This window comes from Peromyscus leucopus, chromosome 17, assembly GCF_004664715.2.
Source record: "Peromyscus leucopus breed LL Stock chromosome 17, UCI_PerLeu_2.1, whole genome shotgun sequence".
Taxonomy (NCBI): domain Eukaryota; kingdom Metazoa; phylum Chordata; class Mammalia; order Rodentia; family Cricetidae; genus Peromyscus; species Peromyscus leucopus.
This window is the reverse complement of record NC_051077.1, coordinates 37,620,845-37,692,933: the sequence shown is the minus strand read 5'-3', so window position 1 is coordinate 37,692,933 and position 72,089 is coordinate 37,620,845. Positions and strand designations below refer to the sequence as shown.

Genomic DNA, 72,089 nt, shown 5'->3' with positions numbered 1-72,089 from the left:
AACTTTTCACTAACAAAAGCACCATTCTAACATTTTGGTTCCTCTGCCTAAGTATAAATATTTATTACTGGAAGTTGTTATAATGCTCACATGAAAGTACACATAAAAAGTTCTTTACAATTCACCTCAGGTGGAACATTATCATTATTCTAGATCTGAATAAAATTTTAGCATTAATATCTGATAATAGAGGTTAAGTATTGTTTATTTTATTTTTTACAAATCAAGTTTTCAAATAAATGTTTAAGGTATTTTTTTCATTTTCCATAATAATATTTAGTGTTAGATTGAAGGAGCAACGTGGAAAGAAAAAAATTCTGGTCAAAGTACATAAAAGTATGTGCCTATTTAAAGCTTCAATTCTTTCTCATTCTTATTGTGATATTACTCAGCATGATGTATTGCGAGTTTTAGGGGTGATTTGTATTCATAATAAAAATTTCCCTCAATATTATTAGAGCCTATTGTGGATGCTCAGGACTGTCTGAAAGTCATTTATCACTCTGGATTTATGATGAGACCACTGGGAGCAGCTTCTACACAGTCAGTCATATTTACACTTTTGGAGAGCAACACAGTGAAAGGAGATTGGGGAAGTGACCTTGGTGCTTTCGAGTTGTGCTACTGTGGTAAACATCACTAATGCTAGAACTTTTTAACATCAATCCTATCAAGTTACAATGGCTAAGATATCTTAAAAGCTATACTCGTACGATTTACTTCAGACAGTTTTCTTCAGATTGTAAATGAGCTGTTGCTAGCAAGTGTGGTCCTTGATGTGGCATTGAAGTGTGCTTTTAAATCATTGATATTTACTAAGGCTTTTTAAGAGATGAAAAGTACATGCTTCAGAATGTATTCTTTGAGGAATTGTATTCACATTTACTTAGATTTTTTTTTCCTGTGGGAGGAGAAGCCTTGAGAGTCCCATGAAAAAGTTTCGGTCATCTCAAAGGCTACTCCAATCAGAGAGGTTTATACCCTTTTATGGAGTCACCGATTACAGTGGACCAAGAGCAGTGGCCCTCAAATCTCATGGTCCTAGTGATACCTCTATCTCGCCTTCATGTTGTGGTAAACAGGTTCTCCTGCACAGCAAACACTTTTACCTACCAACCTATTGCCTCAGTCCCTATTTTCCAAATATTTTTAATTGATGCTGTAGTATATGGGTGCAGAACCTGTGTATCAGTTCCAAATGTATTTTATTATGATTTTTATTTTTGATAGACCCTTAAAATAATGCAACAAGGAATCTTGAAAACTATTTTGCTCCTTATTAAATATAATTCATTAAGAATGACATAAAAGTAATGGATAGAGTAGGTTGCTTATACATGGCACATGGCATACATCATATTTTGGTTTAATAAATACACAGGAAATAATGATATCTGCAGAGAGAATAAAGGCCCTCTGAGTCTCACTTTTTTTTTAATTTAGTTTTTTTTATTGTATATGTGTATTTTGCCTGCATGTATGGAACTGTATTATGTCTGTGCTTACTGCTCACAGAGGTAAAAAAAAAAAAAAGATATTGCATATCCTGGAACTGGAGTTACAGATAATTGTGAACCACCATTTGGATGCTGGAAATAGAAAGTAGGTCCTCTATAAGAGAAATAAATACTCTTAACTACTTAGCCCTCTCTACAGCTCCATAATTTCCACTTTTAATAAGCAAATATGAATTTTACGAGGCCAGTTTCAGAAAGGAAGCCAAACATCTATTTGATGATTAGACTAGGTTCTGTAAAATTTTAGTCACCTCAACTGCTAGATTATTTAGATCACATCAAGTTTCAGATTCCTTTGCCTTTTTCAAAAATCTTTTACTCAAAAACTTATGTGTATATGCCTTCATGAGTATATGCGCATATATATGTTCATGGAGGTGCGTGCTGTGGCCAGAAGACATCATGGGTCCCTTGGGGCTGGAGTTACAGGTGCTTATGAGCCTCATGACGTGGGTGCTGGGATCCAAAGTGTTTCTCATTGAGGAGTAAGAGCTGTTGACTGCTGAGCCACATCTCTAGCCTATATAGTCTGTCCTTCTGAACCTCCACACAATTCTAATGAAGATTTCTGTGGAGACTAAATGCGAGGATCACTCTAAAGGCTGCTTGCCATTAAAAAAAAAATAGATTATTTCCAATGAGAACAGTATTTTCATTGGCCTTCCTTCCTACAGTTTCTAATCTTGGTCCGTTCACATTTTCTCGACATTCAGATTTCCTGAAGGGAAAACCAAAGAGTGGTTAAGTACTGATAGCATAGGAGTTGACCCTGGGAAGGAGCCACGCATTTGCAAGTTTGAGGTATCATTCATCTCCCTGAAGATAACTTTCTGTTTCCCTGCCTCCGTGGAGTTCTCTAAATTCATCTTGCAGATCAAACTCATCTATGCAAAGCATGCCATGGTGTGAAGGACACTGAAGTGTGTGTTTAGAGGCAATGTCCATGGTCCCTATCAAAAGCCTTACCAATAGCAACTTTCTTCTTTCCTCCATTGTATGCCCTCTCATTTCTTTTTCTAAAGTTAAAGGAAGTTCTGCTGTCTTTTTTTCTTTTTTCCTTCCTGTTTTCACTCAAATGACATGATCTCCTTTTTTTTTTTTTTGTTCGCTAAACCTAGAGCAATAAAATTGCTATGTAGCCTCCGCATGGCCACTAAACGTTCTGTTGATTGCTCATTAGGCTGAGGAGACTGGGTGGCGAATGGGAAGACATCTTGAGAATGATTAGAGGAGCTTTCTTATTCTGGCAACGCTCAATTACTAAGCTGGAGGAAATTGAGAACTAAAGGAGCTGATTCATCTCTATTTAATTGTTATAGACCAAATAAATTCGAAGAGGAAGGCAAGGCAGGAACTCTCATTGAGAACGTGGCGTTTACATTGAAATGATGGTCATCAGCTCAATGAGACTTAGCATCAAGCATTATTTAAATTTACAAGAATTCTTCTGCCAAGTAAAGAGGGAGAAAATAGCCAGTATACTGCTGAAAATTCGTATTTTGGACTGCCATCACCACGAAGCAGCCTTCGCTCTCCCTGCTATAGCTGTGATCCCTGTGAGACTTGAGAAACAATGGTGTTAGTTTCCACTGCGGAGAAACTGAGAGAGCCCAACCTCCAGCAACAGAACTTCTGAAGTCGTTTCCTTTCCCTCTCATACTGCAACATCATCCAAAGACGTGGTGACATAATTTCCAAGACAAAGAACTCAAATCGAACTTCCAGCTGCTGCTTGCTGTCTTTGAAACAAAGAGTTTCAAAGTTCCTTTTTTTTTCTTTTTTTACATAATTTATTTGTCTTCTCTGAAATGGTCTGCCTATCACAGCAGATGAAGTCACCGCAGATCGACTCCTTTGGCTTTTCGCCAGCACCAGCGTTGGCCTTTGCCGTTCCTCTGACCTTCTTCGTTCCTTTCGCTGTTTGGGGGAGGTCTTCTTCTCATAGAGGCCATGTCTTACAAGTCTGTGTTTGGGCTCCTTCTTTGCATAATCTAGAGACTCACAGATCATGCTGAAGCCAGTTGTTTTACCACCACCAAAATGGGTTCTGAATCCGAACACAAAGGTGACAGACATCTGGTGTGGTTTTATACATTTTGGCTAGCTTGTCCTGAATTTCAGTCTTTGGTGCTATTGCTTCCCAAGGTGAAGGACATCAATGACCATGTGTTTCCTCTGAAGCAGACGGTTAGCCATGAACTTCCTGGTCCCGATCGGTACTGTGTCATTCATGATGGCTATGATGGCTGAGCTACAAAGCAGGCTGTGGTGGTGCACCCTGGTCGGTTGGATTTGCTGAAGGAGGCAGAGGCTGGAGGATCATGAGCTCAAAGCCAAGCTGGGCTATACACTTTTGACAAGGATGCAAGAGGCCCTTAGCCTAACAACATGCATATGGTTAAGACATTGCCACATACTTCGTGGCTTCTAACCAAAGTATCTTTTGTGGGGTTTGAGACAGGGTTTCTCTGTGTAGTTTTGGCGCCTGTCCTGGATGTCTGTGATCCAGGAGGATCTCTGTGATCTGTGATCCAGGCAGATCTCTGTGAGTTCAAGGCCAGCCTGGTCTACAGAGCGAGTTTCAGGACAGGCTCCAAAACTACACAAAGAAACCCTGTCTCGAAAAAATAAACAAACAAAACAGAAGAAGAAGAAGAAGAAGAAGAAGAAGAAGAAGAAGAAGAAGAAGAAGAAGAAGAAGAAGAAGAAGAAGAAAGAAGAAAGAAAGAAAGAAAGAAAGAAAGAAAGAAAGAAAGAAAGAAAGAAAGAAAGAAAGAAAGAAAGAAAGAAAGAAAAAGAAAAGAAACAAAAACTCAACTTCATAAGCTATTCAGAAATCCCAAAAAGTTGTTTTCAACTAAAAGGTAATGCCTGGGTACACTAAAGACCTTTTAACATCTGGAAAGGTCAAAATCAAACAAGGTAGCACACACATGCAGTCTCAATAATATCAGATATTATACTAGCATCACCTTACCCCCCCTTCCTTCCCCAGTAGTGACAACCTTATCTTACTGAGACAGGACTTACTATCTGAAAATTTGAAATAACAAATAAACAAAAGAGAAGACCTATTGCACTATGCAGAACACCTTCAATAAAACCCTCAAATGTAGAATGAAGTCAAGTCAAACACCCTTCTTCCTCAATGGACATCATTTCTAAAAACAAACGGCATTTGCATGGTAATCTTTCAGGAAAATTTTTCAGGGTAAACAAAACAAAACAAAAAAAAGTCTATCCAATTCAAATATTTCAAAAGAATTCTACTTGCCTTTTAAAGAAAGTTCTCAGAGAGTTGCCAATGACAAGAAATACCTTTCACACCTTCCCTCAAACGCCATCACATTTGCTAGATGACATTTTCTGTTTCTTCACATAACTTACCTGACACAAGAGCATATCAGCGATAGACTATAGGAAAGATAATTGGAATCAAGAAAGTTAATCCACCTTTCTGCTTCAACTGTCAGAAAGAGGGAAAAATGAAGTCACAGCAAATACTTTTAAAAGCACAACAGTTGAATGTCAATTTCCTGAGTCAGCATCCCAAACAAAAAGGTGGCAAATCTCTTCACAAAGCTGTGAGAAGCTGCCATATCTGGAACTCAGTAGCTTAAAGTGCTCTCAGAGCTAACTGGAGGGAAAGTTCTACGATTTTCTTTAAACTATGAGCCGTTCTTTACCCCCCAAATACAAGCAAAGAGACCACAGAAGAGTTCAAGTAGAAACCTAGCATTCTGCTGAACGGAGTTTCTGGAAAGTCACTCAAGGTACAAGTAACGACAGGGATTTCCATGTAGCAGTTGGAGAAGAGAGTACCATCTACTCACACAATTAATCACAAAGCAAGACGGACACAGGTAACTCAACACTACCACAATGTTATTCATGATAACCTCATTTTTCTTGTACCTTGAAGCAATGACTCTAACATATATTGGATGAAAACAGCCATACTGACTATAGATTATATATAGACAGATTATCCCGGTTGAAAAAGAAAAAAAATGTATATGTAATAGGATAAGTGCCTTGTGCCTATCTACACGATGTCAATAAATGTCTTTGGAAAGTATCTTGACATTCAAAGATTAATTTCCACAAAGTGAAGTCTTCCTACCTCCTCCCCTCCTCCCTCCCTCCCTCCTTCTCATCTCGCTTACACTTTCCCTTTCCATTTCTTGTTGTCTTTATCTCTCTGCCCTCCCTGTTCCTCCCCTACTCCCTTTCTCTTGTCAGGTTGTCTCTGCCTGAAGAACACTGACATGTGCAGTGAGGTTCTCTGAAAAAGCCACAACTTTGCTGAAGACTCCTCTGACTGAATCACTAGAACTTCATTGTTCTGGGAAAATGGAATGTTGTAGACTGACAGTCAAAACTATCTGGGCTTTTGTTAGTCTCCTTAATAGTCCCTTGTTACCAGCCTGTATCACACTGTCTTTGTGACAATTACATCAGTGTATTGGAATGCATTGCAAAACAGAACCCTAGGTACCCCAAACCCCAAAGCCAGGATGCTATGGTAAGAATCCTACTGGAGAGACTGCCCCAGCATTCTGTGACTTGTTCACTCGGTAGTTCCCATCAGTGTGCTTGATCAATGCATTAGTTATGAGTTTCTTTGGTCCTGTGACTACAAAAGTTCACGTAACCTCTTCCACAATAGAACTTGTCGTTCAGAGTAACCCGAATCCATATTCCATCACCATTGTTATTTGAATTGGGCTCAGAATAAACTCTCTTTTGTTATCTCTGCAGCAAGAGCTTTGTAGTACATTATCATACTCACCTAATGCATTGACATGCTAGTCCAAAAGTGGGGGGATCATTTTTCATGAGAGGATAAATATCTCTAAATATCCACTGGGTTGGTGGCTCTTTTAAGGAGGAATGTATCCTGAAAGGTATAAGGTGGCAGAACTGGAGTGATATAGTAAGTGGCTTGATGCCCAGTTGCTCCGCAGCAGGAATGCCCCTCATTTTTGCTTGATCACATTACGTGACACTTTATACCTGCTAAGTAAGGGGGATAGAGAACTAAAGTTTATTTATAAATGTTGATAAATTAAATAAAAAAGAATGTTAAAAATTTCTCCTCTTTGTTTTCTCCTTTGGTACTAAAATGTTACTTCATTAGTGAGGAATTCTAGGTAGAGATTTTTACATGGATATTTAAAATTTCTTATTTCACAGGCTGGATCCTGCCAACTGTCAAAATGGCATTCTACTATCACATTTGTGGAAAACATTCAAGGCATGAACTATTACAGTTAATTCCAAGCTTGTCACATCTTACCACCTAATCATTTACTTGGTTATAAGACCAATTTGTCATTAATAAATGAATTTTTATCATGAGTATTTTATGCCTATCACAGATTGTCTTTGGGATTGTTTCAATACTATCTATCTTCCCTACTGAATACTGACTTTAAAATAATAGCATCTTTATCTGTTTTTATTTCATAAAGTTACCTGATATAGAGCTTGGCCTATCTAGAAGTCCAAGACCTGCTGCATTTTTCATCGACTGACATATAATTTTGCTATGGAATGCATTAAACAAGAAAAAAAAAAACTCAGGGAGTTCAGAGTTAATTTTCACCAGCTGCTAGCTTCATCTTAAATCTTAACTATAAGAATCAACTACCATATTAAATGCTTTCTTACATATCCCATTTGCAAATTTAGAATTGCCTTTTTGTAGCATGAATACTAAAAGGTCTTATTAATAAAAACAAACCTGGAGCCAGGTATTGAGATGAACGCTGAAAAATCAGAGAGAGAGAGAACCAGCCACAGACAACCTCACCTTGCCAATTCCTCAGCTGATCCTGTTTCCTCAAACTGGAAGCTTCTGTGTCCTCATCCAAATGGATTTCAGCTGAACTGCTGCTAAAAGCCTAAAGGCTTAACAAAGACTCTAGTTCCTGGTCCTCATGCCTTATATACCTTTCTGCTTCCTGCCATCACTTCTTGGAATTAAAGGCGCGTGTCACGATGCCTGGCTGTTTCCAGGGTGGCTTTGAACTCACAGAGATTCAGATGGATCTCTGCCTTTAAAATGCTAGGATTAAAGGTGTGTGCGCCACCATTTTCTGGCCTCTATATCTATATTTGGCTGTTCTGTTCCCTGACCCCAGATAAGTTTATTAAGGGGTGCACAATATATTGGGGAACACAGTATCACCCTACCATTTGACATCCATTATTGCTGTGTATCTATTGTATAACGACCTCAAACTTGTGCCTTAATACATATACACATGTTAGAGATCTTTGTTGCAACTACTTTATTTGCCTTCATCAAACTAAATCAGTGTATACATAAGTCAAGCAGGTGATATTCTAAGCTGATTGATCAACGCATACTAAAATATGAATTTCAGATAATTTTCTCGTACAAGAAATATTGCTGTTTTTACCTTTTCAACCATACTATCTTGAAGGATCTATTCTTAGCTTGCAGCCTGTGTAAAATTAGGCAGTGTGTTAGACTGATCCATGGGTCACTGTTAGCTAGCTACAATATTTGCTTTTATTTTATTTAGAAGTATTAGAATGAAGGCAGAATGTATCAGTGTGAATCTCCTACTTTTCTTGACATTGACCAGGGTCACTTGCTAGCACTTGGCTTTGCGTGCACGGACTTGGAGGATCTGAGACACCTTTATTCATGTTTCTGACACCTTAGTGAGAACGACAGCAATGCTGAGGTCAACTGGCACTGTGACTTCACTTGCTGACCTGGCTTTCAGAGACACTCAAGGTTAGGCGTATACGTTTTGACAAAGAGTAAGCTATTTTTCATGTGTAAGATGAGTCTGTTTTTAAGAGGAGAGAGTGACCCTTATCAGTACTAACAATGGACAACAGTACAGTGGTGGAAGTTCCTCAGTTAACTTCCAGAGAGAATGTGCTTATGCTAATACACGCTGTCAGGTTTTGTAAAAAAGTATTCACTTTTGTCTCGTCATTTTCTTCCTTTTTTTTTTTTTCATCCTTCAGTTGCCTTTTCTTTTCAGTTCAAAACAAGCCTGCGGAGTAAATGCCGAAGCATAATCCTATATTAATTTATGGGCCGTGGTGTGGCTTACCAGAAATGAAATGCTCTGGTCCCATGAAATCCTAATCACTTTCACAGCCAGCAGGTGCCCGAGCTAAAGCATTTTCAGTGAAGTGAACAAGAACATTAAATAAGACCAGTACTGGGGACTGGATGTCAGGAAGAGGAATGTACCATACGACTGATCAAAGCCTGGCCCAGGGAGGCAACTCTATTTGGCTTTAACTCGGTGGGGAAGGCAGTAACTTCAAATCCATGGTCAGTTCAATTCAATTTGTGAGACTTACCCAGTCATTTCTGTATTGCATACCAAGCAGAGAGGTCCTGAGCTGGCTTATGAAAAATCTCCAGGTAAAAGACACATATAAAAATTGTCCCCCATGAAAGTTCTTTCAACTCTCCCTGACCCTGGAAGCAGCTTTCCTAAAGCAGACAGGAATCTCAAAGGATGAGGACTGCACCTGCGTTGGGAGCAGATGGCTCTGGTCTTAGCTCCTGGTGAAACTGTCTCATGCAGCAGTGGTGGGATAATCCCTCTCTATTAATGACTGGCTGGGACTTGCATGAATGAAAGTAAGTTTCGGGGAAACCCAAACTCAGTCAGATGTGCTAGAATTACCAAAAGTCTCCAAGTGAACAAAGAACTGAAGGAGGCCATTCTAAAACCTAAGAAAACACATATAAAAGTACTTTAAGTTCAAAATCCCAAAACAGGATGTCCCAATGTGTTATTTAGAGGTAACATATTACTTTCATTCTCATGGTCAAATGTGTCAATCTAAAAAAAAAAAAAATGTCTCAAATCTGGCCAAGTTTACATATCCCTGAAACATCAAGAGCCTGTTGAATCCAACAATATGGGGAAGGAAAAGAGAATGCTAAACCCAAAAGTACAGATAATTAAGGAAAAAATTGTTCCTGCTATGGGAGGTTTTGCAATACCGGGTAGGAATACTTTGGTAGCGACTAGATCTTAATAATAGCCAACTTATAGTAATAAATAATGAGCTTGCCTTTTCTGCTTTCCCTGTGACACTGTTCAGAATATTGCTCATGCTTCACTTTCGAGTGCTTCATTGATTTAGACTGTCAGTATTAGTTCAAAATAATTTTATAAGCCTGGGAATGGCTGAGTATGAGGTCATAAATATTTTTAGACCCAAAAGACATGAATATTGTACCTATAGCATTAATTTTAAGTGTAATGCAAGTTTGAAAAGGCCTTTCAATAATGATGTAGAAATAGTCACGTTGGCCAGTATATCTACCCGAGGATGTACATGATAAAACCTAAAGGAATATTCATGTTGTGGTGTGAATACTGAGAAAAGACTGAGATTTTATTCATAAGTGCAGAAGGGGACTAGAAGGAAGAAGCAAAGAGAGATTTTTGAATGAGGCCAGGACAAACTTGGGCGTGAATTTTCTGATTTAGACAACGATCGCAGGAGAGGGGTCTGTCCATATGACAAGTGTGTGTTTTATTCTTTCATATCGGATGATAAAAATTGCCATTTAGATTTGCTAGATGACAGAAGGAAATGCTCCGGAGGCTCGTGAATTGATCCCTTCTGGCAGTCTGTGACTTGAAAGAATGGATACAGGAATAGTTTATTAGCAGAGATCTCCAATCCCTCTCTTCTTTCTTCCAAGCAGTTTCATCGCAGTCCCACCCCAAATGCTTTAGTTCTATGAAACAAACTTTTTCTACAACATGGCTGCTAATGAAAGCTTGCCTTGCTTTGGCAAATCAAGTTCAGAGAGTGCTTATTGGCATGAGAACATGGGTTATTTTTATCTGTGCCTGGGCGCCATGTACCTGGAAAAGTTTTGTGCCGTGATGTTTTGGAGAAAGCACTGTCTAGAGTTTTGACAGTGTTCTCTGCTGATAATCCTTAACCAATTAAAGAGGGCCCATGAGGGACCTGGTTCATAAAAGATTTACAGAAAAGTCACAGTCTAGTGAATTCAAAATGGAAAATGTAAAGATAAGTGAGTAGTGTTTGAATAATAACATCCGGGAAGAGAAAAGTGTATCATCTCAAAATACAATGGGGCAGCCTTTAAAAGACGTCTTCAGAGATGTTCCTCCTGTAAGGATGCTTTGTAACCAGTTACTTGGCAATATTTACTAGGTGACTGAGTCAATAATTGCCCTGACACTCCAGGGACACTCAAATCTTGCCTTCAAGCATCAGCATTATTTTCATCGTTTAGTACTTGCTGCCCTGCCTGAGGACCCCAGTTCCTTCCCTGGGACCCACATAGTGGAAAGAAAGAACCATCTCCCACAAGTTGCCCTTAGACTTCTACACACTATGGCATGCATGGGCACACAGACATGCAGACACAGTCGCACAGACACACAGACACACAGACACACACATGCACGCACGCACGCATGCACATGTGCATGCACACATTAACTCATATGCAATAAAAGTAAGTAAAGCCTGGATTAAATCTATACATTGTGCTACTCAATAAGTATTAATGTAAAAGATCTAAAATTACTTTTGTTAAGATTTAGTATTTTGTGCATTTTTTTCTTCATAAGTTAGGGGCATTGGCAGTAGGAAATAAGATCTCTAGCAGGGACTGCAAGCTATGGGATTATAGACTACTGACTGATCCCACAAGAAGGAGCAAGCAAGGAGTGGAAATGAAATCTATTCAGTTCTACTGTAGAGCAGACACTGTATGGGGTACTTTATTATTTATAAACACTATAAATATTATAAAGCATGCACTAATATCCCTACTATGATAGATATGAATGCCAGGGAAGTGTAATTTTTCCAGTGATACCCAGACAGCATGGTAGCAGAAAACATATTCCAGATTAGATTTGTCAAATTCCACTGCTGTGTTCTTTCGAAACCACAAGGTGACTTATCAGGCAGAGAACTTGGTATTACCTAGGTTAGAGTTGTTCACGTTCTCATGGACTTAGGAGTTATCTGGTGAATGCAGGAGAGTACAGATTTTGATTCAGTGGGCAGGGGGAGGGTCCTGCAATCCTGTGTCTTTAGTAATTTTCTGGGTGACACTGGTGATTTGAGCTTGGGAACTGTGCATAGGTACTTTCTACTTGCCACTCTGCACTGAGTTCAGAGAAACACAAGCTTGAGAGAAACATAAGGTTCAGAGAAAAAGCCGAAAACCTCATGATTTGGGGATCCCAGAGTTAGGGGGAGAGCTGAGATCTGATTTAGCCCATGCTAAAAGGAGGTCTAAGAGGCAAACTCATATAAAACTGTGTGTGTTTACTATGAAAACCCAGTAACAAGAACTCCCGGGGGTGGGGGCTGGAGAGATGGTTGGCTCAGCGGTTAAGAGCACTTATTGCTCTATTATAGGACTGAAGTTTGGATTCCAGCACCTACATGGTGGAAATCACAAAAGCCTGTAACTTCACCTTTAAGGGATCTAACACCTCCTTCTGGCATCTGCAGGTACCCATATTACACATGTGTGAACACACACACACACACACACGCACACACGCATGCACGCACGCACGCACGCACACATGCATGCATACATACATGTGCATGCACAGATAAATAAATCTTTTTTAAAAATTGAGAATTCTGTGGGTCTTCTTTTCAGTGAACTTAGCATCCCTCTCTTCTTTTTGGAATCCTGGAGCCAGCACTACTGTGCACCCTGTGTTGTGATTTCCTTCCACTCAGTGTTCTTTATGTTGTAACTCAGGTACTAAATCTCAAAGTCCAATGCACAAACAAGGAAGGAAAGGAAGCCATTACGGCTCCTCCACTGCAGGGGTCACAAACTCAAGCAACCAGGGCCCAGCACAGAATGGAAAGGTATAAAGCAGGCTTGGCAGGGTGCTGACAAACGGAGCTTGCCTCTATCCCATGAGGGCAGTTCATAGCACAGCTCCAGAGAATCCTCACCATGTGGAATGTGGCTGTAACAGCCTCACTGATCTTTCCAGTTCTCAATGAAGTTAGAAATATGTTTCTTTTTCTTTTCATTCTTTCCAAAAGATTATGTTTTAAAGAAGTTTTTATGTTCACAACAGAATAAACAAGGAGTTCCTATATACAAACTAGCCCTGACCTTAGCCATTTTTTTTTAAACCACAATGGGACATTTGCTATACCCCCCCCCCCCCACACACAAATGGTATATTTGCTACAATTTAGGAACCTTATTATCACCAAAGTCCATAGTTTATATTAGGGTTTACTTGGTGTATATCCTTTGGTTTTTCATAAATGAATAATGGTCAATATCTATCAATATAACAACAATGAATTAAACAGTTTCTCTACAGGAAAATTCTTCAGTGTTCTAAGGGTCCGACCTCCTTCATGAACTCTGGGAACCACAGATCTTTCAACTGTCTCCATCCTTGTTCTCAGGATATCACACAATTCAAATCATACACTATGCAATCTTTTCTTTTTTATCTTAATACATCTATTTAAGATTCATCTATTCCATGTTTGCAAGCATTCTTTTTAGAATTGAATAACCGTAGAGATGGTAAACCGTCCAGTTCCTTTCTATACTCACCTGAAAGAGAGTATCTTAGCTGTTCCGAAGTTGGGAAGATATTCATAAGATGTTCGTGTAAAAACATATGCATGTAGGTCAAACAGTGAGGGGAAACAGCAAAGAATGGGGTTGCTATATCACATTGTAAAACCATGTTTAGTTTTATAAGGTCCATCCCAATTGCTTTTCACTTTGTGTGTGCCATCCTGTACTCTCCCGAACGATACGTGAGTTTCTTCTTGCTCTACATCGTCACTAGGATTTGACGTTCTCAGTGTATGACAGTATCTCATTGTTTTCATTCAAATTCCCCCACTGCTGTCCAATGTAAAGCATCTTTCCATGCCTTGTCACCTGTATATTTTAGGTATTTACTCATTTTTAAGTCTCATTGTTCTTTGTGCAGTTTTAAGAGCTTTTAGTGTGTTGAAAAGCAGTTCATTATAAGAAATGCCTTTTGCAAATTTTGTCCTCTAACCTGTGCCTCATTCTCATTTTCTTGCTGGTATCTGTTACAGTTATTTCATGAATCCTGCTGTTGGTTTTGTATATAAAACTCATCTCCAAGCCCAAGTTCCTCTAGAGTTTCTACATGTTCTATTCTTGGTAGTTTTCAATTATACATTTAAATGTGTGATCAATTTTGAGTGACTTTTATGATGTATGGAAGTTCTGGGTCTTGATTTTGTTTTCCAAATATCTATTTTGTTCAGTAATTATTTGGTAATAAGACTTTTTTTTTTTCTTTTTCATTGTATCATCTTTGCTCTTGACTCAATGATCAGTTGTTATATAAGGTGGGTCTGTTTCTGGTCTTGTAAACAGTTTCAGTGATCAAATTGTCTGTTCTCACCCGTGCTATAATATGCTGATTACTGTGGTTTTAAATCTTAAAATTAGGTAGGTCCATTTCTCTGGTTTGGTTTTCCTCAATATTTGGTTAGCTATTTTGGTTTTTTGCTTCTCACTGCAAATTGAAGAATTAGCTTGTCAATATGTATTAAAGAACTTACTGAAAATTTGAACAGGATTGTATTAAATCTGCAAGACAAATTCAGAAGAGAAATCCTATTGACTTAATTAGGCCTATCTATGACCATAGACAATCTCACCACTTATTTATGTCCACTTTTATATCCTCCATAAAAGTCTGCAGTTTTTCTCTGACTGATCATATACATATTTTTGGTAGGTTTGTAACTAATTTTATCATTGCTTTGAATGTAATTTTAATGGGTTGGGATGAGTCATGTCCACTGGCAACTTCATTGGATAGAGAAGTGGCTAAGAGACGAAGCACATCTGTGGATGTGTCTGTGGTTGAAAGCATTTCAGAGAGTTTGTGCATAAATGTGGCCGTAACTTTTAGGGACACATCTTTATCAACATACCTTCAACATACCCTTGTTTCTCAGCTACAACTTCATGACACAAGCAGAACCCACTCCCAACTGGTACTGTTTACCAAATTGACCTTTCGAATATGTGTTCCATGACCTTGAAGTAAGCATGCCACAAATTTTATCCATCATCTTTCCTTCTTGATTTGCCTCAAATTAATCATGCTTACGAATGTACTTCTGAAATGAGCCTGTTCTGGAATATGTATAACCCTAAAACCTAAAATGCACTCCTATATGAGTTCGTTCAGTTTTCTCAAATAAAATTGTCACACTTCTGTTCAAGAAAGCATGGCTTTGGGAATCACACATTCCACAATCTGCTATTTGCTATTTATCAGCTGCGATTGCTTTGGCTTTGTAGACATTGAGATGAGAACATATTGCATTTCCTTATGAGAGAACTGACTAGGCAAGACCTACCTTGAATATGGGCAGTCTGACCCACAGGCTAGAGGCCTGCTGGAGCAAAAGGGGGACATATGGGGAAATTCATCTGGCACAGGTGTTCTCTCATGTCTTCCTGGCCACCATGATGTGAGCTTATCTGGTTCATCATACCCTCTCTGCAATTGTGGACAGAAACTCTGAAACTGAGCCAAGCAGATTTGTCTTCTATTACTTATTTCACGTTGTGATGGTTAATTCATATTGCCACCTTGGTTGGATTAGCAAGTAACTGGGGGATTTAATAACCTGTAAATAACAAGGATTAGGATAGGCCATTTGAGGATGTCTGTGAGGACATTTCCAAAGACAGCTGGGTCATGAGACACTGACATATTATTGACTGGAATAAGACCTTTATTGGTAGTAAGAAAGGAAAGTAGAAAACGAAGCCTCACCAAGGAATGAGTCAACCTGTGTCTGTTTGGGAGTTGTGTCTTCCCTGATTTATTCCTGTATTCCCTGAGTGATTTTGGTCTACCATAATATAAGCTTCTCTGCATGCTGACCCTTCCTTCCATGACAGAATGGCCCTCTGACACTGTGAACCACAATAAGTCATTTCTCTTCAAGTTGTTTTCTCAGGTATTTTGGTCACAGTGACACAAAAGGGAATTCATACAGAAAACTGCTACCAGTGAAGTGGGGTCACTGTTGTAATTAAACCTGTGTGTCTTGGGCCTTGGAGCTGGTTGCGGAAAGAATTTAGACGAGTGTGGAAAAACATGCAAGAGAAAGCCTAGAATACTATAAGGAGATCTTAATGCGATTCTGTTCAGAATGCAGAAAAGCGTAACAATCAAAGCTATGTGTGCAGCAAAGACTGTAGTTATCTGATTTCAGACAGAAAAGATTCCTGAGAGTGGAACTATAGTCTGTTTATGCTACATGTTATCAAAGGATTTCCTTACAATTTGCCCACGCTCTGAGATTTTGAGTGAAGCTGAATAGAAAAGTAAAGGACTAATTCTTCTGGTGGAATCTTGTGTGACACTCTCTGGGGGAGATACAAACAAATGTTTATATATCACAGATAGGAAATTGAAGGCGAAATACAGACACCAACATAGTCTAACTTGGTAAACCAATGAGTTTTGTTGGGGTTCCTTAGAGTAGAAATGACTCAGTACAGTGAGCAGAGCCAGTCCAAGTGTGTGATCATGTGGGATGCCAAGGCAAGGCTATACTGGTGAAAAGGAGGCCTGCAGTTTATCAGTGTTCCCAAGAAGCTTCCCAAGGAGACAAAGGACCTCGATATCTTTCCTACTGAGTTCAATTTACTATGTTCTGATCCTCCATTGCTATTCTCCTATTTCTCCCTTTCAGATTGGGAGTGTATGCCTGTGCTTTAATCAATCAATTATCAGTCAATCAACTTATTTTGTGTATTTGAGGTGGTGCCCGTGTGTGGAGTTCAGAGGACAACATGTGAGACTCAGTTCTCTTTCTCCACCATGTAGGTTGGAGAGATTGAACTCAGGCCATCAGGCTTGGTAGTAAGGGTCTTTACCAGCTGAGCACATCTGGCTGGGCCTGTGCCTAATTTTATAGGGGATGATAGTGAAGAGTTAGCCATACGTCTCAGAGGAAAGTTTGGATTTGAATTTTTGTTGTTATTAAACTGTCAGAAGTATGAGGAATCAAAACAAAACAGGATGAATTTCACATTGAGAGATGAAAACGAATCTTTTGGGGGTAAGCAGTAGATGGCTTGCTATAAAGACGTGCACTTGAGTATCAAGTTGATAAGGTATGATCTACGGTGTTTAGAAGGATTGACTAATGTAGAAGGACTGACTAATGTAGAAGACTCACCTTGCCTTTGAGCAGTATATACAGGCTGATGGCCTGGATGGAATAAAATGGGAGAAAAGTCTGCAGGGCATTCTTGAATGACACTGTTGTGTGCTATCAATCTTCGGTTCTAGGAGGTATTTGGTTGATACTTTCAGATTTTCTACAGAATTGTGCATTTCATTTGAAAGCAAGACGGCTTTTTCCTCCTTCTGTCTCATTTCTATACCATTTACTTTTCTTGTCTTTTTGTAAGTTTTGCTCTTTTGCAATGTTGAAAAGGAAAGGGGAGGCAGATGACTCAACAATTTTAAATCCTGGACTGATAGACAATATATTATATGTCCGAGGAAGGCTTTCTGTGTTCCAGAGAGTGACTTCTACATGTCCCCACTTCATTGAAGAGTGGGGAGGGATCTTGTCTGAGATTTTTATAAGGGCACTAATCCCATCCCTGAGGTTAATGTCCTTATGATTTAAGCACTCCCCAGCAGCCCCATCTCCTCATTGTCATCTTGAGTACCAGGCTCCTCAAATGGATTTGGGATGTAGGGACACGGACATCAGACTATAGCAGGAGGTGCATTATCTTTATTCCCTGAGACAATCAAATCAAGCTAATTGTCAAGTTCACATAGTTAATCACTGAAAGAGAAGAGGGCTTGAATTCAGGTAATTAGGTTCCAGAGTCTGTCTAAAGACGTGTGTGCACCTCTGCATGTGTCTAATAAACAGCATTATCTTAAAACTGTCTCTCTGGAGGGAAAATAAACCCCAATTTAATGTCTGCTGATATATGCAATGTATGTATCACTACCATGCACTACACTGCTTCAGTCTCACTGAATGAAATTGATTTTGCTTAGGTTGTCTGATATTTATTTTACTAGAATTTTGGTTTTATTTTCAGTCAGCCTTAATTACAATGAACAGAACAAGAAAAGATGAAAATGCAGATTTTATTTAGAAATGGAAAGAAGTATTTTGACATTTATGGTGCTCAAGGGTTTTGCACAAATCAGAAAGAAATGAGATCGATTACAAGCAATTAGAAGGAACTTTGCTGGCTTACATTCTTTCTAAGATCTGATTTTCTTAAAAATATTATATGTCACCATTCACATTATAGAAGTAAGATTTTAATTAGAGAAAATAAATGAGCAAACACATCTAATGTGTCACTCGGAAAGGTCACAAGTTTAAATCAAATGACCAATTCTTAATGCAGTCTCCGTGCATCGGGACCATAAATAACTTCCCTCCCTTTAACTCAGAGGCAAATAGGTTGAACATAGCAGCTCCAACTTCCATTATATCCATCCTGAATGTGGTCATTTTTTATCCTTTAAGTAGATGTGATTTTCTCAGTACTAAAATATGACTTTCTTTTTTAAAAATTGGCTGACCCTAGGTTACATAAGAAAATACATATCACAGGACACTTAGTAACCACCATTTCTATTTCTGAGGACCTCATTAACTCATCTTTTAATTGTGTAAGATAGTTGAAAATCTACTGCATATGTGACAAGTTTAACTCTCAAGAAAACAAACCAAAGCCTGGGATCTTAACCAAAAATTGACCAGCAAAATGACACAAATGCATTAATTTATTTTTTCAGAATTGCTATCCAATTAAAATAAATGTCACCAATAGATATATTCAAATGAATTTTAATTGTACTATTAAAGGTACTAAATGAGCTTAATAGGGTCCTTAGGTCTAAATTCAATCACTGAACATAAGAACTGACAACATTTGAAAACAAAGTTCAACTACTTAAAATTATGGGATTTGAAAGTATATTGCAAAATTATGGGCCTTGAAAGCATATTTATTGGGCATAAAATATCAACTAAAATATATTGTACCTATGATTTACCCTCTAAAGTCAAAAGGAATCACTTGAGTGTTGATATTGAAAATAGATGTTTTGATATTTTTGTACACACAGTACAAATGTATATTTCTAATTAAAGTCAGTACAATAAGTCAAGCTCTACTAAGAATATTTTGAAAAAGGAGGAAATGTGAATTACATGAAATATCTAATATTTAGTATAAAGTATTGTATCACCTGTTAAAACTTGTATTAATTACTATCTGAATATTTTATTTAGTTACCATTTAGATAATTTAGATGGGTTTCATAAATAAGGGATATCTTCATTATCTCCTAACTCTTCTCAACCTAAGTTAGTCAAAACTAACAATCTCACCCACAAACAAATCAGCCCGTCACACTATTCTCAAAGCTGACAGAACCATGGAAGACATGTCAGAGACAAAAGGTTTGCTTGCCACCCCACTGTGTGGTTTTAGAGTATAAAAAGAGATACATATAGGACCTGGGACGGAGGTGTTTGGGGGACTAGCCTGGCTTCGGTCCACTAGGGCACCTCCTCTCTTTCACTCTCACTGATGGCAGAGTGCTTATTCCAGAAAGATTCTCACATCACTAAGTGTCACACGTCAACAGTCTTAGGGAATCTCAATCTTTGATTACGGTCTGCAAACACACTCACCTGCCGTTTGCTTCACAGAGAAACAGTATGGTATTAGACAGCACACGAAGATGCTGCTCACAGGAGGGGATATCTGTCTTGTAAAATTTTTGCTCTAGAAACATCCTTGAACACAGTTCCTGAATGCATACATGGCAGTTATGCAAGTCCAAATGTCAGGAATCACAGGATATAGGCGTATGGGCTTCTTTGAAAAAATATGAAAGATTCCTTAGGAAAATATCATCTGCAACTGCCCCAATAATTTAAAAACTTTTTTACTCAATTTTTTTTATCAGCACCTTTCTAGTCTAACCAGGAAAAAAATTCATTTTGAGGTTTTAAATATTCTTATTATTTTAGTAATGTCCACAAACTCCTTAACAGATTGGTGTATTTTATGTATTAGTCAGGATAGTCTATACTGGATCATAATTTATGTCCACGGGGTACTGTCACGGATGTCTGCTCATTACAGTTTTCAAGGACACAGGTAGCTGAGAGCAGCAATCAGTATGTTGTCATGCTTGACAAAATATGAAAGAATCTAGGAAGGTCTCACATTCCAAATTCACTTAAAACTCATTGCCAGAACCAGTTACTCGCTTGTAGCAAATCAGAAAGAACAAGAGCAAAAGCAGATGAGCAGGGGAAGTGGAGCTGGCCATGTGTTCTGCACAGGATTCCTGGGGACCAGCTTATACTGGGCTAGCAGAAATGAAATCAACCTATAAGGAGTCTTTAGTGAAATAGTCAGAGGAAATTATTCCAATGTGAGGCAATGCAAAGAAATGAAGAATGTGAAATTATCAAAAGTTTTATGACAGAGTGGGGTCTATAGTTTTCTCGTTGCCTACTGTGTTGGACATATAAAACACCTGAGTAGAGCTCACCTGAATCCTCTGGGGAAATAATCTAGGTATTTCCCTTTTCTGTCATCAAACACTTCCTTTATTAAAGTACTGTTACTAAACTGGGTTAAAATTATTTAGTATTTCATGTAGTTCAAGCATTGTTATTCAACTGGGATCAAACTGAAGTCCAGCAAACTCTGCGCTGGTAGAGGGGATTTTGAAAGTGGCTTCCTGAATAATTGTGATAGGCAGGCTGGCCTGAGGACGGTTAACACGGATTACTCATTCTCAACAGGTAACAAATAGTAAACAGCAAGTTATGTATATTAAAAAACAAAACAGTACTATGGTTTGACAACAATATAAAACATTCATCTTATTAATGACTATAGATTAAAGCAATGATTTTGGAGTACATAATAATCTTGAGAAATTAAGACATATGGTGTCTCTGCACTCGTCAGTGGACAGCTGATATGGAAATCTGGAAGGCAATGCTAAGCCAGAGCACACACTTTTTGACATTTTCCATCTGCAACTGCTACCTCAGCACAAGAGATTAGTAAAATTACAAAAAAGAATCCCCTAAGTGAAATGACCAAGACTGAATATGAGTTGCCTGAAGATCAGAGATTCCTAAGGATTAATAACATTCACCTACTGAGTGATCCATCAAAGAGAAATCCAAAGAAAACCAACGAAAACCCATCAGCTTTTCATAATGCACAGAATCAAAACCATACATTTTAATAGCATTATTCTTGCTTTGATCTATTAGTTACAACCCAATGGTCAGTGGTGAGGGACAAATCACTGTAACTTCGGAAATTCAATCAGGTCTAATCTGCTGAGATAGTGGTACTGTCCCCTGAATCTAGCATGCTTGTGTATTCTGATCTTGTGTATCTGCAAATACAGATACTGTATTTACTATGGCATTTGAAAATAAATCCCGAGTGCAGACAGTTCTTGCCACATTGATTAGAAATTCAAATATCACTTTAAACTTAAAAACATACATCATATATATGCATATTCACTCTCAAGTGGGAAACAGACCTTAAAAAAAATGTAGATATAGAAATGTGACTGTAATGTACTTTATTTTTGCACTTAACTTACACATAAACTTGAAAGAAATGAAGACCACTACATGATGTCAGTAAGCAACTTTCCTGCCTTCGTTTCGTTCCTCTTTAAATTCACATGCTGACAGACAAGACAGATTAGAGGCAGTCTACTTTTTCTTCAGTTGACTGACTTCGTAGAGGATTATAAACCATGAAACTAAATTGAGTAAATGTTGGAAGTTTGTTGCAAGCAGCACCTGGAGCCCAAAAAAGAGACAGTTAAGGGTTGCTGGAGGCGTGTACTCAGAACCAATAAAGCAAGCACTTGCCTAGGCATTGGCTGGTTCATACCTATGTCCACATAATATATGCACATATATAATCCACATGTTGCCCTTCATAGTGGTAGGTAACGATCATAGAGGAGGAGGAGGATAAGGTGGTAATAAAGCCTTTAAAAACCTTATTTTATATGTACAAGTATTTGCCTGCATGTATGTGCCTTGTGTCAAGGAGGTCAGAGAAGGCAGACACCCTGAAACTGGAGTACAGATGGCTGTGAGCCACCTTGTGGGTGATGGGAACAGAACATGGGACCTATGCAAAAAGAATTGAGCCATTTCTCCAGCCCTTAACCCACCCTCTTGAACATCAGACAACTAGCTAATTCCCCCCCCCCCACACACACACCAAATACACTTGCTGTCACTCTGTTGTTTTGTTGTTTCAACCCTTTCTTAGAGGAAATGATCACAATTTTTATTTCCCTATTAGCAACTAGAACATTCTCTTCTCTATAAACCCTTCCTACGGAGGACTTCCTTTCCTCCCTGCTCTTTCACTCTTGGAGAAAGCAAGAAGAGTTATTTGTCAACATGCTTTTGTCTGAGTTGAGTTTCTGTTCTACACCTGCAGGGGGAGAGGTCCTTCTGCTATGTCTTTATTAGGAAATAGTCAAATTTTAATTCATATAGTAAGATAATTAGTATCTTCCCACTCTGTTAAATGTAAATTTGGGCCTTCTCTGGCTTATCTGTTAAGAGGGAATCATTAAATTGCCTTATTTCATACCTAAAGCAACCCCCATAACTTTGTTTGACTTTTATGTCTCAGAACTTAAAAAAGAATACGGAATTCTTCAAACAAGCTTTTCAAATACAAAAGTGTGGGAAGTAAAAGATCAAAGAACAGCAACAAACAGTCTAGCCTAATAAGCTCTATTGATTGGTAAGCTGTACATATTCTCTATCTGAAAGCTCAGTGATGAGAATCTGTGGTGGTTGACCTGAAACGCTTTGCAGCTGTGATTGGCTTACAAAGAGAGCAAACAGAAGACAGGCCAAGCACCACCACAATAATTCTGCTGGCCTGGCTGGCTTACTCACTAGTGAAAGTTTTTGTTCTTCAGAGCCAAGAGGATCGAAATGACTGAAATGTTTTAATGACCGAGAAAGAAGTAAGGGAGATTAACTTGTCTCCACCATCTCTAATCAGTAAAAGCATTTTACTAAATTAGCCTGTCAACACATGCTCCAGCCAAAACTAAACTTTTAGGATAGATGCAAAAGAAAGGAACTGATAGCCCCAAAGTAGACCATGACTACCAGACTACCAGCCGTCAAACAAAATAGGGTTTTAAGTATATACTTTAACACTTGACAGGCAGTGACAGCTCATCATTGACATTCACCCAGAATGTATTTTACAGACTCCCTTTTCGATAGAACACAGCATATTACGTGCTCATGTATTTAGAGTGTGTCTTTTATAATTACTAATAAATTCACACAAATAAAAACACAGATCTAACTCACCATAACTTCCCGTCACATTGGCACATATAACAGCCCCAAGGAATCCTGGATAATGTCTCCGAATTCTTGAAATCACTTTTTGGCAAGCTACGGTGGGATCAACTCCTTTTCTCATATATTCTACAGCTTGGTAGCTAATTTAAACAGAGGTGACAGCTTAATATCAGAGAACAGAATAAACACTAACTCGGCATTAGGCTAAGCTGATGTCAGAAAATCTCAAACGACCATACTGTCACATTTAACATAACACCTATGAATGAACACAAGTCAGTAATTCCTGTCACAGCCTTAACATCAGGGCAAGCAAACCCTGCGACAATGTCATCTATTCAACTCATCCACCATTAATTCCACAGGAAGACTATTATTGTGGGCTTTGGCTGAATAACTGTCACTTTAGTAATAACAGCCAGAAGTCACAAATAGAGGTTGTATTTGCATGAGGAAAGAAGCTACACTCTCAGGAGAAAATACTGCACATGTGCAAAACACACAGTGGTAGTTGTTAACTGACCACAACTGGCTACACTTTCTACTTTTCTCAGTCACTTCACTATGACCTTGCATCAGTTAATTAAACAGATCAAAAGCATTCTTCTCTGGGAAGCTCAGTGAGACACATTTCATTTCCCCAGGTAATGATGACTCAAGTGAATGATCACAAACTCCCTGGCCCAACAACAGCTCAACAACCCAAAAACCTCACCTCCAGTTTCACGAAAGTCTCCCATACACACAAATTTGGATAACACAGTACACATATAAGCTATGCCTGACACTGCCTGCTTCTTCTAAGGACCTCTAAAATGTACAGAGGTAGGAAGTCACACCTGGGCAGAAAGCGGAGTAGTATGTCGCCGTCCCCTGTGGCTGCAGCGGCCCCAGCCTTGTCGTGAGCATAGGCCCCAGCTCCCGGTATTGGTGAATCTCCTACACGACTTTGTGAGTAGAGAACGTAAAAATTGAGAAGAGGAAACCAAATGTAAACTTCACTGTGTTACCAACTTTTTCGAAATTAGGGGCTGTTTCCACACTGCCCCTGGTTACTGTTTTAAGTAAATTCTTCACTAGACTGCATTTTTGTTTGTTTTTCAATTACAGTTTTCAAACAGCTATGATAATTATATGACTTGTATTTTTGATAGATGTGCAGTGTAATCAAACTGAATTAATAGAAACAGACTAAAATATTGGTTTTTCTGATAGTAGAGAGAGGGTAGTTGGAGAGATTTTTGGCTGGCAGAAAAAGAAAAGGAATTTTAATTAAAACTAGAGGGTTAACTTCTAGAGATCTGCTGTACACATGTACACATTTAATAATAATATATTTTATTTGTAAACCCCACTAAGAGTATAGATTTTAAAAACATGTGAGATAATGCATAAGTCAAATAGCTTGGTTTAACTATTTCACGTGTTTAAATATATGAAAATATCATGCAGTACTCCAAAAACAACACACACTTTTACTTATCAATTAAAACTGTAAGCGGAAAAACTTGTCATCAGTTTGTCATATCAGATCACACAGCTTTACAGTGACGGCTCTATTACACCTTTCTCAATTTCTGCAATACTTCAACAGTTCTCAATGACTTCCTTACACTGCTTCCTATGTAAGGAGCCAAACTTGTTACCAGTTTCCCCTTTTAGTCAACCCACTTAATGCCTTTCTTCCACTTAAAACACAGAAAACACCCACAAACCTACAACGCCTCAAACTTACCCCTTGAAATCTTGCTTGGGTTACTTGTAGTCTTAAATCATCACAACTGCCACAGACTGCTCTGCACACACTGAGCATACACATACCAGCACATGGGAACACAGACATGCGCGCGCACACACACACACACACACACACACACACACACACACACACACTCACACACTCACACACTCACTCACTCACTCCACCTCCTGTCAGCCAGCAGAAGCCCTCAACCTGAAGTGCCCCTACTTGTATAGTCTTGTGCCATGGGCTGCATGCTGCATGTCCCCCTTCCGTGCTGTGCTGTGTACTCAGGTCCCAGTCTCCACCCCCACTTCTGCCATCACTACTCAGGTTACAGATTAACCCCTGGCCCTCCAGAACTCGGAAGCATGTGCTTACTTTGGCCATTTGCACATGGATGGTAACATGCTTTCTGTCACATTTACCTGGGAGGGAAGGGTTTCAGTTTATAGTTGGTACCCTGCACAAGCCCTGGCATATACTGCTTTACATTTGATACATATTTGAGAAATCTGTTCTTGGTGAAACACTAACCCAGGAATTTTGAATTTTATACCATTTGTAGATGTGCCTGCAGCAGTACTTCCCTCCTTATGGATTACAACCATGCCTAAAGGTGGGAAAAAAAAAAGTCAGTACCCAACACTTCCCTTAAATATAGCCAGATAATGGATCCGCTAATGACTGCTGTAGTTTAACAGATTGCGTCCCCTCTAAGATGCATCTTCAGGAAGTAATGGATTTGGGAGGGGACCACAGGTAGGTGGGATGGTTGTTAGGGCAACACCCTAATGAGTGATTAATACAAGCGACCAAGAAAACAAGATATGCCACCTGTGACCCAGGAAATGGGACCTCGACAGACGGGGAATCTGCCAGTGTCTACATCTCAGATTTTTCCATATGTAAAACAGTGAGAAATAAATTTCTGTTGTTTGTAAACCATCAATGGTACTGTGTTTTTACATACCGACTTCATTAAGAAAATATAGTATGTCCTCTCATTAATTACAGATAGAAGAAAAGAAAAATTAAGAATACTGAAAACTGTATCAGTGGTATTATATTATGTTAATGATTTGGTTCCATAGTACCATTGAACATTTAAAAAAAAAAAAACACAAACAAAAAACTCCCTCATATTCTTACTCTTCAAATCTACCAGGTTTCAGTACCTTTTCAAAGGCAATTCCCCCCAAAATCATTCATTTTGATTATAAGAACTTGTCAATATTATAGCTTAGAAAAATTATTACAAGTCATTATATATATATATATATATATATATATATATATATATATATATATATATATAGCAAATTACATAAAATAACCAAAGCATTAAATACTAACAATTTGATAATCTACATGTTAATAGTCACTGAATATTTGGTGTCTTGTATAAGAAATTACAAAACTGGCCAGGCGGTGGTGGTGCACGCCTTTAATCCCATCACTCGGGGGGCAGAGGCAGGCAGATCTCTGTGAGTTCGAGGCCAGCATGGTCTACAGAGCAAGATTCAGGAAAGGCGCAAAGCTACACAGAGAAACCCTGTCTCGAAAAACAAAAAACAAAAAAGAAAAAGAAATTACAAAACTGTATTTAGATTCTAAGACAAAATTGTATATATATATATGAAATTTGAATTTGTATGTGTTTAAGCTAATTATATATGTATATATGTACGTGTATATATAGTGAGAGAAAATTACATGTAAGAAGGGGTTATTTACTTAGCGTTTAAAATAATGAAAGCTAGCTAACTTCTGGTACATGAATAAAAAATGAATATGAGCTGTAGAAGGTCATTAACTAAAATAATTGATAAAATTGTATAAAAAGTGAATTACCGATAGTATCATGACCATGGACATCCACTTCTTTGTAGAGAAAATTACCCTGAGCCCCATTACCAGATGGTTTGTAGGGTCCACAGTATTTTGAAGGATCTGGTGTTACTTTCTGTAAACAAGATTCAAGTTTTTTGGTTAAAAACAGGTGTTTTAGGAAATGGCAAATAATTGTGTAAAATTGTTAATCACTGGTAGGAAACAAAAAAGACCCAGTAACTCAGAGCTCAAAAGTTAGCTTAATCTTATGTGAACACTGAAGATTCTCAAAATTGCGTGATCTAAATTAATAGATACATGCCAAAGAATAAGTCAATGAATGCCATCTTTATACACATACAATCCTCATAATAATGGCAGACATAAAGATTTCCTATTAATTATATATTAATCTCAAAGGAACAAATACCCAGCCTGACCTTTACCCATCACAATATGGTTCCCAGATAACAAATTCTGAGATTTCAAGTAGAATCTGTTTTAAAAGAATGTTTATCTTTAATCTAGGTTTATAAGGTATCCAACTTTGACAGAGACGTGACATTGTCAGCTACAACATTCACACCCAAGAATTGCTCACTCAAGTTATAATACAACAAAACAAAACAATGCTGCCCCAAACGTCATGTTCTAAGTATTTTATGAGTTTGCATTGGGTATCACTCATCTTCAACTCTTTTCAGTTTCATGGAGCCTGCAAGCCATGGATTGGACCCCTCTGGCTGCAGCCATTCTAGAAGCAGTTTAAGATTCCTTTAAATATTAAAAGTACAGGAATATACCAATAAATTTAGGCTGTCTGAACAGATTGGTATTAAGCTAAGAACTTACTTAGTACAGGTTGAGTACGCCTTATCTGAAAGGTTTAGGACCAGAAGTACTTTGGATTTTTTCCAGATTTTGGAATTGTTATACATTCATGAGATATCTCATGAATAGACTGAAGTCTAAACACAAAATTCATCTATGTTTTATGTCTATCTATGATTAATCTAAAGATAACAGCATAGACTTTCAGTTGCATTTGCAGTTTGAAGTAGCATGGCCTTTCAAACTTGTACTGTGGCATAATGTTGGTGCTGAAAGTGCTTTGGACTTCAGATTTTTAGTTTAGGGATGTTCATTCTACTTATACCTTATTAACATTAGTGCACAAGGTTCAAGTTCAGCTGTTTTATGAAGAATTAGATCTAAGGAAGAAACAGATTAGAGGCTAAGATGTTCCAGAAAAGGAATCTGTATGGCAAAATCTGCTATGGAACAATCTTTGTACACTGTAAATATGTATTACTCTCATTGATTAATAAAAACCTGACTGGCCTATTGCTGGGTAGGTAAGATTGGGCGGGACAGTCAGACTAAAAGAATTCTGGGAAGAAGGACAGAGTCAGAGGAGATGCCAGGAGATGCCAACAAATTCAGAGGAAGCAGGACATGTAGAATATGGGGTAACAAGCCATAAGCCACACGGCAGAGGGTAGATAAGAAATATGGGTTAATTTAAAATCTAAGAGTGAGCTAGTAACAAGCCTAAGCTATCAGCCGATCATTTACAATTAATAATAAATCTTCTTGTGGTTATTTGGGAGTGCTGCCACTACAGGAAAACTCCACCTTACAAAAATCAAACTGATTTATGCTAAAATTCTTAGTAAAAAAAATTGATCCCATGAGTACAAACTGGACACCTAACTGGTTAAGTCTTCTAGTCACATTATGAGCAACATACTGCACAGACTTCACATGGATAATATCTAACAAATATTTTAGACTTTGGATTTTGTTCCACGAAGATGCAAGTGAAACAACATTGATGGTGTTCCTTCCATTCTTCACAGCATACCTTCAATTTACAAATTACTGCCAGAGGGCAGAAGTCATTAACCCCAGGGATCATTCAGCATTTTCAATTTACTTTTTAAAGTTGAATTTGCATACATACTCTCCAATAATTAGGCTGGCAATTCCCAGCAAGCCAATCTGAATACATGGCTTCCGAGGCACTGGTAGATAAATTCTCACTGGTAAACCCCATACTTTCAGCAAACTTGGTGGCTAGAGATCAAAGAGAACAGTGTAAGCCCAAGCATTTTTTTTTTTTCTAAGCAAAATCATGTACTGGAGGCATTCTGCGTCAGCTGTCTCTCACATGGGGTATGGAAAGACATCTGAGGAGGGTGGCACACAAGGCTTTTAAAGGAATTTTTGGACTAAATAGTTTTGAGGGAGTCATTTCTGGATTTGCAGCTTCCCTTTGTCCTTTCTATCACTGATCTCTTGGAGACCTTCGGGCTGTGTGCACATTTCTATTCCTGCCTCTCTTCCACGTCTCCCGCTTCTACTCTGCAGAAATTGTGCCTTTCACAGCACACAACAGAATTCTACTGCTCTAATGAGTGTGCAAAGAACCAAATAGACAAATCGATTCAAAAGATCAAGACACATGCCTCTCAGAGAGTCTGCAATTCTATTTCAAGCCTATTAAGGTTGCTTCATAAATATAGCATTTATATATATTCATATATATTATATATTTAATCATAGGCAGCTTTACAACCTCTTGCAATGGAACTTGGAAGGGACTCAAGTGACACTGTCACAGGAATCTCCTTCCGGCACTACTGTCTCAGATAAGCAGTGGCCTGCTGGGTCTTATACCTGTAGAAATGCAATGTACAGAGAAAACCAACGGTGAACCCTGTTTCAGTGGTAGAAATCACCCATCAACAGATACCAATGTATTGCTTAAAATACAGTCTTAACGACAAAGCAAGATTTAGAAGTAGCCTATCCAGTCAACCAGGAATGAACTAAAACATAATAATTGTAATTTGGAACTTGGGTCTCCTTTACTTCACACTGAGATCTTTTTTTTTTTTTTTTTTTTTTTTTTTTTACAGTGAGTATAAACAAAAAGACTACAAGAACATTTCAGTAGTTTGAAAAAATACCTGACTCCCCTATTAAAAGTGTGTGTGTTGTGTGCTCCAGGACTTTCCGGGCCACTCCAATTGCATTTTTAATTCTTCGGAGGCCTCCTACTGCTCCCACATCCATAGTAGTGCTGGAAGGCAACAATGCAGGAAGATTTACGAAGGCATTTTCTGTTGCTACTTGAAGAGAAAAACTGCATTTCTCTAAGCAGCAATATGGTGAAGGCTCAACTCCATCTTACCACAGAAGTGAAAACAACCCGTAAAGTTCACGGATTCCCACAGACAAAATTAAAGAACAGAAACTCAATTGACCAAATAGCTCAACACCTTATTTTAAACATGGCTTTTAAAAGAGGCCTTTAGGCTCCAGGTCACTGAAAGCACATTTTCAGGTGGCAGGTGAATTACTGGGTCGGAAGCATAGTTTTGTATTTGGGGGTTCTCTTCAGTCAAAGCTACTTAACCATTTACTTTGCTGTGATAATCTAATCTAAGGATGACCTTTTTTTTTGGTTAACTCTCTGTGTTTAGAAAAGACAAGCACTATAAACAAGGAGTAGCCACACTTAATGCATCTTTCCACCTTGCTCTCGGCAGACTACAATTCTCAGTATCAGCCAACCGGACATGAAAGTGCAAAGACAAGTCCTGAAGAGCATCCTTACCCATCCATGATCATCGCATCCAGGGTGGTTTCCCCACGTTCATTGGGACTTCCTCCAAAGCCTACAGTGCCATCACACTGCTCCATCTCACACTTAGCACAGCCACTCTCAACTGCATCCAGGGCAGAACCTCCAGATGCTAATGTCCGCCATGCTGTTAAATTCCAATAGCGCTTATTTATATTCATATAGTTTTCAACATGAAATGCAACAAGCCAAGAACATTTCGAAGCCTATTTAAGTTTTTTTTCCTTAACATTTATACGGCTAAGCTGAAATTTTAATAGGTTATTTTATCAAATGGTAAGGAAATTAGAATGATACAGACAAAATTATATCAATAGTGACTATAAAGAATTCAAAGACCTTAGTGAAAAGTGAATATTTAAAAAACTTATCAGTATCTGTTTCTTCTGTGTAACAAATAAGTCATCTTTAAGAGGGATAGCTGAAACTATTTGAGGACAGTTGAACTGAAAAGTATTTTTCAATTACAGCCTTAAAAGTTCATTACTTTCTTTTGTGAGATAGGGTCTTGTTATGTAGCCCAAGCCCAACTGAAAATCTATGCACAGCCTAAGCATGTCTAGAAGTCTGGATCTTCCTACCACAGCTTCTGGAGAGCTGGGAAGAGGGACAGCCATGTGTCACTCATTAGATTACTAAAATATGCATAACTAATAGTACACTGGTAACACTTATCACAGCAAGTTTCAGCATAATATCGCAACAGCAAAGAACATCACATGGGCTAATCTCATCTTCATGAAGCTTTTGAGATAATATTTTATTCTTTTTTTTTTTTTTTTTCGAGACAGGGTTTCTCTGTGTAGCTTTTCGCCTTTCCTGGAACTCACTTGGTAGCCCAGGCTGGCCTTGAACTCACAGAGATCCGCCTGGCTCTGCTTCCCGAGTGCTGGGATTAAAGGCGTGCACCACCACCACCACCACCACCACCACCACCACCACCACCACCCGGCTGAGATCATATTTTAATTATAATTATCGTTTAAGAAAAATGGACAGATGTAAAGTAATTCACTCAAGGCCACACTGTATTTCAGAGGCTGCCCAGTTTCAAAAGCTGTCACTTTCTCGAATGTGGCCAATTTTTTTTCCCTGATGTTCTGTGGACATCCACGCATTTAGTGGATATGTCTTGAAGGGTAGATGTTTTACTTATAATTCTTTGAAGGTTTTACAAATGCCCCTGTTCAACACTGGCAACTTAAGTACTGAATAACTGTCCCTGCACATGATGCTGGACTTCCTTTGTTCAGTATTTATTTGTTTATATACTACACTAAATGTCTCTTTTTCAGTCTGATTTCTCACTCTCTGATTTCTACGCATCTCCTACAACATACACATTTTCCTGCACTGAAATCTGTAACCAACTGTGCCCACAGACATTTACTATGAGAGCAGTCTCAAATGTGACAGGGTTGGGAGCCGTAGAGGGCAGCCCTAAGAAACTCTAAGGATAACTTTAATGCATAACCAAACCTGGAAGGTACCATTCTAAGTGACAAGCACGGATCAAATATGTGTTTGTGTGTGTTCATAGGAAACTATCAATTGTTTCCTAAAGTGGAATCCAGAGGACACTGGGAGAAAGAGGAGGCATTCACAGGGAGTGGAGTGTGGGAGACAGAAATCATCATGGCATCTTAGGAGGCAGGGGACACGGGAGCAAGCTGGCCCAAAGGTTAGAGGTCAGTCAACATGGTGCGGGGAGCTATAAATACCCCCGATCTAAAATGCAGCAGTGGCAGCGAGGACGGAGCAGGGGGCAGATGTCAAAGCGGAGGCAGGCAGCCGACCCGGAAGGAGGCCCGGCCTTCTGCAGGCTCCGGCCTTCTGCAGCTGGCTCGCTCTCCGCCAGGCCGCCGCAGGGCCGGGCGAGCGCAGCTTCCCGCCGCCGAGGAGCTCCCACGGGGCAGCCCCCCACCCCGGGCGGCCGCTCCGCACCTGCTTCGGTAGCATTCTTAAAAGCCCAAGTGTTGACGACCAGGGGCAGGAGACTGGAGCCCTGCGCCAGGGGGATGCCCAGGACGAGCGGCAGGAGAAGAAGAGGCAGTTTCGACTTCCGCGCCATAGCCGAAGGCCCAGTGGAGCGGCGCGAGAAAAGTCCCAGCCAAGCCGCGCGGCCTCCGCTGGCCAGCGCGAGAAAGGTCCCGGCCAGCTCAGACTCGCCAAACTCGGGATTCTCTTTAATCTCCTTTGCAATTCCCTCAACTCTCGCGAGATGAGGTCTTCTGCTGGCCCCTGGAGGAATTTTTTTTTTTTTCTTTTTTTAAAGTCTGGTGCTGTGGTTCTGTATTGGTCAGCTCAGTGCAGCTCTTGTTGTTAGTTAGTTAGTTAGTTAGTTAGTTAGTTAGTTAGTTAGTTAGTTAGTTAGTTAGTTGGTTGGTTGGTTGGTTGGTTAGCTGGTTAGTCAGCTCAGTGCAACTCTTTTAGTTAGTTAGTTGGTTGGTTAGTTGGTTAGTTGGTCAGCTCAGTGCAGCTCTTTTAGTTAGTTGGTTGGTTGTTTAGTTGTTAGTTGGTTGGTTTGTTGGTTTGTTAGTTGCTTGTTAGTTAGTTAGTGTCTTTTTGTGTTGAGGCGCTGTTTCAGTACTTTACTAAGTATACCGCTTAGCCGACATTTAAAGATAGAGTGACCTCTTTGAAAATGAGCATGGAATTATACAACCCCGAGTGGCACGCCACTTAGGAACCTCAGATAGCCGATAGATACTGTTTTGACTTTTCCGTATTTGCCAACGTAAATGCAAATTAAAGGTAGAAAGTCGGACTGACCTGGTTCGTACCCTGGACTTGCTCAAAAATTTAGTAACAGTTGCTGAATATAGGCGAAGTGCTTTCGCTGAGGACCAGATTCGTTTGAGGTGTGTTGGACACATACTTCCCATCATTTCTTCACCACAGCTTTTTGTAGGACGTCCTTTCTTCACCCTGAGCTGGAAGGAAAGGACGTGCTGGGCAAATGGGAACATACCCTTTACATTGCCCACTGAAGTGCGCAGCTCCTCGCCTCCAGCCAAGAAGGCTAAATCCATTCTTTTCCGAAGGTATTTTATTTTATCTTCAGGCCTGGCACCATTAAGTACTAAATAAATGTTTGACTAAAAGGAGAAATGGGAGCTTTACATGCATGGTACCGGCTGCTCATTTTGATAACTCAGTTGGTGCGCAGATGTGTGAGCATGGACCAGTAATCCCATTGGGACTCTGGGATGCTTGTCCATGTATAGCTGAAGGAAGACATAATTTTAAAAGGCATCTATAAATCTATCCCGACCGATAAAATATGAACTAGATGGGAGTTGTGAGGCTTAGAAAATCTTCAAGGTTCTTATTGAATGGAAACGGGGTCTGCAATTTAAACAGCATAAGATAGCCTAGAATTATCCCCAGGCAGGGAAGTGCTATTAAAAAGTTAGGTGTAATTAAAAAGAAACGACACATGATCCTTCTATGGGGTTTTGGAGGAGAACCAAACTATTTGTGCTGTGCTAATGAGCATAAAGCTCATGCTAGGTGAGATGAGAAAGATGGATGAAACAGAATAAGAAAGCAAGGAAAACACTTATTGTCTTCTGAATTAATTTTCCGTAGCACCTCGGTTGTTATTTATAAGTTCAAAGAACTGAGGCATGCCTTCAGAAATTATAAAATATAATACATGGAAAATTGGTCTCAGTTCCTGCAGCTCATTTTTGGGTGATATAATTCCTTCAGCTGAAAGAACCCAGGCTCTTACAGAGGCAAGACAGCAAGGTAGGCAAATTTAAGGGAACAAGAGAAGGGGGAAAACCCTGCCTCCTGGGATCTAATTTGCCTTTCCTGCTGAGAGTCAGGAAACTTCAACCAAACTGATAAAGCTTTTAATGTACAGATTTGTATTTTCCTAAGGACATCTCCAACAAGGATGTTAAAAACGACATACAAACAATCTCTACTTAGAGTAGACTGGGTGGAACCTTGGATTTTACAATATTAATGCTCCTGTCATCCCAAAATACACTCATCCTGAAACACACACAGTAGGCTGTACAAGTCTCTGAGCTTGAAGGAAATTTTATTTAAATTTTAAGTTTGTCCTTCATTTTAAAACCTTGTAAATTATATCCATTAAGGAATGTAACTAGTCACATGGTCTCTCTCTCTCTCTTCTCTCTCTCTCTCTCTCTCTCTCTCTCTCTCTCTCTCCTCTCTCTCTCTCTCTCACACACACACACACACACACACACACACACACACATTTGTAAAAACACTCAAGCACAATACTGCTGAGAGAAACTTTTTTCTATATTTTGGAATTGTACATTGTCCTTAATAATCTCCCTAACTTGGCTCAGGATGACTCATCCTGACATTCTTTTCCTTGGCCTATTTGAGGTTTGGGGTCTACCCTACAATGGAAGGAAACTCCAGGTTCTTGGTAGCAAGCTGTGTTAGGCTGTGCCTGCCTTTATCTCCTCCTGTTGTGTCCATGTTTTTCTCCAAATCCTCTCCTTACTTGAAATCAAAATCCTGTCTAAAAAATTCACCTGATCTGTAATTTTTCAGAGAGAGAGAGAGAGAGAGAGAGAGAGAGAGAGAGAGAATTAAAAAAGGAGAGGAAAAAAGCTAAGTTATATTATTATATTGTAATAGGAATATTTGAAAGTCTCAATTTGGCAACTTTCTGTGGATTTTTGTACTTAAAATTATATGCAGTCTCAAAAGAATCTACCCTCTTTTGTAGTGCTTAGTCATTGTAGTACTCAGTCATTGTAGTACTCAGTCATTGTAGTGCTCAGTCATTATAATGCTCAGTCATTGTAGTACTCAGCTATTGTAGTACTCAGTCATTGTAGTACTCAGTCATTGTAGTGCTCAGTCTTATAGTGCTCAGTCATTGTAGTACTCAGCTATTGTAGTGCTCAGTCATTGTAGTACTCAGTCATTGTGGTGCTCAGTCATTGTAATGCTCAGTCATTGTAGTACTCAGTCATTGTAGTACTCAGTCATTGTAGTACTCAGTCATTGTAGTACTCAGTCATTGTGGTGCTCAGTCATTGTAGTACTCAGTCATTGTAGTGCTCAGTCATTGTAGTACTCAGTCATTGTAGTGCTCAGTCATTGTAGTACTCAGTCATTGTAGTACTCAGTCATTGTGGTGCTCAGTCATTGTAGTACTCAGTCATTGTAGTACTCAGCTATTGTAGTGCTCAGTCATTGTAGTACTCAGTCATTGTAGTGCTCAGTCTTATAGTGCTCAGTCATTGTGGTGCTCAGTCATTGTAGTACTCAGTCATTGTAGTACTCAGCTATTGTAGTGCTCAGTCTTATAGTGCTCAGTCATTGCAGTGCTCAATAAGCTCACTTTGTCTAAACTTAGAGCAATCAGTACAGCTACATACTAAAGACATTGAATTATTTTAGATAACTGAATTATTTTTGTATTACTATTACTTATTTTTAGCTATATTTGGATAATAGTTTAGATCTGATATTTCTTTGTGTCTCAGTGTAACTGGATCTTTTTGCTTGATTTTGAGATACCTCTAAACTAAAATGGACATCAGTTAATAATACGTAGCAGACTAACAAAAATGCCCCACACTCTTTATAGTATCTACCCCGCTTTTTAATTTCAATAATTAATTATATGTAACAGAAATGTAGTATTATTGTTTTTAAAATCTAGCTATAAGATTATCTTTACTTGAGCTTAGAATGTATCACTTAGACCTGTTTGGTAAAATGTCTGTGTTAATAACAAAAACATTCTTGTAACAATATCTCAGGCCTCAAGACCTGGATTTTAAAATTTAGGGCAACTACATGGCAGCTCTGGCTAGCTCATTTAATCTTCCAGAGATATACTTTTCTCATCTATGATATGGGAATAACAATGCTCTTTCTTCCTTTAATCAATGAGGTAAGAGTTAGAAGAACATTCAAATAACAATTAAGTAGTACGCTTTTGGTTTAATTAGCTTTTACCAAATATCTATCAATTAGTGTCTGGAGGGAACAATCGGTACAGAATGCAGAAAGAGCCATGAGGTGGCTGGGTAACTAGAATGAATCTTAAAGTGAACACACAGAATTGGACTGCATTAAATGGGAATTGAAAATATTTTCAACCCACTCTGAGTTGTCCAAAAGTTAGTGTTGACGCTTATGAAGCTGTGCATACCAGAGGTAGGAGATTTCTGGATTCAGAATGCTTAAGTCTTTCCAGAATAAAATCTCCAGTAGAATCTTAAAAGCTGCTACAAATACTGTCATCTCGTGTGTGTGTGTGTGTGTGTGTGTGTGTGTGTGTGTGTGTGTGTGTGTGTGTGTGTGTTTTCAAGGTTGATGGGTAGTTGTGGGCAGCTGTAAATTCCCCTCCTTTTTTGCTGAACTTCATGGCTTTCAATTTATCAGTCTCAAAAGGATGGAAAGTTGAGTATTTCTTGATAGCATTTGAAGCTGTGGTTCTACAGAGGATTTAATGCTGGAGTTTGCAGAGAATCTCGGTATTTCAAATCTGAGGCTTAAAACACTAAGCCATCCCCTCTGGCTTTTGCGTGGATGCTGGGAAATCCATTTTAGAAACATGTCCATGTTTTGCTACTTGTTCAAAGCCTGTAAGCGTGACTTGGCATTGAAATAATAATTTCTTTTGCAGAAGTCCCCACTGAACTATTACCTGGGTTGTCTAAATACAGGCCATTTATTTGATTGGCATTTGCTCTTGTCAGTTTCAGAATCTGTAAGTAATGGTTTTTGCTGGTGTCAAAGCATAGTGGTGTGTTTCTAATTTGAATCTATTCTTTTTGTTAATCCAGGAATACTTCATGTTACATGATTGTACATTCTGGATGTAATTAGAGTCATTATGCAGAAATGTCATCTTATTCTCTCTGAGAACAGAGTTTTCTTCCTTTCTGAGATAGTATTTCTAGGTTATGTGCCCCACCCCCACATACAGCATTTATCACATCAGTAGCAGATTCAAATTAGACACTTCCTTTTGACTCTTTAACCTTTAAAGTCATCTTAATGATATATAAAGACTGAGATAGTGAAACATTATGTTGGCTTTTACATGATTTTTTCCCCTCAAACTAATGTATTTTCAACCTGTATTCCAAATAATTGGTATGATAAAGTTGCTATAACAAGGCTATGGCAGATCACTTTATATGGTAGACTCTATTTTTATAACAGTTATTTATGATGCAATGATGTTTTCCTAAAGGTGACCTATTATTCTAACAGAGGCCCAGGGCAACAGAACAGATTTCCTCTTATCTTCCTACCACTTCAAAAATGATAATATCACATGTGATTTTTTTTTAAAGAAATTCAACAGTAAGTGTAAACCTCTCAAGTAAGACTGTCTTGCAGTAAATTTTTATTTATTAAATTATATCCACTGGTTGATCACGAATTAAATGGGAAAATACTCTTAACTATGAATGCACACGTCTTACATGTGATTATTCAGGTAATTTGTTCTTACCCAGTGGCTCGTAGAATGATTTAAAGGAAAGATTATTTTACATCAACTCACTATATCTCTATTTTAGAAATACCACTTATCACTTGCAGTTCTGGAATCTTCTATCAGCTTTATGGATTTTCAGTTGCAAATACCAGTAGACTTGAAGGAGGTCTCCAACAGTAGGCATTTACATTTCTCACTTTTTCCTTTCTTTCTTTCTTTCTTTCTTTCTTTCTTTCTTTCTTTCTTTCTTTCTTTCTTTCTTTCTTTTTCTTTCCCTTTTTTTTTGACAAGTAACAAGGTGTAGAGAGCTGCATTTCAGGCCTTCTTTGTTTCTTTCTGATGCTGCAGACCCCCAGCCATCTTCTAGCCAGGGAATGGGGAAAGGGCAGACTTCTCTTTCTTGTCAGGTAAGTACAAGAATTTCCAGAATATTATTTTATTCTCACTGGTCAGAAAGATATCCTTTGGCCTTTTCAGAAAAGCCAAATACATTTCTTCCCTTTTCTTTCCCCTCTTAAAAAATTATTAATTTATCGGACTTTCGCTTCATTTTTGAGTCAGTATCGTATATAATAAGATCTCATAAACAGCGACAGAAGCGGGGGGCATAGGTAACCATGAGCATTTATTCACCGAAGTTTCTAGAAACATTTCTAAGGACATTGGACTTCATCAGAGTGTAAATTTGGAGTATTAATCAATCTTATTTAGATCCTGAGAATCAAAGAAACCTCCCTCCACGTCAGAATTAGGACTGTAGTTGCTCACTCAGTGGGCAATGGAAAGGAAAATGGCAATTCTCCCTTGGAGATGAGATGCTTATTTTTGAGAAGAGGAGATTAAAGGAAAATGGAGGGATTAATTCCCGATAGTCTTGATCTTCTGTCAGAGCAGTAAAATTCACCTGCCAACATTGCAGCAGTCTTTTGAATGGAATCGGTGAATAGAAGTTGGAGAGGGATTTTTGAAGATTTATTATGGAAAGTTTCATAAAAAATGGACAGTAAGTAACAAAATAAAGTGTGGAGGATGAGTGAAGATTCATTTGAAATCAAGTAGGCTACTAGTGATGAATGTTAATCAACAGCTCGCTTTTACCTTTCGGTAGTATCACTTTAGAACATCTAAATTCTAACGTAAAAAGTGAAAGCTGCAGAGGGAATCTAGTTGTTTGATGTGAAATACATTTGTGTTGCTGATAAAGGAAAAGTATAGACAAGAGAGTTGGAAAGTAAGGAGACTATCATATATGATGACATTCCTTTTCCCACACTGCTGACTGTTATTGTTTCCTAGACCCCAAAGCAGGCTCACACCACAAATGAGAAAGGTGATTTTGCAGTCCAAATATCACTACCATCAGAAATTTATCCTTCTTTATCCATGCTGTTTTTCTTCTCTCCCTCTCCCTTTTTGTTCGTTTCCTCTCCTTTCTATTTTCTCATATTTCCCTCTTTGCCAGTATTTCTCCTCCTCATCCCTGCCTCCCTGTCTCTATTCCCCTTCTACTTATCTCTGCTACCTTATCTTCAAAGTAGACATTAGGTGCCTGGTTTACATGAAGAGTGTTTTCATGTTGTAGATACAGTAGTGAACAAAACAGATAAAATTCCTGCTTTGATGAGACTTACTTAAGTACTAAACAAATACATATTGTGTTGGAGGCTCACAGTGTGACTGAAGCCCCTGACAATAGCATTCATTATGGGTCTGAATCTTTGCCCTGTTCGGAAAAAAATTTTGTCTTATGTATATATGGGAAAATTGAGCATGCATGCATGCATATGTATGTGAATAAATGAACTGTTTTCAAATTTGGGCCAAACTAAAGAAAGCAAAACTTTCCTGTGTGTCTGTGCCCTGTTTGTAGCCATGTCACATCTTACAGAAAAATTAAAACCTAATCCAGGATATATGCCTTCGAGTTTGGAGACAGTCTTTCTCCTAGAAGGCAAGTCTTCTTTCTGGTGATCAGGCTTCTCTGGGAGGCCCATTGTTGTTTTCAGGTTAAATTTCCTGGAGATACCCTAATACCTAGGATCCTTATTAAAACAGAACTTACAGAAGAAGACAAGAGATGCTGAGAAGGGATGCTAATAGTAAAGCGAGGAGGCATAATTTTGAAGGAATAACCTACAAGATTTGGAAATGGTCTGTGTGGGGGTGGTGAGAGAGGACAGCTTAGCTACCTATTTATGTTGGTCATCCTGACTAGACAGAATCTAATTTAGGATGAGACATGAGATAAGAACTACAGATTTGGCTTTGGATACAAAAATGTTGACCCATTTCTCAGTCTTAGGAGAGTAAATCCTGTGTTGCTCATAGTTGGCTCAGAAGATACCTACAAATGTAATTGCTAGCATTGAGCATGGGTTTGTAAAACTAAGAGCCCAATCCTCCTCTTCATTCCTGGTGTCTTTCTCTAAAGGGGAAAAATCATATTCCTGGCTGATGAATCATTACTGATGAAGTTAGATGGAGTAAAATAATAAAAAAAAAAAGTGAGAACAAAGAGATAACATGAGAAGACCACCTTTTAGCCACTTACATTTCCTTTCTGAGACAGGAAAAATGGGGTGTCTTTGAGCTGGACAGAGGTTTCCTCCTCACCTCAGGTGGGCCTTAACTTAGGAGTTAGGGTGTTAGACACTCATAATCACACCGAGCTTCCACTGTGTTGGTGTTCTGGGTACTTGTTTCATAATTTTGAAGAAACTGAACTTAGAGGATGAGATTCAGAGAGAAATATTGTATTATGGGGAGCTTAAGAGGGAGAAACAAGGCAGAGCCCCCTTACCACAGGAACAGGTCCGGGGAAATGGGGTACCACGTAACAGCTGGTCTGTGAGCTTTTTATGGGCTAATGGCAGAAACTGGGATAAGGCATGGGAAGAGGAGTGAGCTGGTCAGTCTAATTGATTCATGACATGTCTAGGTTTTTCTTCTCAGTTTCAGTCATGTCCTCCCATAGTGTTTCCAGGCAGGGGATAACTAAGAACGAGGAGCCAGAACTGTCTCCTGTCATTTCCAGCCTTTGCTCAGGATATTTCTGGAAGTACTGCTTTGGGGTCCCTGCTCCACCTGACCAGCTTCTCTAATTCCCATCACTTTCATGTTGGTTTTTCTACTCCATGAATAGCTTCATTGGTAAACAATTTACAACAGGTAGGACAGATTCACCTGCATTCCCCCCACCCATGTTTGGAGCTTGAGCTGCTCAAATGCCGTGGGTTCCTTGTTTCCATTTTGTCTTTCCTAAATGGGAAAGTGTATCAAATTCTAGAATTGGACCTAGAGGTCCATTTGGATTTCAAAATGAAGACGAGACTCTGCCTTAGCCCTTATTAATCATGAGATGATATTCAGGCTTCTGCATGCCACCCCTTGATTCATATGTCAGTGTACTCAAGTCTTGGGCAGAAGGGAACTGGAATATTGTCTATTGAATTCCCTGGGAGAACAAACAGCAACGATACTCAAAACACCTTCATCTGTTTCAAAGATGTTTACAGAAAACATTCCACATACAAGTGCATCCAAGGCTGCACATTTTACATGTGAAAGAATTGAACTTATAAAAGTTTCTTGTCGTGTCTATTAACTAGTAACTCCTAGTTATGAAAAGTAGCAGTGAGATACTCTGTCATTTATGAGAGAAGGTCTTATTATAAAATACAATTTTCCCTTTACATCTATGCCTACTTTGAATACCTAGGAGGATAAACTTTCATTGCATCGCGAGAGTAGCGCATACATCAAAGTTTGAGCAGCTGCATAGGGAACCTCTGTCAAATTGTAAAATAGAGAGCTTGCCTCTCCATATTTCATTAAGACCTTGAGCATATAGTCATCCATCTTACATTTGAAATGTGTCAATTTTTCATGTATCTGAAATACATTCAGTATGTTTTCTTTGAGAGGTATCCTTCATAAAGATTTTTTTAAGTGCTGGATTTTAATATTAGTTTTGTTTGTTGATCTGATGATAACCACAATTCCAGTAAGAAATGGACAATAACATCCTAACATGATAGGGATATTTCTATAGCAGCTACTTTCTACTGAGCACCTTTTAATTCCTCTATCCTGGCAGAAAGTATTATCTATTAATTATCACAGAATTTTAAGAGTCTGCTGCCTCAGAATGGAAACTGTTGTGCTGGTTTTTATGTGAAGGGAAAGTCTCACATGGTGGGTACCCAGGAGAACCATTACCAACAAAGTAGTACAATATGAATGGCACTGGAATGTTTCCATGTGGCTGCAAACTCTTATCCCCAGCCAGGGCCCATCAACACAAATAGAAGGAATGTGAATTACTATTGAAGCTGCGCATTCACTATTAAGAGCAACTGTGCAATCTAGTTTTCAAGACCAGTGCTACCCAAACACATTTTTCTATATTACATAATGTTATCATTTAAATATTGTCATTCAAATGTGAAGACCAGCTGTGCATATCAGGACACAGCTGTCGGGCTGAGGTGAAGATAAGCCATCTGGTGCTTGGTTCTGGGTGGTTAAATTCCAGCCGGGGGATTTAACTTCATATCCAGCTGTGATAAAGTAAATTGAAGGCTGCATATTATTCCTCAGAAATTACTCCTTTGGGATAGTTCTCAGACATAAATTTTAACCAGAGGTGTCATTGATTGGTTTTACACTTTCAATTACAGCATTTGCCAAAATAAAACTAAATGGGAAAAACTATGCAGTCATTTCATTGTCTTTCTATGAAATAAAAGAAACAGAGTTAAGGAGAATGAGGATTTTCAGTTTCCCTCAAATTATATCTGTACCGAAGAATCTGTAGAACGTTTGTCCGGCTTCTCCCCTTGCTCAGAATGATGACAAGAAAAACCAGATGACCCATAAAGGCTGAGGGAGAGAGCAAAGGTGGACGTTAGCTAAGCTTCCACAATCTCTTGGTAGGTATGTGAAGTGTAAGTCGACAGAATTTTTTACCACAGTTATCAGAGAAAAACAACCTTTCTCAGTTCTTTTGGTTCTGAGAATTCGAGGGAAAGTTCTCAAAACTCTACCTGAACTTTTTGAGCCTGAAGTGCTGAGAAGGAGCTGGGAAGCTGCTAGTCTTGTCCCATGTCCTCAGTCACTTCTATTACTATTCTATTATAAATTAATATTCACCTTAGATATTTCCAAGGAAGCAAACTTTTACTATAACTTATTATAACATTGTAGCCAGCTAATGATCTATACATATTTTTGTCTGAAGCAAATGATATGATATGATTTTAGGTATACTAACCTGAATACTCATCAACGATGAACATTATAAATCAGGTGGTAGTGGTGCACACTTTTAATCCCTGCACTCAGGAAGCAGAGGCAGGAGGATCTCGGTGAGTTCAAAGCCAGCCTGGTCTACAGAGCAAGTTCCAGGACAGCCAGAGCTGTTACACAGAGAAACCCTGTCTCAAAACAAACAAAAAATGATGAACATTATTATTATTCTTTGATTTGTTAGCTTCTATTTATCATGTATCTCTATGTATAGTGATATACATGATAGAAGGCATTTGTTGTGTGTGTGTGTACTCATATTATGTGTAATTTGTTGGATTGGTATGTGTCAAAATTCACTCATGTAACCATTCCTTTAATGGAAGCCTACAGCATTTCCACTAGCTTTCCTTAGTAAATTCTACTCCTTGCCAAATAAGTATACAGCCTATCATCACATACTTATTCGCTTGCTCTTGAATTTTATACAAATGAAACCATAGTTTGCATTCTTTTGTAAACATGCTAGACTTGTATACATGATCACATGTGGCTGAAGCTCTTTCTTTTCCTTTATTTTATAACACACTATTCTACTACTTACTTTTGAATCATCCTGTTGGTTGATGGCATTGTGTCCAATTTGAGAACAATAGTTGCTAACCTAGCAGCATATGTTTTCAATAGAATTCAGCACTCTTTTCTGCGGTGTGGAATTCATTGCTCTTTATCAAAATATGCCAAGTTAAGGAATGCTTGTTCTTTTCATAGAAGTGTATTTTTGAAAGGAGGTTAACAATCATTAGAAATTGTGTGTGCGGACAGAGGAGATGGCTAAGCAGGTAAGAGTTCTTGCTGTGCAAGCATGAAGACTCAAATTTGAATTCCCAACATCCACATAAGAGCCAGGCATATCTGTATGTGCCTATAATGCTGGCATTAAGAGGGCAGAGACAGATGGATCCTGGGATCTCACTTGCTAGCCACACAGTCAAAAGAGTTCCAGTTCAATGAGAGACTTTGTCTCCAGGATAGAGAGATGAACAGAAAGCCTGATGTGCCCCATCTGGTTTCTGCACTAGTACATGAATATATGTACCCCCATATGCACACTTGTTCATATAACAACACACACACATACAAACACACACATAAGAGGGGTAGAGAGAGAAAGAAAGAGAAAGAGATAGTGTGCTAGCAATGATTCTTTTTTGAAGTGTTTACTGATCATTTTGTCATTACTCTGTCTCTACAATTAAAACCTCATACTTTCCAAGAAGGCAAAATAAAGTGGAAGTGATAACTTGGTAATATTTTGACATGAAGTTCTAACAGAACTTTGACATAGGCAGAATTCATATAAAATATAATTTTTATCATAAGCTCAATATCTTAAATTCTGTATTTCAGAAATCATAATATAGTGAGTTAGGAATATTTCCCTGGAGCAATTTCTGATGCATGAAACACACAGACACACACCACCACCACCACCACCACCACCACCACCACCACCACCACCACCAAACACAAAAAGAAAAAGACAAACAAACAAAAAACAAAACAAAAAAAAAAAACCCAGGAGAATGCAAAATTGTGTCACACAATGATCTCCAAGAGGGAATGATCTGCTCTTCATTTCCTAACATCTTGCATAAGGAGAAGCAGTATAAACTATGTTTCCTTATGTTTGAAAGTGAATTTTATGAGACCTGATAAGTTGACCATAGTTTATGTTTGTCTCCACCTCAAAACTACTCTAGTTCTGTAGCTAGAGTTTTCCTGCCTTGCCCACGGTCAGGACAAATCTTTGTCACCTGCCAGTCCCACAGCCACTCAGACCCAACCAAGTAAACACAGAAACTTATATTGCTTACAAACTGTATGGCCATGGCAGGCTTCTTGCTAACTGTTCTTATATCTTAAATTAATCCATTTCCACAAATCTATACCCTGCCACATGGCTTGTGGCTTACCGGCATCTTCACGTGCTGCTTGTCCTGGCGGGGGCTGGCAGTGACTCCTTCTGCCTTCCTGTTCTTTCTTTTCTCCTCTCTGTTAGTCCCGCCTATACTTCCTGCCTAGCCACTGGCCAACCAGTGTTTTGTTTATTGACCAATCAGAGCAACACATTTGCCATACAGAACATATCACAGCATAGTTCCAAATTGAGAAGAAAGCAAAACCCAACTCAAAGTGGCAACATATTTCATCAAACTGATGGGAGTGAGAGCCTTCAAGTCATCCTTGGTTTTCTCCCCTCAAACTGATCTTTATTCTACCAGCATGTCCTGTTAGACTAATGAACCTCCTAAAATAGACACTTCTCCCAGCCTCTCTGGTCCATAGCATCACCTACACTGGCTATAGTAGACAATTACAGTCATTTCTGTTTCTACTTTTTGTCTCATAGTCTACCATCCCTAATTGTAACTACAGCTATTTTCTGTGAATATACATTAGACCTTGCTACTTTACTGTAAAAAGAAAAAAAGAAAAAGAAAAGAAAATTGTGATGGCCTTTCACTACATTTAGATCAAAATCCTTGGTGGAGAAAAGGTACCTGGATTGCCAATCTTGACTTCTTATAGAAAATTTTTTTTAGGAACTTTAAAAATGTTGCCTTAACTGGGCATATGAAAATTTAAAACTCATCCAAAGTCTCTCATGTGTCACTAAGACTGTGGAGAGCATTTTCTACTTCTGTCTTCCTTTCTTTCTCTGCAGTTCTATTCAAATTGCCTTCATGCTGGTTTTTTTGTTTTTAATTTAGCATACTAAATCTCATTTCTGCCCAGAGCACACATCACTCATTTGTCTTTTCTTTGCATGGAGTATTTTTCTTTATATCTAGATCTTTGCTTATATATTTCATTTTCAAAGGTACTTTTCCTAATTAACCTATGGAGTTATTTTGTTCCTTTGCTATATATATATATATATATATATATAAGATTTTATTGAGATGTATCTTTACCTGTGTATTTATCTCTTCCTTCAAAGAATACAGGCTTCATGAAAAGGGACTCTATTTTATTCACTGATATGTCATCAGTCAGGAGTGCAGCACATTTGAAGCTAATTTTCCAACTAGTATTTTGTGAGTGAGTAAATGAGGACTAATAAAAGTTCTGGAAGTAAGATTTTCTCTAACTAGGTGACTGTAGTTCACAGAATTCTTTTTTTTTTTTGAAGGCTTCTTCTATTCCTGTCCTTCTCTTTATAGACCTAGGCTTTTCTGCTAGAATTGGTCAAGGGGTTTTTGCCTTTATGTGCTTAATTATCTTACTATATAATTTAGACTTTGTTTTGTCCTCAAGATACAGGAAGAACTGTGTCTGGCTCAGTTGGATATTGATTGAACTTTCAGGTTGACTAGGCTAGGAGTCTTTATTCTGCTATACTGCCAGAGCAGAATCTACCGTTTTCTTAGGAAACGATACACAAGAAATCTTTTCCACATGTTCTGAATTCTGTAATCACTGTGTCTGATTCATTGCCTTTTCTCAACTTTTGCAATCAAAGTAATTCTCTTATTTTCTGATCCAGTGGAATATATCATCTTACACAAAAGAAAATGTATCCAAGACCTTCCATAGAGCTGCTTGCATATGTGTGGTTTATCCCTGGAACCCTGGTCACTCACAGAGACCCAGGAATGGCTGTATTAAATCTGTAGGGCAAGCTGTGCTAATCTTTCTCTTGAGCCAGAATTTGAGTAAATGAAAGACACTGGGCATTTAAGTAGAGACCACTCTCTGGCATTAAGATTGCAGGCTTAGTGTGGTCAGGTAAATGTGAGTGCTACAACTTCGTATGAAAATCATATGAACATATGACTCATAATTAAGACATAGGATTTTATTTGCTAAGGTGCTATTGTTATTATAATTTGGAGGATTCATTATTTTATTGAAAAACAGCTGTGAGAGATTTACTATACTAGAATCACACAGTTTGAGTCAGAGGAGCTAAAATTTGAACTAGTCACTTGACTTCAAGACCAGTGCATTCTGTATTTTACAAATCTACTTCTCTAAAACCAGTAACAATAGTATGAGACAGTGAAAGACCTGAGAGAACTTGGGAGAAACTCTAACAGTTACACCATGGAGAGCAAATAAATGACAGAATGAGAAATCTTGCTTACTATTATTATCTACCTTAAATAGAAAGGAATTTACTGTAGAGAATTAAGTTTTAAAAAGCACATATACATGGTTATAATAATATTAAGATCTAAATAATACATTTTTTAAAAAGGATTGAAAATGTTGGGAGAACAAGGGATGTGGTAAATGTTCATAGAATGATTTGGAAACAGAAAATATAAATTCAGAAAAATGTGAGTAACAGGCAATGGAAAGTAATTGAGACAGAAAAACAAAAGCCTTTGTTCACTAAGGGAACCAGGTTCAATATTTTATAAGTGAATTCTAGATACATTTGAGAAGTGTTCAGGTGAGTAGTGCTCACCTCAACATATTCTTGCTTGTTTTTCTTCCACTTGGTGCTTTTCAAAATTTTAAAGATAATCAAACATTTCATGGAACAAAGAAACAGAACAAGATAGAAAATAAATTCAGAAATGTCCTCAACTCAGTTTTCCTAATCCTCCAAACAAGTGTAAGTGGCTCTATGTTAATAAATTTTAAGTTGAGATAGCATCTGTTTATTTTGGAAAATAATTTACTAAATAGAAGTTAGGATTAGAATAGCATGTTTTACAAAGATTATTTAAGAGAATCATTGGTAGAAGTATAAAGACTATAAGCATAAATACCTATGAAAACTTTAATAGAAAGACTTGGTTGGATTAACAAAATAACTTTTTTTGCTACTTATAATTAATTAAACACATAAACTTTCATTGGTATTATTCTGATGGAAGTGGATGCAGAGACCCACAGCCAAGCACTTGGCCAAGCTCCTGGAGTTCAGTTGAAGAGAGAGAGGAGGGATTATAAGGGCAGTGGGGTGGGTTCAGCATCATGATGAGAAGAACCACAGAGATAGTTTCTCTAAGCTATTGGGAGCTGATGGACTCTGGACTGACAGCTGGGAAACTTGCATAGGAAGGTGCTAGGCCCTCTGAATGTGGGTATCATTCTGAAGGAAAAAAGAATGAATGCTTACTAAGCAAAACTATGAACTACATAGGGATTGATGCTATCAGGAAACCTAGCTAGAAACCTCATATGATGGGCATTTTCTAGCTATTTAATTAAAATAGAAGAAAAGAGAATTTCAATTCTTTGAAATGCCAGGTTTCCTTTGTATACAATGAAGAGAGTTCTTATTTTACTTAAAGTGTATATTGTTTTCTTTCTATGCAATTAATAAAATAAAATACAAAATATACTGCTTACTAATTTAGCTCAAGTTCTCTTTGATTATGACTGTTACATAATTTCAGAGAAAGTATATATTCAATAATTTAATTCATTTTCTCTAAAACATTTCAGTGATTACACAGCTTTAAAAATCACTCCTCCCTCTTTTCAACTGAACTCCAGGAGCTCTGCTAAGTGCTTGGCTGTGGGTATCTGTATCTGCTTCTGTCAGTCACTGGATGTAGATTCTATGATGACAGTTAGGGTACACAGCAATCTGAGTACAGTGGAAGGCTAGTTCAGGCACCCTATCCTAAGGAACTCACAAGGATGTCCCCAGCTAAGTTTCATTAATTCTTTGTATTGTTCTCTTTGTTTCTATTTTATTGACTTCAGCTCTCATTTTAATTATTCACTGTCATCTACTCCTCTTGGGTGAGTTTGCTTCTCTTTCTTCTAGAGCTTCCAAGTGTGCTGTTAAGTCACTCGTGTGAGATTTCTCCAAGTTCTTTATGTAGTCACTTAGATCTTTCTTCTAAAGTGCTATGAACTTTCTTCTTAGCACAGCTCTCATAGTGTCCCGTAAGTTTGGGTATATTGTGCATTCATTTTCATTGAATTCTAGGAAGTCTTTAATTTCTTTCTTGACTCAGTGGTGATTCAGCTGAGCATTGTTCAGTGTCCATGTGTTTCTGTAACTTGGGTTGTTGTTGAATTTTAACTTTAAACCATGGTGATCCAATAAAATACAGGGGTTTATTCCAATTCTTTTGTATCTTTTGAGATTTGCTTTGTGACCAAGTATGTGGTCAATTTTAGAGAAGGTTCTATGAGGTGCTGAGAAAAAGATATATTCTTTTGTGTTTGGGAGAAATGTTCTGTAGATGTCTGTTAAGTCCATTTGAGTCATATTATCTGTTAGTTCCCTTATTTCTCTATTAAGTTTCTGTCTGGCAGACCTGTCCATTGGTGAAAGTAGGGTGTTGAAGTTTCCTACTATTAGTGTGTGGGGTTTGATGTGTGATTTAAGCTTTAGTAATATTTCTTTTACATATGTGGGTGCCCTTGTATTTGGAGCATAAATGTTCAGAATTGAAACTTCCTCTTGATGATTTTTTCCTGTGATTGGATATGAAATTCCCTTCTCCATCTCTTTTAATTAATTTTAGTTTGAAGTCTGTTGTTAGATATTAAGATAGCTACAGCAGCTTGATTCTTAGGTCCATTTGATTGGAAAATCTTTACCCAACTCTTTACTCTGAGGTAATGTCTGTGTTTGAAGTTGAGGTGTGTGGTTGATATATTGTGCACCCTAATAAACTTATCTGGGGGTTCAGAGAACAAAACGGCCACTATATTAAACATAGAGGTTAGGCAGTGGTAGCACATGCCTTTAATCCTAGCATTCCAGAGGCAGAGATCCATCCAAATCTCTTTGAGTTCAAGGCCACAGTGGAAACAGCCAGGCATGGTGACACACACCTTTATTCCCAGCATTAAGATCTCAGGTCTTGCTTGGGAAAGACACACACCTTTAATACCAGTAAGTGATGGCTTTTTGAGCTTTTAGGCTTTTAGCAGCAGTTCAGCTGAGATCCATTTGGATGAGGACTCAAAGGCTTCCAGTTTGAGGAAAGAAGATCAGCTGAGAAGTTGGCAAGGTGAGGTTAGCTGTGGCTTATTCTACATCTCTGATCTTTCAGAATTTACCACAATAGCTGGCACTGAGTTTTTCATTTAATTAGATCTTTTAAGATTCATGTTATAGAGGCGTGTTTCTTGTATGCAGCAGAAGGATGGATCCCGTTTTTGTATCCATTCTGTTATCCTGTGTCTTTTTATAGGGGAATTGAGTCCATTGATATTAAGGGATATTAATCACCAGCAATTGTTAATTCCTATTATTTTTTGGTGGTAGTGTATGTGTGTGTGTTTCCATTATTTAAGGTTTGCTGACATGAGATTATCTATTGCCTGTGTTTTCTTGGGTGCAGCTAACTTCTTTGGGTTAGAGTTTTCCTTCTAGTACTTTCTGTAGGACTGGATTTGTGGATAGGTATTGCTTAAATATGGTTTTGTAATGGAATATCTTGTTTTCTCCATCTATGGTGTTTGAAAATCTTGCTGGGTATATCAGATAATGGAATGATCTCCCATGCTCTTGGCTAGGGAGGATTAACATAGTAAAAATGGCAATCTTACCAAAAGCAATCTACAGATTCAATGCAATCCCCGTCAAAATCCCAACACAATTCTTCACAGACTTAGAAACAACTACAGTCAACTTCATATGGAAAAACAACAACAACAACAACAACAAACCCAGGATAGCTAAAACAATAAAGGAACTTCCGGAGGCATCATCATTCCTGACTTCAAGCTCTACTATAGGGCTGTAGTAATAAAAACAGCTGGATATTGGCATAAAAACAGATATGTAGATCAATGGTTCAAACCAAAGACCATGACATAAATTCACACACCTATGAACACCTGATGTTTCACAAAGAAGCCAAAGTTGTACAATCGGGGAAAAAATGCATCTTCAACAAGTGGTGCTGGCATAACTGGATTTCACATGTAGAAGAATGCAAATAGATCCATCTCTATCGCCATGCACAAAATTCAAGTCCAAGTGGATCAAAGACCTCAACATAAATCCAGTTACACTGAACCCGATAGAAGAGAAAGTGGGAAGTAGCCTTGAACACATTGGCACAGGAGACTACTTCCTGTGCTACTTCCAGTAGCACAGACACTGAGATGGGCAATTAATAAATGGGACCTCCTGAAACTGAGAAGCTTCTGTAAGGCAAAGGACATGGTCAATAATACAAATTGGCAGTCTACAGAATGGGAAAAGATATTCCCCAACCCCACATCTGACAGAGGGCTGATCTCCAAAATATATAAAGAACTCACGAAACTAGACATCAAAATACCAAATAATACAATTAAAAAATGGGCTACAGATCCAAACAGAGGATTCTCAAATTAAGAATCTCAAATGGCTAAAAGACCTTTAAATAATTGCTCAACATCCTTAGTTATTAGGGAAATACAAATCAAAACAACTCTGAGATTGTTGTTTTGCATCACTCATAAATGGGTACTGAAATCAAAACAACATCTTATGCTTGTCAGAATGGCTAAGATCAAAAACACTGATGACAGCTTATGTTAGAAAGGATGTTGAGTAAGGGGAAAACTCCTCCATTGCTGGTGGGAGTGCAAACTTTTACAGCCACTTTGGAAATCAGTATGGTGGTTTCTCAGAAAACTGGGAATCAACTCACCTCAAGACCCAGTGACCACTCTTGAGCATATATCCAAAGGATACTCAATCATATCACAAGGACACTTGCTCAGCTATGTTTGTAGCAGCATTATTCATAATAGCCAGGACCTGGAAACAACCTTGATGTCCATCAACCAAAGAATGGATAAAGAAAATGTGGTACATTTACACAAGAGTATTACTCAGAGATAAAAAACAATGCCATCATGAAATTTGTAGGCAAATGGATGGAATTAGAAAAAAATCATCCTGAGTGAGGTAACCCAGACTCAGAAAGACAAAGATAGTATGTGCTCACTCATAAATGGGTACTAGATGTAAAGCAAAGGATAACCAGACTACAACCCACAGCTCCAGAGAAGCTAGGTAACAAGGAGGACCCTGAGAAGGATGCACAAATTGCCCTGGAATGGGGAAATAGAAGGGATCTCCTGGGTAAACTGGGAGTGGGAGTGTGTGTAGAGGTGAGGGAATGGGGAATTGGAACATGAGGCCTTTTTGGGGGAGGGACAGAGAGAGAAAGAGACAGAGAGAGAGACAGAGACAGAGAGAGATATGAAAGCAGTATCTTGATAGAGGCAGTCATTATGGGGTTAGGGGAAAAACCTGATGCCAGAGAAACTCCCAGGAATCCACAAGGATGACCCTAGTTAAGACTTCTAGCAAAGAGTGGAGAGGGTGCCTGAACTAACCTTCTCCTGTAATCAGATTGGTGACTAACCTAATTGTCATCATAGAACTTTCATCCAGTAACTGATGGAAGCAGATGCAGAGAACCACAGTCAAGCCATAGATTGAGCTCTGCGAGTCAAATTTAACAAGGGGAGAAGGGATTATATGAGCCACAGGGGTCAAGATCGTGATGGGGAAACGCATAGAGACAGCTGACCCAAGCTCCTGGGAGCTCGTGGACTCTAGACTGACAGCTAGGGAGCCCGCAATGACTAATCTAAGCCCTCTGCATATAGGTGATAGTTGTGTAATTTGGTCTGTTTTTGGCCCCTGGCAATGGGACCAAGATCTATCCCTGGCACATGAGATGACTTTTTGGAACCCATTCCCTTTGGTGGGATGCCTTGCTCAGCAGCCTTGATGCACGAGGGGAGGAGCTTGGTTCCGCATTAACTTGGTAAGCCATTCTTTGTTGACTCCCATGGAAGGCATCACCCTTTCTGAGGAGTGGATGAGGGTGGGGTAGAAAGGAGGTGGGGGGAGGGAATGGGGTGAGAGGGAGGAGGAGAAACTGTGATTGGTATGTAAGATAAAAAAAATTAACTAAAGAAAAAAAAAAAACTCCAAAGACCAAATAAAATAGTGCTTAAAATTCTAAATATGTTTGTAATTTAGGGACCTGCCTGTAATATTTCCTTTGGGAGTTTTGATCCATAGTATCAGACATATATGATATATATATATATATTATATGTATTATATACATATTAATGAACAGAAAGAAAGGGAGACATCTGTTTTAAGGAACCTCCGAAACATGTTGACACAATCCTGCACAGATGGCTACCTGTGTTTTTCTGATTATCCCCAGGGAAAGCTTTGCACAATAGTTCTGTGCAGCTGGCTTTAATCCAAACTAATCTAGCCCAAGCTGTGTTTAGCAAATCTGCATTACAGCTGGGTTTCTCCTTCCTCTCTGTTCTCCCTTCTGTGAGAACTTTCCTCCTTGTTAGTCAGCTAATTGGTAGTGCTATTCATCAAGAAATAAAGCCCTGGATGGAGTGCTAGGTTGTAGTTACAGAGCTCTATCTCCATCTTGCTCAATCGAAGTGTGTGATTTAGTTGAAATAATGACGAAATTCTCAGCTTGACCAATGCATTTTTAATGAAACTCTTCCATATTTTCATTTTATTTTGTGAAAGGAGTGTTATCATTGGGCCTCATTAACTTGAGGAGGTGAAATTGGGAACTGAGAGTTTTGAAATATAGAAGGTTAATTGAAATTGAGGTCCTGCATTTAAGCAATTCTGAGTCAATGTGGCAGCAGATGCGTATTTTAAAGGTGTGCAATAGTTGTGCTTATAAAGATAGTCTCCTACACACCTGGCTTGGCTTGGTTTTAACTTTGCTGAAAACATCAATAATTGAAATTTTATTTCTATTTGGATCAATTTTCATTATTACAAATCAAATTTGAAAAAAAAACATAGAACTGAGTTTGAGTCTTCTCTCTTTTAGGAGAGAGTAAATTACAGCAAACACACCTTAGCTTAAATTTTTTCATAAGATTTCCAAGTTCAAGGTCCTTCTAGCAAAAGACTGAGTTAAAAGCCAGCCTGAGCATCTTAAGGAAACTGTCTCAACATAAAAAGAAAAGGAAAGCCTGAAATATGGTTCTGTGGTAGAGTATGTAAGTAACCAAACAAATAAATACATTTTCAGTAAAAAACATCATTTTTCTTTCTTGAAAGAAAATTAAACCACTTTTAGTATGATCTTATATTAAACGCATGGAGGATTGATATGTTATAATTAACATTAGTATATTGCTAATACTTTATTCTTATGTACATTAAAATGTAAACTGGTGGATGGATTTTTGTGGGCTGCAAATGAGTTAGAAAACACATTAATATATTTATAATTGAATTAACTTATTTAGAGAGAAAAATACTTTGTTAATTTATATTAGCTCTATGACATTACATATTGATATTAGTTTTTAGTTTAATGAAATAAGAAGTTGTCAATGTTGGAGAAACAGTACTATGTGTTAATATGTGACAAAGATACCAGCTGAATAGTTTGTTCCTAGTGTTACTAATACTAAACAGTGATCTTACCTGTGTTAAATTCGAGCTTTTCCAAATAGTTACTGTGTAACCTTTGAAAAGCTGGCTTGATTTCTTCTATACATGCCTCTATTTATACATGTAAACTGGCAAAAGATGAGTTTTTTTCTGAGGACCAATCGACTTGATTCTCATATTTAGAACACAATGCACATAAGATATGTTTTTGTTTTGGTCATATTTTAAGTCAGTTTTCACTCACTAGCAGACACATCCTCTCAGGGGGTTGGAGATTCCTCCTTCTATGAGTTTGTAGAGAAAAGTTTGGACTGGTGAGGAGAATAAAAACAATTGTGGCAAAGCCTGATTACCTGACTTTGATCCCTGGAACCTATATGAAGGTGGAAAGAGAAAAGTGGGCACATGAAGTCCTTTGATCTCCACACATGCACTGTGGCAAGTGTGAACCCTCTACACACATTCTGTACACACATCCTGTATTAGTCAGGGTTCTCTAGAGTCACAGAACTTTTGGAATAAATCTATATCTATCTATCTATCTATCTATCTATCTATCTATCTATCTATCTATCTATCTATCTATCTATCTATCTATCTATCTATCTATCTATCTATCTATCTATCTATCTACACACACACACACACACACACACACACACACACACACACACACACAATTTTTGGAATAACTTACAGGCTGCAATCCAGCTAACCCATGGCTAGCAAGGGATAAGGGTTCCCCTTACTCCACATCCTTGCCGACATGAAATGTCACTTATTCTATTGATCCTGGACATTCTTATTGTTATAAAATGAAAACTCAAAAAGTTTTGATTTGCATTTCCCTAATGACCAGGGATATTGAAACATTTCCTAAGTGCTTCTCAGCCATTGAATTTCTCCTCTGCTTAGAAAGTAGTCCATCCATTTATTCATTTATTTATTTATTTGTTCATTCATTTATCTATCTAATTTATTCATTTGTTTATTCACTTATTCACTCTTTTTTTGTTTGTTTTGTTTTTCAAGACAGAGTTTCTCTGTGTAGCTTTTGTAACCTTGGCTGTCCTGGAACTCCCTCTGCAGATCAGGCTGGCCTTGAACTCACAGAGATCTGAGTGCCTCTGCCTTCCAAGTGCTGGGATTAAAGGCATGAGCCACCACTGCCTGGCTGTACTGCATTTTTCAATTGGTCTATTTGCTTTTTTGATAACCAGATTTTTTTTTTAGTTCTTGATATATTTTTGATGTTAGCTTAGTATCAGATGTGCCTTTAGTAAAAAATCTTTTGCCTTTCTGTAACCTTCTAGTTTGTCTGCATGACAGTGTTATTTGTCATAGAGAAGCTCTTCAGTGACCAAGGTCTCATTTATTAGTTGTTCTTAGCTCTTTGTGCTATGAGTGCTCTGTTCAGAAAGCATTTTCCTGTGACCATGAACTCAAGATTCTTCTCCACCTTCCCTTCTGTCAGATTTAGTGTATCTGTCTTTATGTTGAGGTCCTTATCCCACTTGGAGTTGAATTTGATGCATTGTGATAGGTATGGATCTATTTGCATTCTTTTACATGCAGATGTCCAGTTTGACCAGCACCATTTTTTGAACATACTGTTTTACCCTCACTGTATATAGGTTACTTTATAGAAAAAAAAACAAAAACAAAAAACAAAACAAAACAAAACAAAAAACAAGCTGGGTGGTGGTGGTGCTCACCTTTAATCCTAGCACTTGGGAGGCAGAGGCAGGCAGATCTCTGTGAGTTCAAGGCCAGCCTGGGCTACAGAGTGAGTTCCAGGAAAGGTGCAAAGCTACACAGAAAAACCCTGTCTCAAAAAGAAAAAAAAAAAAACCCAAAAATAAAAGACAAAACAGGTAGGTGTCCATAGATGTGTGTAATGTGTGTATTCATTCCATTGATAAACATGCCTGTTTATGTGGCAATACCATGCTGTTTTTCTTACTATATCTCTGTAGTACAATTTGAGATCAGGAATGATGATACCTCCAGCAGTTATTTTATCATTCATGAGTAGTGTGTGTGTGTGTGTGTGCGCACGTGCGCGCCCGCGCCCGCGCATGCACACTTGTGTGCACATGTGTTTCCTTATGAAGCTGAAGCTGCAAATTTTCTTTTGGAATTCTGATGGGAATTGCATTAAATCTGTAGATTGCTTTCTGTAGGATGGCCATTTTTACTCTATTAATCCTATTGATCCATAAGCATGGGAGATCTTTCCATCTTCTGATATCTCCTTTAATTTCTTTCTTCTGTGTTCTTAGTCAGTGTTCTATTGATGCAAAGTGACACCATGACCATGGCAACTCTTACAAAGGAAAACATTTAATTTGGGGTTGCTGGCAGTTTCAGAGATTTAGTCCATGATCATCCTGACAGAAAGCATGGCAGCATGCAGGCAGATATAGTGCTGGAGAAGTAGCTGAGAGTTCTTCACCCAGATCTACATGCAGCAGGAAGAGAGAGCCACTGGGCCTGGCTTGGACTTTTGAAAGCTTTTAACCCACCCCAGTGATACACTTCCTCCAACAAGGCCACATGTCTTAATCTTTTCAAGTAGTGACACTTCCTAAGCATTTAAATATATGAATTTATGGGGCTATTCTTACTTTAAACTACCACAAATGTCTTAAAATTTTTATCATTTAAGTCTTTCACTTGCTTGGTTAGAGTTACCTCAAGATATTTTATATTTATTGAGGCTATTGTGAAAGGTGTTGTGAAACATTCATTTTTAAGACTTGTGTAACTGAGAAAATTCAAGATCCAATTTTGAAAATAAACTAAGTTTTATAACCACAAGCACTTCAGTTACAGATAATGAACTCTTGGGTTTATGATAAAAGATAATTTTGACTTAAAATGAATACCATCATGTATATTTTAGCTTTTAATCTATTGATTAGGTTATGGATTATGATTATATGTAGAGTAAAAAGTGATTTAAGTAAAAAAGACACATAGGAAAAGGTTTGAAAGTATTTTAAATAAAGAACATGAGGGATAGAATGTCTCCCTTATTCTGACTGCCTTTGACACTCAATAAAGCATAACAAAAATTAAATGGAGGTAGAAGACAGTTTTCATTGTCACCCTTCCCAACGTTGCATTATGATGGAATAACACTGACAATATTAGTGAGTGCAGAAAGTGAATTAACTGAATAACTTTTAATATTTTGGTCAGTATTTTCTAAGTTTATCAAGAGACTGGAACTTTTACTGAACCTCACAGCTAAGTTAATAATTTACTTAGTTTGTGGTCCTTCAAGAATGCTCTTCTACTGTGTACTAAAACTGTTTGTTTAACCTGCCTTTAAGAGAACAGTGGGACTGGACTGGGCCCTCCGCTTACGGGAGATAGTTCTGTAGCTTGCTCTGTTTGAGAGGTCCCTGGCAGTGGAATCAGGATCTATTCCTGGTGCATGAGCTGGCTTTTTGGAGCCCATTACCTACGGTGAGACACCTTGCACAGTCTGATGCAGGGGGGAGGGCTTGGACCTACCTCAACTGAATGTACCAGGCTTTGCTGACTCCCCATCCTTTTCAGAGGAGGGGATGGAAGGTGGGTTGGGGGAGAAAGTTGTGGGGGAGCAGGAGGAGGGATGAGAGGGGATCTGTGGTTGGTATGTAAAATGAATAAAAAGTTTCTTAATAAAGAAAAAAAAAAAGAGAAAAACGTAATAACCAGCCTCACTTGCAGTGGATTTCCCATGTTATCAACTTTTACAACTTAAGCTGCTCATAGCTTTAATCTTAAATTGTTTATTCTTTCATGTGCTCAACCCAGAGTAATGCATGTCTCAGTTATAAATGCTGAAATGAGCAAGTAGGTTGGAAGCAACTGTTTAAAACAAATACCTGCTACAAACGCTGGAAGTGCATATGAATATTGATTGATAGCATTTGTTTGTTATCTGGGCTAGTAAGGGTCAATTGGAGTCAGTGATTTAATCCCTTGTAAAACTTCGTTAAGGATTTCTGTCAAGTATCCATCATTACTTTCCTATGTAATGCTTGCTGTGCTGTTTGATAAATACAGAGCCAAACTCTTTCTTAGTAATACAGACACAGGGACAAGGGTGGATTCACAAGACAGCATTCAGGTAGGCACACACTCAGACTCATAGGACAGACAGACAAGGGATGATGGAAAGACAGAGGGAGAGGGAAGTGGAAAGTTAAAATCTGATGTTACTTTTGGCAAAGCTGCTACAAAGAAAAATGCTTTGATTTCTTTTCTTTAATGTGATACCTATGCATTTTGGATACTCTGAGGTTATTATTAATGGGGTTAAGCTAATGGTATGTAATTTGTTGTATGTAATTGGTGGGATTCATACAGGAACTTTCATGGTACTCTGACATTTACATTGACCATATTCACCCCACCGGCCACTTTCACACTCCCTTCCTCCTGGTATTACCATTTATTCTCCAAGACAATTTTGCTTCCACTTTTATGCCCTATATACACATATGATTTTGTATATCTATCTAAAATCTAGAATCTACAAATGAAATAAAACAGTATTTGTCTTTCTGAGTCTGATGTTATACTTTATGTGATCATCTCTGTGGCATCCGTTTTTTTTTTTTTTTTTCCTGTTGATGATGTAATTTCATTTTTTTTTAATGACTAAAAAGTTCCATTGTGTGTGTATGGACCACATTTTCCCAATCCGCTCTTCTGTTGGCAGATGTCTAAGTTGGTTCCATAATTTAGCTATTGAAGAATTCTGCAATAAACATTAGTGTGCAAGCATCTTTGTGATATGTGGTTGGTTTTTTTTTTGGGGGGGGCAAATACCTAGGGATTTTATTGAAGGGTCATAACGTAGATCTACTTTTAGTTGTTTTTTGAAGAGCCTCAGTACTTGGGAGGCACACATGCCATTAATCCTAGCACTAGGGAATTGAGACCAGAAGTAATATGATTGGGCAGAGAGAGGGGAATATAAAGCTGGAGGAGACAGGAACTCTCACATTTTCAAGCTGAGAATTCCATAGAGGTAAGAACTAATGGCAGGCTGCTCTGCATCTCTGATCTTTTACCATTTAAAGTGGCTTCAAATATTATGAAAGCTAAGCACATAGTGATGTTGTGTTTGTCTGGGCTAGACATTGGAGAGTTAATAGGTGAATTGGCCCTTTAAAGACTTACTAGCAGGAACTTTTGGAAACAGATCCAGAGAGCCATGGTCAAGTACCAGGCCGAGCTCTGGAAATTCCAGTTGAAGAGAGGGAAGAGGGATTCTATGAGCAAGGGGTATCAAGACCACGATGGGGAAAATTAGAGATACAACTGAACCAAGCTAATGGGAACTCACGAACTTTGGACCCATAGCTGTGGAGCCTGCAAGAGACTGGACTGGGTCTTCTGAATGGGCAAGATAGTTGTGTAATTTAGTCTGTTTGAGGGGCCCCTGAGAGTAGGAATAGGATTTATTCCTGGTGCATGGACTGACTTTTTGGAACCCAGTGCCTATGGTGGGATACATTGCAAAGCCTTGATGCAGGAGGAGGGACTTGTACCTCCCTCACCTGAATGTGCCAGGCTTGCTGACTCCCCATGTGGGAGGTCATGCCTTTTTGGAGGAGGGGATGAGGAGTTGGCCGGAGGAGAAGTGGGAGGAGGGATGAGAGGTTATCTGTGGTTGATATGTGGAATAAATAAAAAAATTCTTATTAAAAGTAAAATTAAATTAAAAAAAAAGACTTTCTAGTGGGTAAAAATAAGCAATGAACAATTCTAATTTTTTTTCCCATTTTACATACCAACCACAGTTCCCACTCCCTCCACTCCTCCTCCATCCACTCCTCAGAGAGGGTAAGACCTCTCATGGGGTATCAACAAGGTCTGGCACAACAAGTTGAGGCAGGCCCAAGCCCCTCCCCTTGCATCAAGGTTGAGTAAGGCATCCCAGCATAGGGAGTGGCCTCCAAAAGGCCAGTTCATGTACCCAGGATAAATCCAACTCTACTGCCAGGAGCTCCACAAGCAAACCAAGCCACTCAACCTTCATTCACATTCAGAGGGCTTGGTTCAGCCCCCAGCAGGTTCCCCAGCGGTCTATCCAGAGTTCTTGAGCTTCCACTAGCTCAGGACAATGAACACTTCAAAGAATGACAAGAGGAAGCGCATGAAGGTAAGGAAATATGAGATGTTTTAGGAAAGGATATATAATCTAAGATGTATCATCTAGGTATACAAAGGGTATAAGATCCTGATCCATGGAGAGGTGGCATGAAATGAGATGCCTATAGTATATTTTCTTGTTGAAAATCAATTCTGCCTGAATATTATACACTAAAATAAAATTTCATAGTATGTGTAATATGAAAAAGGTATGTTAAGCCTCAGTGCTTAAATACTGATAGGGGTGATCTGAATTTAATACTCTTTTAACAACTGACGAACACAATTTACTAGGCTGAGGAAAAGTTACAGGAGTCAGACTACATTGCTTCATCACCTTGATTCTGTCTGCCTAAGCAAAGGGAAATAGGGAGTTCAGACTGCCATCTGTTTCTATGAAGAAAACATTCTTTATAGGATGGATATTTATCTGGATACATTTGTTATCAGTTGAACAACTTGGTAATCGCTTATAATGCCTGTTTCTTTTCACTGTGCTGCTAAGGGCATAGGTATTTGATTACAGGCACATAATGCCTAACTTATCCCATGTATTTAATTTGATGATTTTTGAAAAGGCCAGAGGACACAAACCTTGTAATAACCTTTTGAAAATAAATTATATTGTATTCATTTCACATTATCAATTCCATCATTGTTATAAATTAATGGTTGTTTTGTGCTCAGAACTTTCCAAGGTCCAGACTGTATTAATCATGGTCCATAGTTTATAATCCCATTACACAGTGGCTCCTAATATGATAGAATGAAAAAAGTTATGAAACTTTTCTCATAATGAAGAAGATAATGAAAGGAAAAAAAAACTTATATAAAATAGTTAATAATGTAATGTTTGATAGATTTTACCAAAAGAAAATGTGTATTGCTGATGAATGTGTCTGTCTGTCTGTCTGTCTGTCTGTCTGTGTCTGTCTGTTTATCCTTATGGGCATGTACAAATTTTCTGAACAGTGGGTCAAATCCCCAAATCCCGAGTGACTTTCTAATACAAAATAAAAACCATCTATTGTATTCAAACCATGTGTTCAGGCCTAAAGTTAATGTTAACTGGATTTCCTGAATCCAGCCTAGAAACTTTGATATCCCTCTGTGCCAAGTGAAGACTTAGAAGCCAAAGTCTTGCATTAGCTACCTACAGAGGATCATACTGTCTTTTATCAGCAGGGCCTGCCCCTTATCCACTTCTGTCCCTGTTAACTTCTGTTGTAACTCTTTTTGGTAAAAGGACAGAAGTTAGATATCCTTTCATTTTATTTCTTGCCTTAATATGGCTCGATCAGTGCCCTAGTATTTCAGGAATAAATAGATATTATGAACCAAGGAAAGAATAAGAATAGAATTGTGAAGTTGACCTAGCTATTACAGAATATTTTTCACTATTCACTTAGAAGAACACCTGCCTCAATATTGTATGATATTGGAGGCCTGGCTTTGGAAGCCTCAGACATCTGAAATATAATTCAGGTAATATAAGAAAGATGCATACTAAAAAGCCTCTAAAGCTCCAGCCCATAGATTTTCATCTTTTTCTGTTGTAAAACTAAAATGATAGCCATTCTCTTATCTGCGCACAGTGTAAACGTTAATTGATGGCTGCTCTTCCTGAATTACCTCTAGTCTTCTGGGGAATACGGATGCATAATCAGTTTAGAAATAGAGCGAGTTAGAAAATATTGTCACAGACAGGCAGTGAGACTTTGATTCATGCTTTTATGATATCCAACTTGAATTACTATAATTGTCTGTCTATAGATCCCTCTTCTGTGTCCCACTGGAAAAAAAGAAAAGGTAGCTCATGCAAAGATGCATCCCCTGATGTTCTAAGCATGCAGCATCTGGTCAACATATTTCTACTTGGAGATTCTTCCCCTGGCTGCCAGTCAGGGGCTGGACTGATTGTAAAGGTCCTAGTGATGTGTTTTTGAAACACTGCGTGAATCCAAATGAGTTTTAGGTTCCCTATTGTCTAAGCCCAATTTTGTTCGACTGTAAAAAATATTCGGTTTTCATTCGTTCAGAACTGCTGTTATAAACCACTATGACTTATAGCTTTTTCAAGTCATGAAGGATATACTTTATTCCAGATAGATTCAAAATAACAGACTCTTCACTGAATTTAGGTCAAGTCTAAAGTGACTTGTTTAATTGCTTTTCTTCAAAACTACAATATTCTTTCTATGTATTTTGTGCAGATTTGCTGGGATTTAGAAAAGATTCTATTAAAATCTTAGCATTCTAATATTTGAGCACACTGTTTAAAATGGGCGTAGTTGATAAAACCAATGCATATGGATGTCATGTTATGCGGTTTTCCCTGTAACCTCAACTCCCACAGATTTCTTATTTGTATTATAAGGAAGCAAGAATTTCTCTAGTATTGTTGCTTCTATTAGGATATTTTATAACAAAGTTTTAAGATAATTTACTGATGTTACTTTTACTAAAGATTCCTATTTACTAAAAATGGTCCTGTCTCTGCCAATCTTATTTGAAAAAAGTCATTAAAAGGCTTGGAAGTATATACTTTTTACTTGTCTCTAGAAGTTGAAGTAGTAGTGAGGGCTTTTATTTCTGAATATAGCATAACTATATATTTCATTCTGTGTATGATATGTGCTTATGTGAATATATGCCTTGTATGTACAGGTGCCTGTTGAATTTAGAAGAGGTCATTGAATCTCCTGGACCTAGAGTTACACACAGTTGTCAGCGGTTGACATGGGCACTGGGACCTGAACTTAGGTCTTCCTGCAAAAGCAGGAAACACTCATAATGGCTGAGCCATCTCTCCAGGTCCTAATTTAATTTCTTCATCTATTGTTATTTTCCTGTTTTCTTTAAACATGTTTCCTCTGGTATCTAGGTACTCACTTATTACATGCATTGTTGTATAATTATAGTATTCTGTCCTTTTACTGATTAGTCATATTTGGTTTGTGGTAGTATCTTTAGGCAAATTAAATTAGGAATTCCATTGTAAGGGAAGCATATGCTATCACCAAGCTTTAGTTCTTGAGAGCATGAACTATTCCTTATCTCTGTAATTGTAGGCAGCATGGTCTAGGACCATGGGAATTGACAAGTTGATTCTTTGAGTGAAGATGCTTGCTGTCTAGCTTTATAGTCTGAAATCGATCTCCAGAATCTAAGTGATGGAAGAAAAGAACCAGCTGCTAAAATTTATGGTCTCTGCATGCACGTGTCTGTGTACATAAGCAAACACATAACACAAACAAATGAAAAAATTAATAACAAAATTTGAAATTGGGAACATGTTGTCATGGACAGCTTACTTCATCATTTCTTTAAGTTAGACTGATCGGTAAAGTCACATGTATTTTCTATGTATACCATATTGTTTTGAAATACAGATACATTTTAGAGTAACTAAATATAGCTAATATTTGCCGCTTCACATGAATTACTTTTTGTGGTGGGAAGACTTTATGGCTATTCCCCTAGATGCTTTCAGAAATATTATTAACTGTGGTCATCATATTTTACAATAGATCTCTTGATATTCCTTTTATCTTAAGTTGTATATACATTGATTTTCCCCTATTCTTCACAGCCTTTGTGAGGTCACCAAGACTCTACAGTATGCTTCCAGGAAACTGGTGATTTCAGATTCCATATGTAAGTGGAATTATGTGGAATTTATTTTTGCTGGGCTGTTATTTCCCTTAGTACAATATTCTGGATAATCCATGTCATTCCTTAGAGTTTCATTTCTCGCTTGTCAAATATGTAATAATACTTCACAACTTATGTGACAATTTAAGGAAATATCAATGTGTTTTGCAAGGTGTAAGACTATGTAAAAATATGAGTTACTTATGATCCTGGTACAATGAAATAGAACTATTATTGACAATAAACAAAGTTTTGCCGGGGACGTGGCTCAGCTGGTCAAGTTATTACCTAGCACACACAACACCTTGAGTTTGATCCATAGCACCACATTAAAAAAGAAAAAGTTAGCTTCAATTGTCAGCTGGAGATACCTGGAAAGAGGGAAACTCCACTGAGGAATTATCCTCATTAGATTACGCCATGTGCATGGGTATGAGGCATTGTCATGATTGCTCAGGACAAGGGTACACCTAGCCCACAGTAAGCAGTGCCATCCCTGGGTCAGTGAGGCCTGGCCTATATAAGAAAGGTGACTGAGGAAGCCCGAGAAGCAAGCCAGCAAGCAACATTTTTCTGGTCTCTTTTCAGTTCTTGCTTCCAGGTTTCTGTTTGAGTTTGTCTCTTACTTCTCAGTGAGGGCCTGTGACATGGAAGTATAAGCCAGATAAACCCTCTTCTCCCCCAAGTTGCTTTGGGTCACGGTATTTCCCACAGTAGTGGGAAGTAAATGAGAACTCTAACAGCAGCACCTTCTTCTCCACATCTATTTTTCCTGTTTCTTATTCTCTTCTATTTTTTATTCTACTATTCCATTTGTTTAATCTCATAGCATATTTAATACCTTTCTTAGTATAAACAATGAGTGTGTGACTTCAGTATGGGATCATAGTAGAAAATCAGATGATTAAAAGCCTTGAATGTGTACAGAAATATATTAGTGCATGTGGAAAATGAAAAAAACAGGTATATTATTAAGGCTCCTTTGAAATATTTCACTCTAAGTTCCAAATAATAAACACGATTTCCATATTTCTAGCAGCAAAATATTAGTAATTATGTTAGGGGAGATGCATCCTTCATTTGTATGCTTTTCTACAGTGTTTTCTGTAACACTAGAAAAATACTATTTTTTCCAGCTTATTTGTGATCCATTTTTTTTTTAAATCTTATGCCCAAGTTTTATTAGTAAGGAAGCTTGCTTTTCCGTGCTTGAACCTTTTGGAGTGGGATGTGGTGATCTGGTCTCACTTTTCCATTTCCCCATCCCTACAGCCTGACACTGATCTATTTGTTGAATGGCATTCCTTCCTCTGAGAAAGACAACAGCATTTTGGAGCTGGTTAGTTTTACTTCGACTTGATACCTCATGTAGATAACTGAAAAAAGAGAATCTTAGTTGGGGAATTGCGCATTGGCCTGTGGCTATGTCTCCAGGAGATTGTCTTGGTTGGTAATTGATGGAGGAGATGCTAGACCACGGTGGGCAGCACCATCCCTAGACAGGTGGGCTTGGACTGTTTAACCATGCTAGCTGAGCAGGCACCAGTAAGCTGCGTTTTTCCATGGTTTCTGCTTTAGTTCTTGTTTGAACTCTTGCCCCTGACTTCCCCCAGTGATGAACTATGTCCTGCAAGTATAATAAGCCAAATCAATTCTTTCTTTGCCAAGTTTCCCTTTCTGGTTTTGCTCATGGTGTTCACCACAGCAGCAGAATGCAAACCAGGCAAGTTTCTTAGAAAATTGTGAAAGGGCTCCTTTAACTTAGTAGACCACATCCTTGTAGAAAAACAAACAAACAAGCAAGCAAACAAACAAACAAACAAAACCCAAACCAAAATTACCCAGTTAACTCAGGGCTCAAGATTGAAACAACAGAAAATTTATTCCTTTGAGGTATTTTAAGTCTACAGGCATCTTAGCCTCTTGCTTCATTTTATTTTTTCCTGAGATATTAATTTAAAACTTTTTTCTTTTGTTTTGCAATAGAGCTAAGTTAATAATTTTAATTTTTTAAAATTCTTCTCTCATATGTAACATCCTGATCACAGTTTCCCCTCCCTCTACCACTTCTTCTCTCCCCCAGATCCACTCCTCCAGATCCACTCCTCCTCCATTTCTTTAAAAAAAAAAACACAACAACAAAAAACAGGCCTCCCAGGGATATCAACTGAACTCAGCATAACAAGTTACAATAAGACTAGGCACAAATCCTCATATAAAGGTTGGATGAGGCAACCAGTAGGAGGAAAAGGGTCCTAAAAGCAGGCAAAAGAATTAGAGACCCCCAACTACTCCCACCGTTATGAGTCCCACAAGAACACCCAGGTACACCACCCCCTCATATATGCAGAGGACCGAACTCAGACCCATACAGGACCTGTGATTGTTGCTTTAGACACTGTGATCCCCTATGAGTCTTCCTTAGTTGATTCTGTGGGCTGTGTTCTTGTGGTGTCCTTGACCTCTCTAGCTCCTTCAACTCTTCCTCTCTTCTTCGGGGTTCTCTGAGCTCTGCCTAATATTTTACTGTGGATCTCTGTGTCTGCTCCAATCAGTTGCTGGATAACACCTCTCTGATGAAAACTGGGCAAGGCACTGGTCTAGGAGTATCATAGCAGATATCATTAGTATAGCAGAATATCATTAGTAATCATTCCCTGAATCATTTGGTTCTATCATGGGCCTCTGGGCTGTCCAGATTCTGGTTCCTGGCCATCCAGTAGTGTTAGGGTATGGGCACCATCTTGTGGTAGGAGCTTCAAGTCATTGGTTGACCACTTCCACAAGTTCTGTGCCATTATTACACCAGCACATCTTGTAGACAGGACAGATCGTAAGTTGAAGATTTTGTGGCTGGGTTGGTGTCCCAGTCCCTCTGCTGGAAGACTTGCCTTGTTACAGTAAGGTGGCTGGTTCAGGCTCCTTATGCTCCATTACTAGGAGCCTTCTCTAGGGTCACTCGAGAAGATTCCAGTGAGTTTCCACTGCACTAGGTTTCCACATTGACCCAGTGCTCCTGAACTCCAGTCATCTCTTCCAGTATACCCTGTTGCCTGATACCTCCTGTTCTCATTCCCATCAGCCCCAGTCCACTTGAAATCTGTTCTATTGCCCCTTTCTCAGGGAGATCCATGCATTCCCCCTTGAGTCTTTCTTGTTACTTTGTCACTCTGGGCCTGTGGATCGTAGCATGATTACCCTTTACTTAACAGCTAATGTCCACTTACAAGTGAACTGAGTACATACCATGTCTGTCTCTGGGTCTGGGCTACCTCACTGAAGATGATTTTTTCTAGTTTCATCAGTTTTTAACAGCTGAGTAATATTCCATTGTGTAAATCTACCACATTGTCTTTATCCATTCATTGATTGAGGGGCTTCTAGGCAGTTGCCAGTTTCTGGCTATTACAAATAGGGCTACTATGAATGTAGTTGAACAAGTGTCCTTGTGATAGAATGGAGAATCCTTCAGGAATATGCCCAGGAGTGTTATAGCTGGGTCTTGAGGTAAATCAAGTTCCAATTTTCTGAAGAACTACCATATTGATTTCCAAAGTGGCTGTACAAACTTTCATTCCCACCAGCAATTGAGTAGTGTTCCCTTTGCTCCACATCCTCACTGGCCTGAGTGTCACTTGCATTTTTGATCTTGGCATTCTGACAGGTATGGAGTAAGGGTAACACTTCTCTATTGCTGGTGGGAGTGCAAACTTGTACAACCACTTTGGAAATCAATATGGTCATTCCTCAGAAAACTGATACTAACTAGATTTATCTCAAGATCCAGTATAAGATAGAATCTCAGAATCATTTTGATTTGCATTACTCTGATTGCTAAGGATATTAAACATGTCTATTGACTAATTTTGGTTGGAAGTCTATTTTTATTTTGGATAATAGAATGGCTAAACCAGCTTGTTTCTTAGGTCCATTTGCTTGGAAAATCTTTTTTCCAGCCCTTTACTCTGAAGTAATGTCTATTTTTAATATTGTGTTGTAGTTCTTGTATGCAAAAGAAGGATGGATCCTGTGTTCAAACCCACCTGTTGGTCTGTATCTTTTTATTGGACAATTTAGTCCATTGATATTGAGAGATATCAATATTGTTGATTCTTGTTATTTTGTTGTTGTTGTTGGTAGTGTGTGTGTGTGTGTGTGTGTGTGTGTGTGTGTGTTTCCCTTCTTTTCTTTTTGCTGGTGTGAGATTATTTATTGTCTTTGTTTTCATGGGTGAAGTTAATTTTTTTGAGTTAGATTTTTCCTTCTAGTACCTTCTGTAGGGCTGGATTTGTGGATAGATATTGTTTAAATTTGACTTTATCATAAAATATATTTTTTTCTTCATCTATGGTGATGGAACATTCTGCTGGGTATAGTTGTATGGGCTAGCATTTGTGGTCACTTAGAATTTATGGGATATCTGCACAGGCCCTTCTGGCTTTTCAAATATCCATAGAAGAAGTTGGGTGCAATTCTAATAGGTCTGCCTTTATCTGTTACTTGACCTTTTATCCTTGCAGCTTTTAATATTCTTTCTTTTTTCTGTATGTTTAGTGTTTTGATTATATGTGGCAAGGAGACTTTCTTTTCTGGTCCAATCTATTTGGTGTTCTGTAAGTTTCTTGTACTTTTATGGACATGTCCTTCTTTAGGCTGGGAAAATTTTCTTTGATTTTGTTGCAATTTTTTTTTTTGGCCTTTGAGCTAGTTTTCTTCTCCTTCTCTATTCTAATTATTCTTAGGTTTGGTCTTTTCATAGTGTCCCACATTTCCTGAATGTTTTGTGTCAGGAAATTTTCTTTAACTGATGAATCTATTTATTTTATGGTATCTTCAATTCCTGAGATTCTCTCTTCCATTCTTGTATTCTGTTGGTGATGCTTGCATCTGTAGATCCTGTTCACTTATATAGATTTTACGTTTCTAGAATTCCTTCAGCTTGTGTTTTCCTTATTGCTTCCATTTCCATTTTCATGTCTTGAATAGTTTTATTTGTTTCCTTCAACTGTTTGTTTTTTTTTTTTTCTTGGCTTCCTTTAGGGAATTTGTTTTGTTTCCTCCAATTTTGGTTGTCTTTTCCTCGATTTCTTTGAGGGATTTATTCATTTCTGCTTTAAGAACCTCTATCATTTTCACAAAGTTGGTTTTAAGATCATTGTCTTGTGCTTCAGTCATGGTGGAATATTTAGGATGTGTTTTACAGGATATCTGGGTTCTGGTGGTAACATATTGCACTGCCTAGAGACTAGAGAATGGTAGGAAATGCAAATATGGAGAAAAATACATTTCTAGTTTGTGACTTCTAAGTGAATGGCACATAATTCACATAATTTTCTTCTGCTAACGGAGAAGCAGAGACTTCTTAAAATCTGTAGACATGTGGGAATCTCCAAGTACACTCATCTTAAGTAACTGTCTCAGATGTCAGGTTTTAAGTGAACTTTTCTATTAATTCATTTTCCTTGAGAGATATATTAAGAGCAGTGGTGAAGTTAAATGCTTTAAGGATGTCTTAACTCTAGATACCTTCTCTTTCCTGCCCTCTGTGTAGCTCTGTTGTATTATTTACTTGTCTTTTACTCTGATTTGTGAATTTACCACACTGAATTTAGTTAAGAATATGACTTTTTGGAAGAAACGTCAGAGAAGCAAAGCACAATAGTTTCTCTGTCTTCTAGGTCCATGTTGAAGTATATAGATAGTCAACCTGTTTCCTTCAACAACAAAGGCAAGAACTGATATTTTAAAGCAATGCATGCCATGCTTTTATTTAGTTATGAAGTATCTAGTTAAATAATTTTACCCATATCGATTTACTCAAATACACGTAATTGAGGTTTTCGTTGCCAATTAATTTGTGTGGACTTAGAAAAATCTCCTTGAACCTCATGCTTTATGTGGTCTGCTTCTGAAATGTATTTGCAAGAGAAAGCATTTTCCCCCTGATGTGTTTTTCAATTAGAATTCCTGTGCTTATATCTTGCCTGACCCCTTTGAAAACCTTAATTTAAATGAAAAGCAAAGAATTCAACACTCTTCCAAGGTCCATTCTAGCTATAACATTCCTCAGTTCTGTGTTTCAAAAAAAAAAAAAAGTGCTCAGTTTTTCTGAATTGTAATGAGAATGGCAATGAACTCTTGTTCTCCAGGAATGCGAACTGTAAGGAACAGCACCCTAACATCATTGCTACAACAACAAAATTATGTGTGCGAATTTCTTCTGATGACCAGAGAAAAATAGAGAAATATACCCAGAAGAGACTTATTGGTTAAATTAATTTTAAAACTTACATAAGGAGTGAAGATTTGCTTGAAGAAGGAATTATTTCTCTGGTCTCATCAGACTGTCTTAGGTTTCCATTTTAATCCTTTCATATTAATTCTGGACCCATTGGATTTATTATTGTTTTTGTAATATATCATCCCCTCTCCCTCCTCATTGACCTCCTCTCCTCTGCCCAAGCGCATGCCCATAGCTCCCCATTTAGAAACAGAAAGCAAAATTGGAATTTTTTTTGACCATTGCCATTTCCTCAGAACACAGGCCTAGACACTTCTTTATAACCACTAGAAATAATTTTCAACCCTCAGTACTTAAATGTACACTCTGATTTTTAAGTTTCAGGAGTCAGCCTTCTACCTGAACTCTTACAAAGTGACCAGCAGTCTTCATGGTCTGATGGGATTGTATGATATAAGAAGTGATGATTTGGGTTTGTTTTGATTTCCTTGTAAGTTGCTGATATTTACTTGTGATATCTCTACACCATTTGCAGAATCCATTGCCTTAGCTTTGTTGTTAGCTTGAGAAGTGGTCTCCAATGTGCACCTGAAGGCTTCGATTTAATTTGTTTTTCTCCTCTTTCTGCCTCACTAGCACTGAGAAATAGGAGTATAATCTCATGTCTGGCTACCCTGACTTCCTTTTAAAAAAATTAAACCTTCATTTTTATGTGTATGGAATGTTTGCCTACACGTATGTCAATGCACCATGTACATGCAGTGCCCGTGGAAGCCTGTGGATCCCTGGGACTGGAGTTGTCCTTGTTTCCATCATGTTGGTTCTGAGACTCGAACCTGGGGGTCTCTGGAAGATCAACAAGTGCTCTTAATTGCTGAACCATCTCTCCAACCCCTACCCTGGCATTCCTGATACAGCACTTAATTGCCATTCTTTTTCTCTTAGTATTTTAGGTACTGTCAATATACCTCCTTCATTATTTCAAATGTTCTACAGTGGGCCTCATTTTCAATCTCTGTAGACTTTTCTATCTGAGCTTTAAGCATTTGTTCACTTGTTCTATTTTCCTGTGGTATTATTGAACCCAGCGCCTGGCGTGTGTGGTAATTATTTTCTTCCTTTGATGTACACCCTCTGTTTTAATTTCTGATTCTAATCTTTTTTTTAATTCTGCTTCCACTTTTGGTTTACAGAATTTTTGATAGTAAATATTTGTTGGATATATTGATTGTTGAGTAAAATATCAAAAGGAAATTTACTAAAAAAAAAACTCTCATAGTTATTTGTAAAGCAACATGCTTATTATTAATACTTGGTTATAACCCAACCGGTAATTTCAAAGAAACCTAAGAGAGACACAGATTTCACAATACCAATGAAAACTGGTTTAGATTTTAAATTCTATGGCTAATGGCATAAAAGTGGTTGCATGAGAAAACTGTTGTCACCATTCCCACCTGGGAAGCAGTAGCTTTGTTCCTGGCGTCTAAATGGAGACATTGCCAAATAAAGATGCTTCCCATTTGGGGACCCGTCTGTGGAGTCCAGGATGTCTCACTCCACATTCTTGCACAAGAAGCAGTTCTTCTCTGTCTGCTGTAATCTGCATCAGCTAAATGGATGATCACCCTCTCTCCACAAAACTTAACTTCCAGCAATCTTGAATGCCTTTTTGATTTGCAGACCTTTAATGGCATATAGGACTATAGATAATAGATAG

The 72,089-nt window shown here is 38.2% G+C and overlaps 1 protein-coding gene and 2 pseudogenes across 1 annotated transcript; 1 reads left to right on the top strand and 2 right to left on the bottom strand.

The window, feature by feature from the left end:
- Positions 1-3,273: 3,273 nt before the first annotated feature.
- LOC114699820 lies at positions 3,274-3,978 on the bottom strand (annotated as a pseudogene).
- LOC114699828 lies at positions 3,871-3,960 on the top strand (annotated as a pseudogene).
- A 13,716-nt stretch (positions 3,979-17,694) lies between the features above and the next one.
- Positions 17,695-32,414, bottom strand: Aga (aspartylglucosaminidase). The gene is made up of 9 exons (XM_028879122.2): positions 32,159-32,414; positions 30,188-30,341; positions 29,538-29,650; positions 28,529-28,641; positions 26,587-26,698; positions 25,270-25,345; positions 23,831-23,938; positions 22,998-23,131; positions 17,695-21,440 (listed from the first exon to the last, which is right to left on the bottom strand). The coding sequence occupies exons 1-9, from the start codon at positions 32,283-32,285 to the stop codon at positions 21,340-21,342; spliced, it is 1,038 nt and encodes a 345-aa protein (XP_028734955.1). The 5' UTR covers positions 32,286-32,414; the 3' UTR covers positions 17,695-21,339.
- Between the last annotated feature and the right edge of the window lie 39,675 nt (positions 32,415-72,089).

Bases quoted from the DNA above. Each gene is read 5' to 3' on its own strand.
- Aga (XM_028879122.2), bottom strand. From the start codon at position 32,285: ATGGCGCGGAAGTCGAAACTGCCTCTTCTTCTCCTGCCGCTCGTCCTG. The intron at 29,651-30,187 runs GTAAGGATGCTC...GTTGCCTTCCAG, and splicing joins GATGCGATGATCATGGATGG to CACTACTATGGATGTGGGAG. The intron at 25,346-26,586 runs GTAATTCACTTT...TCCCACCTTTAG, and splicing joins CCATGGTCATGATACTATCG to GCATGGTTGTAATCCATAAG.